Source organism: Homarus americanus, unplaced genomic scaffold (genome assembly GCF_018991925.1).
Source record: "Homarus americanus isolate GMGI-L3 unplaced genomic scaffold, GMGI_Hamer_2.0 scaffold54679, whole genome shotgun sequence".
Lineage (NCBI taxonomy): Eukaryota > Metazoa > Arthropoda > Malacostraca > Decapoda > Nephropidae > Homarus > Homarus americanus.
In genome coordinates, this window is record NW_024722701.1 from 491,123 (window position 1) to 563,211 (window position 72,089).

The following is a 72,089-nucleotide window of genomic DNA, read 5'->3' on the forward strand; positions in this document are numbered from 1 at the left end:
CAAAATTAAACAACAATAACAGAAGCAATATAAGATAGACATAGAATTAAAGGATTATAGAAGAATTGAAAGAAGTTAGAAGGATGATATAACAGTAGGTATTATGAAGTGTATCAGAGGCGGTATTGCTACACGCTAAACGACTTCCAATGGAGTAGAAACCACGGGAGTTTTTCTTTTGTTTTCAATCGAGGAAGTTAAGATTTATATTGAAAAGTTGTTGTAAAGGTCAAGGTTATCTGTCTGTGTGTCTGTCTGTGTGTCTGTCAATGTCTGTCTGTCTGTGTGTCTGTCTGTGTGTCTGTCTGTATGTCTGTGTGTCTGTCTGTGTGTCTGTCTGTGTGTCTGTCTGTGTGTTCAGTCTGTGTGTCTGTCTGTGTGTCTGTCCATGTCTGTGTGTCTGTCTGTCTGTGTGTCTGTCTGTGTGTCTGTCCATGTCTGTGTGTCTGTCTGTCTGTCTGTCTGTCTGTTTGTCTGTCTGTCTGTCTGTCTGTCTCTCTATTGTTACATGGAAAAGTTTTCTCTCTCTCAGTCACTGCAGACGATATTGAGCATTTATTGAGTGTGTGTGTGTGTGTGTGTGTGTGTGTGTGTGTGTGTGTGTGTGTGTGTGTGTGTGTGTGTGTGTGTGTGTGTGTGTGTGTTTATGTGTGTGTGTGTTTATGTTGTACGTGACCAAGTACCTGTGTGTGTTTATATCTACGTGTCTTTTATCCACAAAGGGCCCTGGCTAACATGAGGACGTGCCCATTATGGTAATAAGATCATGCTAAATCTTACCTTGTCAACTCAGTCCAGAAATTCCTAGAAAGTCGGGATTCTTTTCTTTGTCTTTAGAGGTGATGAGAAAATAGAGAGAGAGAGAGAGAGAGAGAGAGAGAGAGAGAGAGAGAGAGAGAGAGAAGAGGGGGAAAAGGAAGAAGTGAATGGCATAATTAGGAGGTGGGGAGAGAACTGAAAATTAATTACTGAAGTGCAGAAAGAAGGAATTTAAATACGTAATTACTATAGGTAGGGTAAGTAAGACATTAATCCTGAAAGAAGTAGAAAAAAGTAGGAAATTATTGAAACGGTAAATAAAGTATAACAATAAATACTCAAAATTGAACAAAAAAGTAGGGAATTAATTTTTTAAAGGTGGAAAAGTAGGGAATTAATTACCAAAAAGTTTTAAAAAGTAGGAATAAATTGTTTAAAGCTTACAAAAAGTAGAAAATTAATTAGTGAGAAAGTGTAAGTAAAGAGGAAATTAATTACTTTGTTAAGAGGCGAAGAAATTAATGTGTGAGGAAGATTTACAAGTCCAAGAGGGAGGAGAAGAGAATGAGAAAGAAGGACGAAGGAGAGAGAGAGAGAGAGATAATAAAGAAAGGGGAAGAGGCAAGGGGAACGAGAACGATATCAAGACAAGGGGATATTTATGTTACAACCCATAAAGGTGCAAAAAATTATACTTGGGTGATAATTGAAGGTGTTACAGTGAAGGTGACAAACTGAAGGTGTTACAGTGAAGGTGACAAACTGAAGGTGTTACAGTGAAGGTGACAAACTGAGGGTGTTACAGTGAAGGTGACAAACTGAAGGTGTTACAGTGAAGGTGACAAACTGAGGGTGTTACAGTGAAGGTGACAAACTGAAGGTGTTACAGTGAAGGTGACAAACTGAGGGTGTTACAGTGAAGGTGACAAACTGAAGGTGTTACAGTGAAGGTGACAAACTGAGGGTGTTACAGTGAAGGTGACAAAAGGTGTTACAGTGAAGGTGACAATTGAAGGTGTTACTACTGGGTGTTACAGTGAAGGTGACAAACTGAAGGTGTTACAGTGAAGGTGACAAACTGAGGTGCCAACAGTGAAGGTGACAAACTGAAGGTGTTACAGTGAAGGTGACAAACTGAAGGTGTTACAGTGAAGGTGACAAACTGAGGGTGTTACAGTGAAGGTGACAAACTGAAGGTGTTACAGTGAAGGTGACAAACTGAGGGTGTTACAGTGAAGGTGACAAACTGAGGGTGTTACAGTGAAGGTGACAAACTGAGGGTGTTACAATGAAGGTGACAAATTAAAGGTGTTACAGTGAAGGTGACAAACTTATTGTTATGTTACAGGCTCAGGTAGAGGCATGTTCCTCCTCCTCCTCCTCCTCTTTTAACTCCTCTTCCTCCTTCTCCTCTCCCTCTTCTTCTTCCTACTCCTCTTGATCTATACACAGTCTGAGTAGGGTTTAAGGACTATATAAAACTGTCCACACACACACACACACACACATTCTCTCTCTCTCCTGGTACCCTTGCCATCTGTCTATAGCTTAATAAGACGCTCCCAGCTAAGTCTCAGATGAAATATTCAAGAGGCCGCCTCAAGTTGACCGTCAATGGGGGAGAGAGACAGTCAAGGGAGCAGTTGTGGAGTCATACACTTCTGTTGTTGTTGTAGTGTGAAGACGGACTCCTGGTGCTTCATGCTAGTCAGTGTCTAAGTCACTCTGACCGGGAAGGAGACGAAGAGCCTTTTAAGACTTTTGTTAAACATTGGATGTGAGTCTAGGGGAGTGTGGCCATAACATCCGCCTCCTGAGGGTGGCCACAACACCCACCTCCTGAGGGGGGCCACAACACCCACCTCTTGAGGGGGGCCACAACACCCACCTCCTACAGGTACCTAACCGCCCACCTCCCTCTGGGTACACAACACCCGCCTCCCTACAGGTACACAACACCCACTTATCCTACAGGTACACAACACCCGCCTCCCTACAGGTACACAACACCTTGCACTGCCTCCCTACGGGTACACAACACCCGCCTCCTACAAGGTACCCTACTTTCCCACCTCTTTAGGATTACACAACACCAGCCTCCCTGCAGGTCACTGTACCGCCTCCTACAGGTGCCCCACAGCTTACCCCGCCTCCCTACAGGTACCTAACACCCTCTGGGTACCCACCCCGCCTCTACAGGTACAACACCCCACACCTCTTACAGTGCCTGGCTTACCAGCCTCCTGGTACACAACACCGCCTCCCTGGTACACAACACCCGCCTCCTACAGGTGCACAACACCCTCTTACAGGTACCTTTACCAGCCTCCTACAGGTACGCACCGCCTCCTACAGGTACACAACACCCGCCTCCTACAGGGACACAACACCGCCTCCTACAGGTACACAACACCCTCTTACAGGTACACAACACCCGCCTCCTCTGGGTACATACCGCCTCCTACAGGTACCTTCCCTCTTGCAGATTTTTAACACCCACGCCTCCCTACAGGTACCACAACACCCACCTCCCCTACAGGTACACAACACCAGCCTCCCCACGGTTTTTTTTATACCAGCCTCCTGGGTACTGCCACCCCACTTATCTCGTTTCGCCACCCACCTCTTACAGGTACCTAACACCAGCCTCCCTACAGGTGCAACACCCACGCCTCCTACAGGTACACAACACCCACCTCCTACAGGGACACAACACCCACATATCCTACAGGTACACAACACCACCCCTCTTGGGTACACAACACCCGCCTCCTACAGTGCACACAACACCCGCCTCCTACAGGTACACAACACCAGCCTCCTACAGGTACACAACACCCGCCTCCTACAGGTACACAACACCCACCTCTTACAGGTACACAACACCAGCCTCCTACAGGTACACAACATCCGCCTCCTACAGGTACACAGCACCCGCCTCCTACAGGTACACAACACCAACACTGCCGCCTCAGTAAGCGTATATCGGGCGTGAACTCCAGTTTGTTATTGTTGAACGATAGTTGATACACACCAACACAGTCTACAAACTATCAAAGCATTTATCAAATTCCAGGAAACTACATATTGATGTCCGGACGCTATTGGCTGGAATATAGATGTTGATTATTTGTTTACCTGCCGTGAAGACGTCCAGGTGGATGAGGCTGGACAGGTGTACTGACTCACAGGGATATAATTAAGTAGAGAGAAGGAAAATAATGAAGGTAGCTTAAGAACAACAGAATCACGAGAACACACAAACGATCTTAGCTAAACTGACGATGACGGGAAGAGAAAAAAACCTCATGTTTTGTTTTTCTTATTCTAAACCAGACGAACTACACACCATCCACTGTACATCCTTTAACTGACGTCACGAGCCTGTTAGCCTTCAAGAGACTCACAGTAATGGTAAAAAGATTTATACTAAGAGTTTATAAATGACACACATCCCCCTCCCTTCCCGGCCCTCCCTTCCCTGTCCCTCCTTTCCTGTCCCTCCCTCCTCGTCCCTCCCTTCACGTCCCTCCCTTCCTGTCCCTCCCTTCCTGGTCCACCCCTTCCCGTCCTCCTCCCTCTGTCCTCTCCCTTCCCGTCCAACGCGACCCCAGTCCTTCCCTTCCCTGTCCCTCTCCCCTTCCCCTGTCCCTCCTTCCCCTGTCCCTCCCTTCCTGTCCACTCCCTTCCGTCCCTCCTTCCTGTCCCTCCTTCCTGTCCCTCCCCTTCCGTCCCTCCTCCCTTCCCGTCCCTCCCCTTCCCCTGTCCCTCCTCCTCCCTTCCCCGTCCCTCCCTCTTCCCCGTCCCTCCCTTCCTGTCCCTCCCTTCCCCTGTCCACTCCCTTCCCTGTCCCTCCCTTCCTGTCCCTCCCTTCCTGTCCCTCCCTTCCCGTCCACCCTTTCATAAGTCCTCCTTCCCTGTCCTCTCCCCTCCGTCCACCCCTCTCACGTCCCTCCCTTCCCTGTCCCCCTCCCCCTTCCCCTGTCCCTCCCCCTTCCCGTCCAACCCCTCTTCACGTCCCTCCCTCCCTGTCCCTCCCTTCCTGTCCCTCCCTTCCCCGTCCACTCCCTTCCTCCTGTCCACACTCCTTCCTGTCCACCCTCTTCACGTCACTCCTTCCCGTCCCTCCCTTCCTGTCCCTTCCTTCACGTCCCTCCCTTCCCGTCCCTCCCTTCCCGTCCACCCCCTTCTCTGTTGACACTAATCATCTCGCTCTTCAGGTATTGAAAATTCGTTGAAATGGAGAGAAAATATGTAATAGCGTCTAGAATAACCTTGGGTGAGTTTTACAAGTCACGGGAGTACAGACGAGGGTAGAAATGACAAGGGTCTTTCTATGTTTCATTGTTTACAAGAGCCAGTGTTGTTGTAGTGGGCTTTGTAGGTGGATTATACTCCCGTCTTAATAGTTTAGTTTGTGTGTGTGTGTGTGTGTGTGTGTGTGTGTGTGTGTGTGTGTGTGTGTGTGTGTGTATGTGTGAATAGAGCTCATCCACATTGAAGCCACGATCCACACTGTACGTATATCTATCCAGTAACTAAACAGGACCATCTAACTAGCTAGCCTGGGTCCTAGAAGTCCCTAACCTAACCTAACCTAACCTACCCTACCCTAACCCTCTCCCCCCTCACAGTTAGACCGCCCCCCTTACGCTTCCTCAACGACAATTACAATGCAAACTCTTTCTCTCAGCCTCTTACGTTTTATGGCGTCGGTGAGACTGGCCGCTATTGTGCCAAGGAGTTATGTTACATCGCGGAGCCCCTGAGGCCCTGGTATCTGGTATTTGATATCGCATTTTGTGTTGTATGTGGGACCATCCCGAGCATTCCTCCTCCCAAATTGGACGGGGTTTCCTTATGTCAGCCAGCAGGAGCCTTGGGACGCTAGATCCTAAGTCAGAATCGTAAGTCAGGATATTCTCGTAAATGGACTCATAAAATCCGACTTGTTAATTTTTAACGTTTCTTATGACATTTAAAATCTTAAAACAAAAGAGCATCGTTTCTTATGACATTTAAAATCTTAAAACAAAAGAGCATCGTTTCTTATGACATTTAAAATCTTAAAACAAAAGAGTATCGTTTCTTATGACATTTAAAATCTTAAAACAAAAGAATAACGTTTCAAGTAGCATTCAAAACTTTATCCTAACTCGAGATGTTCACTTAGCACAGGTTATAGAGGACGATTATAAACGGAAGCTTTGTGAATCCGCCACCAATAGGTGGCATCCTCAGCTTTTAAGTTTATTGTCACGTTGAAATCAGTGTCAGTATTTCATGAATGGATTGGCGTTAGTTACAATATTACGACTACTACAAGTACTACTACTACTGTTTCTACGATTACTGTTACTACTACTACTACTATTGCCACTATTACCACTACTACTGCTCCTACTACTTTAATAATAACAATAACCAAACACAGAAGTTCAGGAACAGGACACACACACACACACACACACACACACACACACACACACACACACACACACACACAATTCCCGTACAAGGTAAACATACATCAGCTTATATAGATGACCAGTACAATAAAGTTAAAGAACTAACCTAACCTAACCTAGAGAATATATCTTTAACCTAAAATTGTCAATTTCTGGTCCACAGTCCCGGGCCGACCTCCTCCGCTGTTACAAATCTTCACTTTATAATTTCCCTGAGGACGATTCTTTACTGTGAAGCTAACGACTGTGTGTGTGTGTGTGTGTGTGTGTGTGTGTGTGTGTGTGTGTGTGTGTACGGATATGTTAGTGTGTGTTTGTGTGTATATGTGAGAGTGTGCATGTGTGATTGTGTTAGTGTTTGAACTGTGTGGATATGTGACTGTGAACTGTGGTGACTATATGTGAACGTGTATGCATGTATTTGAATATGACTGTGTGGGTATTCGGTAATGTGTACATGCAAATTCATTATGTAAGTATGCATACGTTCATATATTTGAATAATAAAAAAAAACATTTAAATAAACAAATGTATAATTAAAAACCTCAGAATATATGAATAACCATGAATAAGACCAGAATGTGTAGGAATAATAATAATACGTTTACAAAAAGGTGTGAATGTGGTGATGTTTGGTGTTTACGAATGTTAGAATGTTAGAATGTTAGAATGTGAGAATGTTAGAATGTTAGAATGTGAGAATGTGAGAATGTGGGAATGTTAGAATGTTAGAATGTTAAAATGTTAGAATGTGAGAATGTTAGAATGTTAGAATGTTAGAATGCGAGAATGCGAGAATGTTAGAATGCGAGAATGTTAGAATGTTAGAATGTTAGAATGTACATATGTGGGTAAGAATATTGACAGGGTGGGGGTTTATAGAGACGTTGGTGGCTGTGTAATGTTGAATATGTGAACTCGTTAAAGTGAAATGGTAGTCAGATGCGTACAATCGATCTTGTTGATAGGTGAGGTATTCGTAAGATGGGAACAAGCTCCAGAGTGTTTATTTATGGTGTGTGTGTGTTTGGTGTGTGTACGTTACCACTCACAGGCTCCGGATGTTAACATGGGTTCAATGTCCTTTACCTGGTGAGTCTGATTAAATTGGGAGAATAACCAAACCAAACCTAACCTAACCAAACCTAACCTAACCTAACCTAACCAAACCAAACCAAACCTAACCTAACCTAACCTAACCTAACCTAACCTAACCTAACCTAACCTAACCTAACCTAACCTAACCATGTAGTGAGTGGCTGATGATGTTTACTGTGTGTTGGGGAGGAATGCATCAGAGTGGCTGGAGTAACTAAGGTATGTGTTCTCTGCATACACTATCGAGGTAAGAGCTTCCGTAGCGTAAGATCACAGCTAAACTCACAGCTAAACTCACAGCTAAACACACAGCTAAACTCACAGCTAAACACGCAGCTAAACACACAGCTTCTCTCATTCAACTACACAACATGTGGAATGCAATCTGGATAATATAACTTGGTGTTGTGCTAAACCGACACACACACACACACACACACACACACACACACACACACACACACACACACACACACACACACACACACACACACACACACACACACACACACACACAACAATTATCATGGAACAGTAGAACAGCGCCTGGCCACGAATACCGGATATTGTTTAAGAGAGAGAGAGAGAGAGAGAGAGAGAGAGAGAGAGAGAGAGAGACGGGAATAACGAGAGAGAAACCAGCGAGTCGATAACTGTGAAGAAGGAGGAGGGGGGAAGAAGAGGAGGAGGAAGAAGAAGAAGAAGAGGAAGAAGTAGAGGAGGAGGAAGAGGGTGAGGAAGTAGAAGAGGAGGAAGAGGGTGAGGAAATAGAGGAGGAGGAAGAGGGTGAGGAAGAGGAGGAGGAAGATGAAGAAGACCTCAAGCTGCTGATCCGATAACAAGCATAAGATTAACACAGTAAAGTCGCCTGCAGGTATAGATCAACAAGGGACGCTGGGTGTACTATGACCTGACTGCTAAGTTCTCCATCAACTTCTACAGTGAATCATTGTATAACTCACTGTAGCATTGAATCACTGTAATCTGAGTGACTAATACAGTAAGAGAGCCATTAGACTGTATTACTGTAACCTGAGTGACTAATACAGTAAGAGAGCCATTAGACTGTATTACTGTAACCTGAGTGACTAATACAGTAAGAGAGCCATTAGACTGTATTACTGTAACCTGAGTGACTAATACAGTAAGAGAGCCATTAGACTGTATTACTGTAACCTGAGTGAATTCAGTAAGATCCTGGACACTAGAGTCTGTATTAGCAACAGTGAATGAGAGGAGGTACTATAGAGCGGAGTTCCCCAGGGCGTCTCACTGACCCTCTGCTGTTTTCTTCATTTTAACCTAACCTAATCTAATCTAACCTAGCCTAATCTAACCTAACCCAACCTAATAAAAAAAATCTCGCTGTACCTAACGCGAATATAACGAGGAATATTTATTTGTTTACTTTAAAGAGAGAAATATAACCATAGGTAATAACTAATGTAAACTAGGTAACTCTTGGTAACTAAACTCCAGCATGACAACAACGTAGGTGAGGTCAGGACTGGGATGAAGGAGAAGTTGTTAGGACGAGACGTATGGTCAGTGTTAGTTGGGGGAGGGGTGAGGAGGGGCGTGGGAGGGGTGAGGAGGGGCGTGTGAGGGATGAGGAGGGGCGTGGGAGGAGTGGGGAGGGGCGTGGGAGAGGTAAGGAGGGGCAGGGGAGAGGTGAGAAGGGGTGAGGGGTGGGGTGGTGGGTGCGTAACTGTCCAAGGTTTCTCCCCTCTGGGTCTCTACTCCCAGCCTGGCACTACCTCAAGAGTGCCATTACCATCCCAGCGGCAGTAGCATCAGCAAGGCCACACCTCCACTCAGAGAAAGAGGAGAAGGAGAGAGAAAAGCGTTATTCGATTTTTACCCGAAGGTGAGTTAAAGCGTTTGTATGTATGTATGAATGTGGTGTAATGGTCAACATGCTCGCCTCGCAAGCGAGCGGACCCGGGTTCGATTCCCGGGCAGGGTGAAACTATGGGCAAGTTTCTTTACGCCAGTTGCCTCTGTTTACCCAGCAGTAATTGCGGATCGTATTCCAGGGTAATGGTTAGCCAGTGTAGTTGGCGAGTTGTCCGGTCTTCTCGGACTATTCCTAGACACCGGGTCATGCAACTCGTCAACTCAGGGTGTGGTCGTTGTGTTGGCGACAGCTTCTACACCTTAAACAAATTCACGTCTATAGGTGGCCCTAGGGACGGCCATCTTCGTTGCACGAGGGGCAACCATTAATGTATGTATGTGTGTATGTATTCTTATACTAAACAACAACTTTTAAAAATCATATCTAATCTCTCTCTCTCTCTCTCTCTCTCTCTCTCTCTCTCTCTCTCTCTCTCTCTCTCTCTCTCTCTCTGTTGTTGATGTTATAACGTATTATACACCTCAATAACTAATATCATTAAGCCTTTATTCTAGGTAATTAAATCCGCGTTTCTTTCAGGTGTGGTAGACAGCAGTGTGGTGGTGGACGATGACGGTGTACGGTGTGTGGCTGGTGATGGTGGCTGCTGTGATGGTGAACGCCACACCATCACGCCACCATAGCCAACAAGCAGACGACCCTAACTCCTACAATGCCATTGGCGATCTGACTGAGACCCTGAACCAACTCTCCCGTTCTGACAAAGGTTCGAGATTTTAAATGATCATTGTTTTTGTTTGCTTCTTATCGTGGGCCGTGGGTGAGTGGATACAACGCTCTTCTTGTCTTCTTAGTTCCACTCCTTGGCCACTCGAGGATGTCCCTTCTGTGAATAGGTACCTGAGTTTAATTAAGGATTATTGGAGGTGGTTGAGTGTAGTGGCGGCCATACTTTACTGCCACCTTATATACCGAAGGATTAGTATTCAGTGTACTATATCCACACTACCTCGAAATGTCTCCTCAGGTCTATTGGATCAAATTCCTTCTGTCCTGGGAGGTGAATTTACGCATGTCTCTGACCTATCCACTTGTGTCCGTTCGTGCGTCTGTTCGAGCGTCCGTTCGTACGTTCAGCAATGGTTAACAACGACGATGCTTCCAACTTCCCCCCAACCAAGTATTGAGATCTCACGTAGGTTCTATTATTACTGTAGTCTAGTATCACACCTCCTGGGGCTCTGCTCTGTTTGGCTGACCTTTAGTATCATCATCGTTTATATATGAGAAGCCAAAAGTTTTCACCTCCCGGCCCAGAGACAACCTACACTCCCTCGTCGTGGTAAGAGAGACATGCTACCTACACTACCTCAGTAATCTGTAAGCGATCATAAGTAGAGGAGAGGAAGAGGAAGGAGAGAAGGAGAGAGATACAAGTAACGGGAATAGGAAAAACCGAAAAAAAAAGGTGAAACGTTTGGATGAGTAGATAAAGGAGGGAAGAGGGGTGGGGTAGGGGGAGAGATGGAAGGGGAAGGAAGGGGGGAAGGGATGGTAATGTCCCGTGATAGTGGAGATGGGAGTTGAGCTGCTTCCTCTATACCAGCATGCCGTCCACTACCCACACACTCTACCTTCTCAGACAGCGGTGCGATAAAGGTTGAAGTGTGTGAGAAATGGCTGTTGGAAGTAAGACCCACCCGCAGCTGTTACGAAATATGTGATGAAAAGAAAATACTTGTATGTGTCGAGAGGCGGTGGAGGATGAGGTCAGGTACATATTGATGTTTAGCAGGAGAATAAATACCATAGGAGACGATGGCCCTTTGGTGGGTGTCCTCAGGGCTATATAGTACTTAGGGTAGGGTAGGGTAGGGTAGGGTAGGGTAGGGTAGGGTAGGGTAGGGTAGGGTAGGGTAGGTTATGTTAGGTTAAGGAACGAACTATAACTCAAATATTAACTTAGACTAATTTTACATGAAAGCTTATTAACGTAATTTTAATCCATATCTATCAACTTTTCTTTGTTGTTTTACTAAGACATTCATTACTTATTTTTTTCTATTATTTGTTTTAGTTTTTTTTTTTTAATAACTTTTTTTTACTCGTTTATAGAAATGAATGAGCAGCTGAGTCAAAGTCTTGCGTCTATCTTGACCACACAGACCAGACTACAGGAGTTGCTGGAGGGAGGACCCGCCTACACTTCAACAAATGACGGTGAGTGATACACGATGTAGTATGACAGTGACGGTGATACAGTGTTACAGTGACACAGTGAAGCAATTTTAAGGTGGGATAGTAGTAGTAGTAGTAGTAGTAGTAGATCGCAAATTGCACGAGAACTATTCAAGATTTACTTATATAAATCATTGATGAGTATTGATAACTATTCCTCCTTCTTCCTCTCCTTCAGGTACTTCCTCCACCATGCCTGAGGAGTCGGCAGTGTCAAATGGCTCCAGCATGGCCCTCTTCACCCTCCAGGTCGTGAACGCCATAAAACACCACATGAACCACTCAGGTGTGTGTGTGTGTGTGTGTGTGTGTGTGTGTGTGTGTGTGTGTGTGTATTTCAAAGGCGTTGGTCTGTATAATCTTTACTGAGACTTGATTTATTTTACACACACATGCACCTGTCCAATCTACACCCCCCTACGACCTCTCTCTCTCTCTCTCTCTCTCTTTAATATTTACTCCAACACCTGTACTCTTTCTAGCTGTTTCGGGTTCTAGGTGTTGACTGTACAGACTGTCATCAACTACCAATCAAAAACAAGAACCAAAAATGTCCCTTCATGTGATTGGATAGTACACCTGTGGAGGATTGCTTTCTTTATCCTCACGTGTACAGATTCTTGATAACAAAACATTCCTCACACATTCTGACGCGTTGCTAAGCTTCACTGCCACAACCATCATTGCTACAGTCAACCACGTACTACTATACTACCACCTAACATCACAACCACAAAACCTCTACCACCACATACCACCAACACGTAAAACGACCACCTCTACCACCACACCATAATGTCTACACACCCATACCCACCACTACCACACACCACCATACGTCACCACCACTACTACTACTACTACTACTACTACTACTACTACTACTAAACACACACACAATAAGAGCAGGCCACAGACTTTAACTCCTCGCGTCTTGACATCTCGTCCCCCCCTCTTCCCCACTAGCTACAATAAATGTGAGGCAATAACAAGAGGTTCTCGGGAGCTGGCGTGTGGTGGTGACGCCCCGCCCCGCCACACACACCACCGTCATAACGCTCCAGGGAAGGTTTATTCGTCCCCAACGAGATGAGACGAGAGTAAGTGGTGTGACATGGACGGGTAAAGACAGATAACAGACGGGAAATTTTCTTGTGTGGAACTATAAAATGTTAGAGGTATTCTGTCGACGATATGGTTACAGGCGGTATAGTGTTTCATTCTTATATTACTTACACACACACACACACACACACACACACACACACACACACACACACACACACACACACACACACACACACAAAGATGGCAAAACAGGTTAATATTATATAACACCTTTCCCCACGCAGGTAACAACACACAAATGGTTGAGATTACTACAGAACTCAAGACCCTTAACGCTATGATGAAACGCTATCTTCCCTGTGAGTATAAATTGTCCAGATTCTAAAATACACTCCAATGATAATGATGATGATGATGATGATGATGATGATAATGATGATGATGTTGGTGATGATGATGATGATGATGATGGTTGGTGTGGACAGTGCTGGTGTGCTCCCCGCCCTTCGTGCAGGTGGGCAGTGACTGTATCTCAGTGATCTTGGTGGATGCGTCCTGGGAAGCAAATCGTCAAAAGTGTCTTAGTATGGGTGCTGACCTCGCCCAGCCTGATGACCTGACACTCCTCCGGCACTACGTTGGCACCCGTTACCGTGAGTTGGCACTTCCTCTCCTATGGTGTCTATCCTTTACCCATACCATCCTGGGGTCACTATAATTACTTCACCATGACCCATTGAGTATGATGAATTAACCTCTTGAATATGATGAGTTAACCCCTTGAGTACGATGATTTAATCCCTTGAACAGAATGTCATTATAATACCTGATTTAATATCGTGCTAACACAAGTGAACTAACCAAAGTTGTATCAAGGTGTTGCAATCTGATATTGTTGATATTATATTATATTTTACCTGAGAGATCCCTTGACCGGAAGCATACACCTCTCGGTCTAATGAGAGTAGATCAAGTGTAGGTCTTCTACTGATAGGAATCTTTGATATGATACTTTATATAAGGAAGAATTGACGTTTTGATTTGATTTTTTTGCTATTAACAGCACGTAAGAATCATCGCAACTTCTGGATTGGAGGCGTGAACCGTGAGAAAGTGTGGCAGTGGCTTTCTGGTGATCTCATTAATCCCAACGACTGGCACACCAACGAACCTTCGGGCAATGGTCAATGTGTGGGTTTGTTTGACGGCTGGGAGCATCCGCTTACTGACTTCCCGTGTGAGAACGAGAGGCGAGCCATCTGTGAGCGTCCGATGAGCAAGTTGTAGTTACCACTCGATTTATTGTGTATTATTGGAGAAGCGCCATCTGGTGAGCACCCAGCCACCCACTAGGTTCAACTCACCCTCCTATCAATACACACTGAGGACTCATACAGACAACACACTGATGACTCCTACAGGAAACACACTGAGTTCTCCTACAGGAAACACACTGAGTTCTCCTACAGGAAACACACTGAGTTCTCCTACAGGAAACACACTGATGACTCCTACAGGAAACACACTGAGGACTCCTACACGCAACACACTGATGACTCCTACACCCACCAAACTATCAACATCATGGTGGCGACAAATAACTAACATAAGCCAAGAAACTGGTACAATGTTATCTACTTAATCTGATTTAGTCATTTGTCTTCAGTTTTCAGTGAAGCGTGTGTGTCAGTCTAGGCTATACAGTACTCAGAGATCGATCAGTGTGTTGACTCTTATACTAACTGGAAGTATCAACACCTGTGCTATCTTTAGCTAATATTAATGTATGTCTCAAGGGACACACCTGTGAAGAAAATCAATAGATAAAATATCATCAACTGGTTGTTTACTTCACCTTCATACCTGAGGATACATAAACACAGGTAGACAATAATACATACCTTAATTACTCCCCTTTAAAGATACTACCAATCAGGTGCCGGAGTTTAATACATAGGGTAAATAGCTGTATCCCCCCCCTACCCCCATTCCCCCCTGTGGTTTGGCTGTTAGTGAACCAGTTGAGAATTTACGACAAGCTGATAGTGATTTGGTTATTGTAGAGTAAAATACAATATAATATACGTGTGGCTATTTATTAACTATATTCCTTTAGCACCATTGCATTTAATGATCGTAAATTGATTCAACTTTTTAATGAATTGTTAATAAAAATAACGTGAAGGTATTTGAACTCTATTATTATTATTGGTTAAGTGTATTTTATTGAGTGTGAATACAGTGAAGTAAATCACCTGAATATTAGACACCCTGAGCTTATTTCACCTGAATATTAGACACCCTGAGCTTATTTCACCTGAATATTAGACACCCTGAGCTTATTTCACCTGAATATTAGACACCCTAACGTTACCTAGGGTGGGATAGGTTAAATTAGGTTTAGTGGTAGGGTAAGTTAGTGGTAGTTAGTCTTCAGGGGGAATAAGCTGGGGTGTCTAATATTCAGGTGAGATGGTTACTTTCGCCAACACAAAACAAAATAGTAATGAATGTCGGTAGAGCGAATACGTGGTCGGTCGGTCGGTCGGTCTGTCTAATCCATCAAGGACCAAGAGAGCAGATGAAAGATCATTCTCAAGACAGTTAAATTAGACAGATTATATTCTTAAGACAGACAATGCCAAAGACAGCAGAGTGCGTCATGCTGTATGCCAGAGTGAGATGCCCCTGACACAATGCCCCTGACACAATGCCTCTAACACACACACACACACACACACACACACACACACACACCAAAAATCATAAATAAAAAAAAATAAAAAAATTACATGAAATATATAACGTTATCCTTTTAATACAAGAGAAATAATTAATGTATGTAGCAGCGCGCATCACAAGTTGGCAGGCCCCAGTTCACGCGCGCGCCACACTTTGATTAATGATGCAAGAATATTTCCAGAGTTACTTAAATGAATAAACAAATATAGCATAAGAGCATTACTCATCTCGGCTCATTAGCACAGACAAGTAGCGTTCATTAGCCCAGCCCCAAGGAGCCGGGTAATTAATCAGGTTTATTATAGTCATTAAGGCAAGCAGTTGATGATTTTCTATGCCCCTCCCCCAACAACACCCCTCAATCTCCCCTCAACCCCCCCCCCCTCCATCCCTCAATTTCTCTCTCACTCAATTATGGAACACTTGACGCAAGAACAGACACAAAAGGTGTTTATAAAGTCCCTTGATGTTTGGAATTTTATGACAGTGTAAGTTTCCTATTGTGTGATTAATGTAATAGTAATTTCCAAGGACATTCTTCTCTCATGGGGTTTATAAAGTCCCTTGATGCTCGTGTTTATAAAGTCCCTTGATGTTCGTGTTTACAGAAATATAACAAAGGCATATACAACTAAAAACAACAACAAAATACTACTATTAATAATAACAAACGTTTAATTAAAAAAATATAGCAGTCATAAGCTGAAAATATACGTGTGTGTGTGTGTGTGTGTGTGTGTGTAATACTACCCATGTAATGAAGCTTCAGTTATCCAGAAAAGTTAAGTCAAAGGTCATCATACGAAGCCATTAGAAGGTCAACAAAGCACCATACTCTATCTTATCTCATCAACTTCCTTATCTTTATTCTTATCTACCGTCTAAAAAAAAGATAAATCCCTTTTTATAACCAAGATCTAAACTGTCTTAAAATCTTCCTTAACCTGACGTAAATATTATGAATTTAGAGGCCTATAACTTGGTGTTTCAGTCCTAACTAAACTAAACTAAACTAAACTAAACTAAACTAAACTGACTGACTGACTGATTAAATAACTAACTAACTAACTGACGGTAATTATATCACAAAGAAGGTAACTTAGACGACAAGTTTTGGGTGAAACGAGACGAAGTTATGAAGTGTTTCCGACAAGTTGTGCTGCAGGTATTCTCCCTTCCTGGACATGACCGGTTTAAAAATTCCTAACACGGTCGGCGAGATGGCAAGAAAATGCTGGCTAACTTGTTGAGAGTTGGAGTGTGTGTGTGTGAGTAATGACCCGCCCTGACCTGATATACTGCATGGGTTGAGTGCGATATGACCTGCTGTGACCTCTCTGACCTGATATATTGCATGGGTTGAGTACGAGATGACCTGCTGTGACCTCTCTGACCTGATATATTGCATGGGTTGAGTAGGAGATGACCTGTGACCTGATAGTCCACAGGTTGAGTACAAGATGACAAGTGACTAAGTCACAGTCGCGGCGTGACCACATAAGGGGACAGACGTGCCCATAGGTGCTCTTGACTTCCCGATCGTCCAACAAAGGTCCCCTCAGCCGGCAAGGTTTTGCTAGCATGGGGGGTCGACATAAACGTCCCAGAAGAGGCTCTCTCATGGACGCAGACATCTCTGATACGGATGCCATCGCCAACTCGCCTGATCATACTGAATCCAACACCCTTCAAGAGTCAGACCCCAGTGATTATGACAATGACGGTAATGTTTCTATGGGAAACACTAGCCGGAGTGGAAACACCAATGCCACAGACCCTATCACCCTGCCCTCTGCCAACCAGCCAAGTAAGCTGAATCTGCACTTCCCCAAAGACTTAATGAAAACCATCGAGGAACGGTTTAATTGGATGATGAAGTACTGCAGACAACACGGTCTCAACATTCAATTCCGACAAGGTAAGAACCGGAACTTTATCAGGTGTCAGACTCCTGAGGTCTATGGAACACTTAGCACTGTTGGCTTTGACGGGGTTGTCCTGGTGCCCCTCCCCAGTAGAGTAGACGCTGATGAATGTTGCCACATCCTAGTGAAACGATTCTCCCTATACGCTGACATCGAAGATGCACGTGACTTTAATTCTAGTATACTCAGTATACGTCGACATTACCGGGGGAACATCCCACAAGCTGCTGTCATTGTCAAGTGGAAGGGAAGGGAATGCCCAACCACTGTGGAGGCCCACCCAATCTTCCCTCCACTTTATGCAGAACCCTATCATCCCGGGCTTGCATTTTGTGTTATCTGTTCTCATTGGGGTCACACCTTCACAGCCTGCTGCCGACGTGATCGTCCCAGATGTCGCTTCTGTTCACGTAACCACAACTCCGCCGCCTGTGCCCAGAAAATCAAAGACCACCTTAATGGGGGTGGTGTGGGCTATGTGGTTGATCCCAGGTGTTGTAACTGTGGCGGCCGGCACAATGCTAACTCACGGCAATGCTCCAATCGTCCGTCTGTCCCAGGGGAAAAGCCTCCCCGAAGGCCGCGTCTACCACAACGTCCCCTCCCCCAGTCTACCAGGTCGCCTCCCTCTACGTTCCCCCTGTCTCCAGCAACGACTCCTTCTTCAACAACACCTGCCCCTGCCTGGCCTCACCTGGCTGCAGCACAGCAGTCCCGGCCGTCTCCTAACTCAACTACTACTGGGCCTCCTCCCCGTCTCTACTCTGAAGCTGTCAGGCCTTGTGCTCCCACCGGTGCCCCCCCACAACCCCCCTCCAGTGACATGACACAGATCATATCCCTCTTCCAAGAATTTACCAACCGTATTGAAAAACTCTTCGCTACACTCTGTACCACCATCTCTGACCTACTCTTGCCCTCTGTTGCCATCCAGTCACTCCTCTCTTCTGGTTTGACACAAGCTGGTAGTCCCCCTGTGAGCCCCCCCTGCTCACGGCCTACTCCACCGCCGGCGGCCTTCACTACTGGTGTAGTGCCTACCGGGCCTTCCCTGGTGTGTCCTGCTGCCCCCGAGCGAAGTCCTGCCTCATCTTCACGACATGTGGTGCCTCAACCTGTCCTCCACCCACCACAAGTCGCGCCCGCTACTGTGTCTGTGCTGTCTCCACCAGGGCTACCTATTGGACCTGAGGCCACCACCCCCAACTACCCGTACCTCACCAACATATCGACGCCCACGCCATCACAATCACACTAAAAGGTATGTCCCTCAATATTGTCAATGCCTATGTGTCTCCCTCCACCCCTACTGTAACTGCCCCACCACACCATATCACCTCCACCCTCATTGTACTTCGCCACGCCTAGTACATTGGCAACCCTTAGCCTGGCCGCACTGTTTGTAAACTTTGTGGTCAACCCGACTCTCACACCCTCTCTCACTACATCCTCACTTGCCCTAGGACCTCCTCCTACAGGTCCCCAGCCGTTACCAACACCTCTTCCCACCCTGACCAGATATCCCTCCTCCTAGTGACAGGCCTGGCACTTGACATTATTAGGACCTGCCACACTTTGCCATAAACAGATAAATTGTACCGGGAATTTTCCCCCCACACACTCCTCATTCTGTCACTTTATGTAACTTGCTGACAAAACCCATGACCCTTCAGGATTTTACGCCCTTAATTCATGAGTCATAACGGCAAGCATGAACTCCGCATGCTTCCCAGATGGGCGCTGTAAACGTTTCTGCGCTTCACCGTGCACAGGATGTAAGGGGGTGCCCAACAAACTAGCCCGGCAATCTAAATCTAAAGTGACTAAGTACTGACTCAGACTTACTGACTCAGACAAGTTTACCTACTGACTCAGACAAGTTTACCTACTGACTCAGACAAGTTTACCTACTGACTCAGACAAGTTTACCTACTGACTCAGACAAGTTTACCTACTGACTCAGACAAGTTTACCTACTGACTCAGACAAGTTTACCTACTGACTCAGACAAGTTTACCTACTGACTCAGACAAGTTTACCTACTGACTCAGACAAGTTTACCTACTGACTCAGACAAGTTTACCTACAATATCCCAGCATAAACTTCATCAAATACTGGGGTGAATGACCTCGTATTTACAAACAGCTTTTAATTGTATCATCTTCACCCTCTCCTCATCCTGACCTTGTCCCCTCACCCTACCACCCTACCTCTCACCCTCTGACCCTGACCTTGTCCCCTCACCCTACCACCCACCCTCTCACCCTGACCCTACCCCACCCCTCACCCTGACCTTTCTCCATACCTGACCCCTACCTTACCCTTCATCTTCACCCTACCCTCCCTAACCTCCATTCTCACCCTTATCCTCCCTTATACCTCATCCTAACCCACCCTTCTCACTCACCCAATCTTGACCCTGAATTTGCTCCACCCTGACACACCCCTCACCCCTCTCTCTCTCTCTCTCTCTCTCTCTCTCTCTCTCTCTCTCCTCTTAAGATGTGATTGGGTACTATAGTAATCTCTTGAGGGTTGAGTGCTGCTAGTGTGTGTGTGTGTGTGTGTGTGTGTGTGTGTGTGTGTGTGTGTGTGTGTGTGTACGAGTATCTGTATGTATTCATCTATATATGCATAAGAGAGAGAAACACACACTCACACGCTAAAAATATTCAAGAAAACACTCCAAGATACTTTACCCAAGTTAAATTCTTTTCTCTGTGTAATTTTAAAACATTTCAAATATGAATTTTCAGTCGAGGTTCATCCAGGAAGTGTTTTACTCCCCCTCAACTCGTTTCTGTTCTACTGTTACTGCCTTAAACTCTCTCTTTTTCATATTTTCTTAACTCTTTTATCGGTGGATTTTTATTTTTTTACGTTTCTGTTCAAATTTTTACTTCTTAAGAAATTTTGCGTGTGTGTCTGTCTGTCTGTGTGTCTTTTTGTCTCTATCATTTTCTCTGTATGACTCACTGTCTATCTCTCTCTCTCTGTCTCTCTGTCTCTCTATCTCTCTATCTTTCTGTCTCATCCTGTAAAATCATAAATTAAAGACTTGTGAATTTGACGCGATAGAAATCCAATATTTTAACAGAGCAACGTATAGAATATTTAATGTTCAATAGCAGCGGATAATAGTATGGCGGCTGGCTATTGAAATACAATATTGGTCTTGAACTGGCAGCCTGTGACGAGTGGCAACGGGGTGCAATAGGTGGCTGTCGTTCCATCCCCTGCTGACGGTATGCATTTGTCGGTACCGTGATGTAGTAATCTCGGTATTTAGTGGGTGTAAGGGGTACCAGAAGTTTGAAATCGGGTTTGATCCGGCTTTATCGGGCGTTATCGGGCATTATCGGGTGGTAATCGTGATATTTAGAGGGCATAGAAGGTACCAGGAGTTTGAAATCGGGCTTACTCTGGCTTAATCAGGCGTTATCGGGATTTTTCTTATCGGTATCTAAGCACGAGTCACGAACCATGGCTCTTCCATATTTGCCCGTAAACTCATTCTGGTTGACGCGCCTCGTAACAGGGTCGTTCAGGGTCGTTCAGAGTCGTCACTTCATTTTAGAATGGTTGGAATAAATTCAAGACGGGTGAGGAGGTGAGGAGGGAGGGAGGGAGGGAGGGAGGGAGGGAGGGAGAGAAGGAATGAAGAAGGGGGGGGAAGAACGGAGAAACGAAGGAAGAAAAGGAAAGAGGGAAGGGATGGGAAGAAAGAATAAAGGAAGGAGAGAAGGAACGAAGTGAGGTAAAAACAAACGTAGTGAAGGAGGAAAGAGAGAGAGAAGGAGAGAAGAGGAGAAGGAGGGAGGAAGGGTCGTTCCTGGCTAACCCCTGAGAGACGACCGTACCAATACCTAGGAGAATATCAACATATTGCAACACATTCACACAAATTCTCCTATACGCCAGAGCCTATGCTGAGGTGAAGGGCTGTGAGGCTTCTATTGGCTGAGACATTCACGTGAGGAGGAAGCCAAAGGGTGAATTTTAAGTCTTAGAATAGTTATGTTTACGAGAGAGAGAGAGAGAGAGAGAGAGAGAGAGAGAGAGAGAGAGAGAGATACTCGTTTATATACAAAGACACAGGCAACAGAATACACATAAACACACATATAGAGGTACACAAGTAAGCTTATATATATACAGACACACACACACACACATACACAAGTAGTACACACGAATGAATTCCAGAAGATTGGTAGTCGTCTTCTAGACATGTGTGTGTGTGTGTGTGTGTGTGTGTGTGTGTGTGTGTGTGTGTGTGTGTTTGGGCTCCCTGTTTGATGTCCTCCGCTTTAATCTGGAGACTCACTCAACAAATGGCTCTTGATTTACCGAGTGGGACGCTGCCTGTATTGTATTAGTGTGAATATTTGAGTTTGCTCTTTGTTGCCCTAACCTAACACTCTGGGAGGCACGCTGAGAACAAGGCGGGGGAAAGGTGACTTTTTTTTTTTCGGGGGAGAGGGAAGGGTGGAGAAGAGGGTGGTAAAGGGGAAAGGGGGAGGGAGAAGGTGGGGGAAGGGGGATGAGTGAATAAAGGATAATGCAGTTTAGTTTACACACAATACAGAATAAATACTGTCTCTGTTGAACACTGTAGGGTAGCTGAGTCTCTCTGTGTTTCCCTTTAGTTTATTTTGGTATTAAAGGGTGAATCTGTAGCTCGGTGGAAGAATGGTTTCGTCTCGTTAACGTAGGTACCCGGGTTCGATGGTTGGGTTTATTACTTTTATGGGAACTCTTTTGCGACGAAGAATAAAATGAAACAACCCTTGGGTGGACCAGCATCCTGCCAGGGTGGTGGAGTAACACACTAGCTGCTGAATGATGGTGGAACAACCCTTGGGTGGACCAGCATCCTGCCAGGGTGGTGGAGTAACACACTAGCTGCTGAATGATGGTGGAACAACCCTTGGGTGGACCAGCATCCTGCCAGGGTGGTGGAGTAACCCACTAGCTGCTGAATGATGGTGGAACAACCCTTGGGTGGACCAGCATCCTGCCAGGGTGGTGGAGTAACCCACTAGCTGCTGAATGATGGTGGAACAACCCTTGGGTGGACCAGCATCCTGCCACGGTGGTGGAGTAACCCACTAGCTGCTGAACATTCTAACCCGGGGGGGGGGGGTCAGTACCTACCTGGCCGCCCTGAATTATAACAGGTAGAGGCTTGTCCACGTGGTAATAAAGGTACACAAGTATTGATTCATATATTATCTCGTATCCAACTGTTATGTAACTCAGAGGAACATCTCCACCTGCCCATTAAGATAAATTCCTCCACAAGCTTAAACTCACTCGGTGGTAGCCAGGTAAATGAAATTGGCCTTACTTACACGAAGAAATGGACTTCAGCATCCATGTGGTGAACGAGAATTAATAATAGTTCCTGCCATGGGGTAACTCAGGTTTCCTTAAGAGAATGTCCAGAGGCTAGAATCTGGGAGGAGTTTGCAGCTGAACCTCCCAGTGTAATTTCACGGCCTCGGATATTGTGTTTCTACTGTATGTTGCTGTTCGGTAAAAATGGCGGTACCTCAGTTCAGAATTTTGCCAAGACCTCCTGAGATATTCCCGATACCTGAGGTGTTGGTAAAGGTTATGTAACTCTCTTTCTCGACACAAGGAACCACAACACCTCGAGACACATACAGGACATTACAGTAAGTCAGTTGTTGAGGGCTCGACGCCACACTCAGTTGTCAAGAAATTGTTCCTCGACTTGCCTGAGCTCCCCTTCACCTTTATCACGCTGGAACATTTTTTTTAACTTCTTCTTCAAAGTTTTGTTTTAGAAACTTTAAGGAAAACAAAATTCTGAAGTTTGTACCAAAAAAAATTTTAAGGTGTCAACCCCTTCATGCATTTCAGAAGGGCGGGGATGAAACAGAGTCCCTTGGCGGAGGTTCCATTGCTCAGGTGCGCTGACTAACAAATTCTATTGTTGTTGTTTCCAGAATTACCAATTTCCTTGTGTAGATTCCCCCACAGTTTCTCCCTCACCTAGAATTCCCCCACACTCTCTCTCCGTCACCTAGGATCCCCCCACACTCTCTCTCCGTCACCTAGAATCCCCCCACACTCTCTCTCCGTCACCTAGGATCGCCCCACACTCACTCTCCGTCACCTAGGATCCCCCCCACACTCTCTCTCCATCATCTAGATCCTCTCTTGAAGTCCTAACCTTCTCTCGGGATGGCGCACCAGGGGACAGCATTAACGTAACTAGCTTTTAGAAGTATAATCTCGGCTTTGTGAGGAGGAGAGAGGTGACGGCCCACGTGTGTAACCAACTGTGGCTTCAGTCGTAAATATTCCTAAGATAAATATTCCTCGTAACTGTAGATATAATAATAATAATAATAATAATAATAATAATCATAATAATAATAATAATACTCTGTCTAGCTGTAGAATCGGAATTACATTGGGTACGGTGACAGAGTGGTTATTATACTCGGCTGACAATATATTAGTCCTGGGTTCGAATTCCCATTGAGGAGGCAGTGTGTGTGATTGATATAGTTAGTGTGAGTCCTTATCAGCATCATAATCATATTCCCACTAGTTAAACTGATTCACAAATATCTCAAACCTGTGTGGCTGACATTCTGGGCTGACTATCTCATCGAATGTGTGATATGTGACTTCAGGACTAGTGACTGACACCCTGCGCTGACTATCTCATCCACTGTATGATATGTGACGTCAAGCCCACGAGACTGACACCCTGGACTGATCCGTAAAGCAGGTAGCTGGTATAGTAAACAAACTCTATCATAAATACAGTTCACACAATCAAGACACTTCCTAACAATAAAATACAACAAAAACAAACTGAAACAAAAGACTAACCGTAACCCACAAAATTTAATGAAAAAAAAAAGCCCAAACAAAAATAAAAGCGACCTTAAGTTAACATCAGATCGTGAGACAAAATTTCATTCTCGTATATTTTACACTTTGATTGGATTTTCTGGCCTCCAGCACCTTAAGTTATTCATCCGGAACCAACAATTTTTTTCCCCAAGAGACCAGTTACTTTCTTTTATACTTTCTTGGTACTTTTTTATACTTTTTTTTGTTTACTTTGTCCTTTCTAGTATTTTCTTCTTTTGCTTTTATATTTTTCTTTATTTTGTTTTCTCTTCGTTTTTTTTTCTTCTCTTGGGTTTCTCTCTTCTTTCCGGTGGAGAGGTCACACACACACACACACACACACACACACACACACACACACACACACACACACACACACACACACACACACACACACACACACACACACACACACACACACACACACACACACACACACACACACACACACACACACACACACACACACACACACACACACACATCACTCAATAGACAACGAACAGTAAATCCTCAATTAAAATATAATAAAATTGTCCATAATAAAATGAAAAGCGAACGTAAACAAACGAAGGTAATTCTAAAGAAACCTTACGTGTCGATCGTTCAATAGGATACAATTACGGTAAAAAGGATCGAGTAGCCTTCAGTAATCTCTTAAGAGGCTTTACCTGGGCTGGGTTAACTTAAATCCACTTACTGTTTACCTGTACTTGTGTACCTGTGTTGTTTAGAGACACTCAAATAACTATATATACAAAATTGTGTTGAAACAATATGAGACAAGGAACGAAGGATTTTGACAACCCTACCGAGACAACAGGAGTCATAGTGTTCATTGTGAAACTCATCGATCACCCCAAGTACAGATAGTTTTTTGGAGTGACTGAACATTGTATACCTGAACTGTCTGTATGTATGTAGAACTTATGTGAATATGTATGACGGTTTTATTCCATTGTGTCTTCTTTACACAGACAGACAGACAGACAGACACACAGACTCCATTAATCTAACCCCTTAAACTATCATAAAGAAGAAGAAGAAATAATAACAGTAATAAAAGTACAAAAAATAATAATAAAAACAATAATAATAATTGTCAAAAATACAATAATATAAAAATAAGTTATTTCGTCTCGTTGTACACATGAATATTGCTGCCACAACCACCACCACCTCTAAATGCACTTCCTGCCTGACAAGTGTAAAATACAGAATAATATAAAGGGCAAGTGAATAAGGGTACCATGAGAGAGAGAGAGAGAGAGAGAGAGAGAGAGAGAGAGAGAGACACACACACCAGACCCTCTCTCCTTACCAGAAGATAGGGAGAGGGAGAGACTATCTGAGTTAATGGGTCATATCACAGGTTCATAGGCGACTCCATACTGCATTTGCAAGAAGTGGATGAGGATGTGGATGAGGGTGTGGTTGAGGATGTGGTTGAGGGTTGTAGATGTGGATGAGTGTGGTTGTAGATGTGGATGAGTGTTGTGGATGAGTGTATGAACTGAGTGTGGTTAAGGATGTGGATGAAAGTGAGGATGAGATTGTGGATGAGGGTGTGGATGGAAGGAGGGGTTTGATCCTGTGTGTGTGTGGTAAAGCCGTCTAGCTAAGGCTCAATCCCAGGACTCGGATATCTACAGTCGGCTTTTTTATCACCCAGCCGTGAAAAGGGTGAAGGAGGGGCGTGGGGAACAAGAGGCGGTTATCCGATATATGAGAGAGAGAGAGAGAGAGAGAGAGAGAGAGAGAGAGAGAGAGATTTAATGGCGTTATGCAGTGTGTGTGTGTGTGTGTGTGTGTGTGTGTGTGTGTGTGTGTGTGTGTGTGTGTGTGTGTGTGTGTGACCTTTTAAGACTGGGATCTATTAGAACTGAAATCCATCAAAACTAGTAACAATTACAACTGGCACCCATTAGAACTAGGACCCATTGAAACTGGCACCCATTGAAACTGGCACCCATTAGAACTGGGTCCCATTAAAACTGGCACCCATTAAAACTGGCATCCATTAGAACTGGGACCCATTAAAACTGGGAAACGATTTATGACTGGACCCCAATTGAGTATTTAACAAACCTTTTAACACTTAACTCTGTCACAAGTAGTGTGTGTGTGTGTGTGTGTGTGTGTGTGTGTGTGTGTGTGTGTGTGTGTGTGTGTGTGTCATTGATCTCAGTAAGTGTGAAAGTTTGCCAAGCGGAGACTAATGCTCTGGGGAAATGATCAGGTCTCTCCTTAATTAACTCATTTCAAGTTTTACCTCCTTTGGGGAACGTCCGTGTGGGTTTTAAGGTTTACTGTTATTTAATATTTTGTTTTGTATTTTTTGGAAGGATAAACCATCTCTTGTGATTTAATATTTATTGTGGTTTAATGTGGTGGTTTAACTGTATTGTATCGATAGAGTAAACTTGATCTTATAGTCAACGTATCATACGTCTGGCAAGGCTGCACGAACGGGCGGGTGGTTGAGAAAAACAATCAGTGTTTGTCAGTGAATCAATCAATAAAACTGTGTAAAGAATTGATTATGACCTCATAAACTCGGTAGGTTTATTCTTTAAAAACAAGACGTTAAGATCGACTGCCATTTCCCCGCCTAAAACGTCCCGAGGGAAGAAGAGTGATGAGGGAAGGACAAGGGAACAGGGCTGTACACTACAAGCAGTCGGGGGAGTCTCTGGTAAACTAAACGGAGATGATTAAATGGATAGTCTACACCCCAACCCCCAGGACATTGTAAACTGCTGAGGGATAGAATAATTGAATGCTGAGGTTTACGCTGTGAATTGTTTCCAGTTAAATTACGGAAAAGCTGGATTTCGTCTGAGAGCTGTCGGGTGGAGAGAGGGACGCCAGATATGTGTTATAACCGCATTTAGCGCGGGGAATGATTATACCTTCAACAGAACTGCATGTGTAGGCGGGACGGAGGGAGGGGGGGCAGAGAGAGAGAGCTGGGGAGGGAGAACTGGGGAGGGAGAGCTAGGATGGGAGAACTGGGGAGGAGAGTTAGGGTGGGACAACTAGGGAGGGAGAGCGGGGAGGGGAGAACTAGGGAGGGAAAACTAGGGAGGGAGAACTAGGGAGGGAGAGACTAGGGAGGGAGAATTAGGGAGAGAGAACTAGGGAGGGAGAATTAGGGAGGGAGAATTAGGGAGGGAGAACTAGGGAGGGAGAATTAGGGAGGGAGAGTTAGGGTGGGACAAATAGGGAGGGAGAGTGGGTCGGGGAGAGCTAGGGAGGGAGAATTAGGGAGGCTAGAGTTAGGGAGGGAGAGCTAGGGAGGGAGAATTAGGGAGGGAGAACTAGTGAGGGAGAGTTAAGGAGGGACAACTAGTGAGGAAGAACTAGGAAGGGAGACTGAACTTTCCAGCCAGGCAGTTAGTGAAAAAGACAGTTCATAAGACAAGATAAAAGTGGCCTCACGCTAGCACATTTCTCGTCAACTTTTCCCCTGTCGACTAATTATGTTGTCTGTATGTTGGGAGTTAAATTTTCCGCTACGTTCAGTGCAGACAGAGAAGAACTGGGTCGTTGACAAGCCAGTGTTGATGTTTCCTGATCAAATTTAAACTTGTATTCATGCAAATTACTATATTCACCTCAATTAATTACTTCTATATATGCCCCCAAAAAATTCCTCACAGTTATAATATTTGTTTTGTTTATTTTCACCCACAATACAAATAGAGTGTTGGCTCCTCAAGATGTTGGCTATTAGTGTGTGAGGGCGAGCATTGAGGACAAATAACACTGAAATACTCCCAAGTGATGAGATGGGTTATATTTTACACACCAAAACACAAAGAATTTAAAGCCATAGGCAACAACACCACCAGCAACACCAGCAACACCAGCACCAGCAACAACACCAGCAGCAGATTGTTCCCTACTGGTGCTCGTCATTCTGGTTGTTATGGTTACCGCTGACTGGTTGGTTTGGTTCACGTTGTCCTCACCACAAAGGAAGTCAAACGAAAAACTCGACGGGGTAATGTATTAGTGTGTCACCGCCATCAATACAGCCACCCCTTCCTCCCCTCACGAAAAATACGTAGAAACCATTGTGTTTTAATTCTCGTTGACTTGCGTGCTGTCTAAGGCGTCTGGCTAAGGGTTTTCAGCTTGGTATTATGCTGTGTGTGTGTGTAAAGATGTTTTTTAGTGTGTATGTGTTGTGTTATCTTTATTCGTATATATACACACACACACATTGGAGTCCTATTAGAATTGGAGATTATTAAGATTGAAACCTTATTAGGAATAGGGATTACGAAGCTTGAGACCTATTTTGATTGGGAATTGTAAATACTGAAGCCTTATTACGATTACAGACTATTATAATCAGGGTTTATGAGAATTGATTCCTATTAATTCTGGACCTATTTTGTTTGGAACCTATTAGCACTGGAGGCAATTAGGACTACTGCCATATTAGAATTGGAGTCCTATTAAAATCAGTGCCCTAGTTAAGATTGGAGTTAACTATTAAGATTGGAGTTACCTATTAAGATTGGATTTCATAGGATTGAAGCCCTATTAAAATCCTTGACCCTACTAAGATTGGAGTGTAGTATGATTGGATCTCATTAAAATTGGGGTCCTATTAAAATCCCTGACCCTACTAAGATTGGAGCGTAGTATGATTGGATCTCATTAGGATTGGGAGGCTAAACTAGGACTGTGCTCATTTTGCCAATCACTACTGTACACGTAGTATCGGTCTCAGTAAGATATGACAACATTACACTGAGAAATTGGTGTAATTTAACTAATGTCTCTTATTGGTTCATGTTCGTCCCTTCCTTCCTTCCTTCCTTCCCTCCCTCCTTTCTTCCCTCCCTCCTTTCTTCCCTCCCTACTCTTTCTTTCCTCCTTCCCCCTCTTCTTTCTTCCCTCCCTCCCTTGTTTTCTTAAACGTGGAGAAACAATAATTATTAAAGTGTTCCTTTCTCTTCCTCCCTCCCACCCTTACCCCACTCCTCTTCCCCTCACTCCCTAAGGTCCAGCTACCCCGTGTGTGGAAATACTGTTGTTATTGTTAAGTTCTAATGAATTCTGAGTGCTTCAACTAGCCAGGGTGTCTGAGAACTGTTCGTTATGGTCACACTTCGTTTCCACACCTTGAGGACAACACCTTGATGTGATTAAGGCAGGTGTTTGGGGCTCTTCTTTTGATTCGAATGTATTTTGGTTAGGTTAGGTTAGAGCAGGGAAGGTTAGATTAGGTTAGGTTGGGTTAGGCCGGGTATGTTTGGTAGGGTTAGGTTAGGGTGTCTAATCTTTAGGTGATCTCCTTCTTCTAAAAATCACTCACTTACTCCAAACAAAAGTCTCCTTCAAGAAAAAAAATCCAAAACCCCCAGCAAAATCCCTCAGCCAAAACTAAACTATTAAGATAAAGCGAAGGATCATAAGCGCCCCCTCAGTGTCTTCAATCATAGGTCTTACACCAACAAGGAATAGTGTCGCTTTTATACCTTATTTTATTGTGTCTCCTTCCATCCTTACCTCCCTCCATCCTTACCTCCTTCCATCCTTACCTCCCTCCCATCCTTACCTCCCTCCCATCCTTACCTCCCTCAATCCTCTTCCTCCCTTCCTCCTCCTCCTCAATCCTTACCTCCCCCATCTTCTTCCTCCATCCCATCCTCCCTCTTTCTCCTCCATCCTTAACTCCCTCCCACCTCCTCCTCCTCCTCCACAGGTGAGCTACTCAACAACCCGGAAAGACAATCAACGTGACATACAACATCATGATCATTGGAATCACCTATCGTCAGGAGGTAATAATGGGCGCATCAACGTGTGCACCATCAATAATACTACCCCAGGTTACCGTATATAGTCCTTCCCTTACGTTCTGTATATGTAAATAGTTATTACCGTAAGAAGTGTGTAAATTATCCACAATAACGTGAGGTATATTCGCCCTGACACATAGTCTAGAATATAACTACATAATGTTAACATACCTCCATGAAGTCCCCTGGGTGCGATGCTGCCTGCCACCGCTTCCCGCTCGTCTCTTGTCCATCCGCTGCTCAATGGCTCTCTTGCATGTCCACACTCCCATGGGTTCATCTTTTAAGGAATTCTGGTATTTTCTGCTATGTTTTCCCCCCGTTGTCTTTCCTTCTAATTTTCCCAGACAAAACTTCAATTTCCTATTTCCTCTCTTTTGTTTATGTGTCTCAGGAAGTTCATTTTGTCTCGTGTTTGTCACTTATCTTTGTTTATCGTAGTGTCGGTATTCTCTTTTAAAAATAACAATAAAATAAACACATCAGCTGCTTTAATTTCCTTCCCTTGTATTATGTGTTTAAGTTTATCATATGAAAATAATCATCATTCTCTTGTTTTCACTTGCAGTAACTCTTGACTTGGTAGTTTTAACTGAGAATCGCGTCGTTTTCAATCATTGTTTATGTATATTTCTGAACTACAACAATGGATCATTTTCAAACACGTAATTTAAGTCATTTCATACAATAGTAACTGTTAGATTTTAGTGGTAATTGGTCCCGTTTCTTAGTGTTTTTACAAAGAGAAGGAAAAAGGTTGTCCAGTTCAGTCACTCACACAATGACAACGCAGGCTGGATGACCGGGTGGTGTGTGCCATCGTGTTCACTCGGAGTTTAGACATTATGACAAGGGCCCAGAAGGTCTATTAGCTGTCCATCAGGCAAGAGGGACGATTGTGACACTCGTCCACAGCAGGAGGAGCTGAGGATAATTGTTTTATTTTCTTCGTTTATGATGTACAATTCACTGATATCACTGTCAATCACTGTCAATCAAGTCATTGTAACTTAATAGATGTGTTCCGTAAGTCTTAAACTGCTGGGTCTGTTATATCCTCGTTATAATAGTGATAAACACACAGACACTCACGGCACAACACACAACAACACTGCAGTCATGACGCGCGCACATATTCCAGGAAAAAAAGTCACGGAAAAAAAGTCACGGAAAAAACTTAACCTAACCTACGTGCAATGCCATCATGTATATATTGTATTGTCAATTTGTATAAGTCATGTGACGTTTTTTCCCTGTGACTTTATTTCCGTTCACCCACACAATAATACGGCAGCCATGACGGTAGTACGGTACACGGACAAAAACTCACTGAACTTACTAATAAAACACCTAAACTCCTAAAGGTTACAGTCGATTAGGTTAGTTGAGTTTTTGTCCTGCCCTCAAATAACACCTCTGATAGTAATTAAATAAGCTCCCCACAGCCTCAGACCCCGACAACCAAAATAAACATTGAACATACGACTCCACCTCCAGTCTTGTGGATGCCTGTCTGCCTACACGTCTGTCTGTCTGTGTATCTGTCTGACTTTGTTGACTATCCTTGCTTAAATTGCCTTTGTATATCGTTGTTTTTATACCTGTACGCTCTAGGTACATTTTATTTATACCTGTAATTAAAAAACTATCTGTAGTTGGGGGTGATCGATGAATTCCAGAATGAACACTGTGACTCCTGTTGTCTCGGTAGGGTTGTCAGAATTCTTCGTCTGTTGTGTCGCATAAAATTGTGAAGATACTTTTTTGAGTGTGTTAACATGGTGAAGCATTGTTAACGTGTAGGATGATTTTACTAAACTGAACTGAACTAGACTGACTGAATTTAACCGAAATAAACTAGACTGAGACATGACTGTAAGAAATGTGTTATCTTACTGAACTCAAACAGGTGCACGAGATCTTACCTTGATAATTACGAGAATAATTTAACTTACGAAACTCTTGTGCATCTCTACATGTAAGGCAGGGAGGACAATTGAATGCTAAACAGGAAGTGAGACAAGCATTAACATCACAGAATACAGAGGTGTGTCTTAACATTCAACACCACCATTGTATTTTTAACTTGATATAAAAAATGTTGAAAATGTTTATTGATTTTTGTGTTGATAAATCTTAGTTGTTGTCTCTCTCTCTCTCTCTCTCTCTCTCTCTCTCTCTCTCTCTCTCTCTCTCTCTCTCCCTTCTATCGTCCCTCCTTCCCTCACTTCCTCATTCCATTCCTCTTTTTCTCCTTCCCTTCCTTCTTCCCCACTCCCTTCTTTCTTCCTCTCTCCCTTCCTTCCTCCTCACTCCCTTTCTTTCCTTCTTTCTTCCTCCCTCCCTTCCTGCTTCCCATCCACCCTCCCTTCTTTCCTTCCTCCCTCCCTCCCTCCCTCCTTCCTTCCTTCCTTCCTTCCTCCCTTCCTTCCTTTCTCCCTCTCTTTGACGAACGTGATTGGCCGATTAAACTATAAACACAACACGAGCAGCAAGAACCTCGACAGTGACGGGCCGCAGGTATTGGCCTGTCAGAGACCCCACAGACTAAGAGAGGGAGAACCAAATACCGTCTGTAGGGTTAATCCATCCCGAACAAAGGCCATGAATCTCGACCATCTAGACATCTGTGGTGTGTCTCTCTCTTGCCACGAGCCATTCAAGAAGGCGGGATATTTATGCATAAAGTGACGGTGGGCGGAGGAACAGCACTGGCAACCAATACAACCCCGGGAAGGATGATGATGGACACCCAACAATGCCTCTAGTCTGGCCTGCTGTAGTGTAACGTGATGGAGAGAGAGAGAGAGAGAGAGAGAGAGAGAGAGAGAGAGAGAGAGAGAGAGAGAGAGAAAGTTATAATTCCAAATGCGTTCCCCCTCTCCACAACTCACCCACCACTGCCAACCACTACAACCAACCCCTTAACTTGCCTTGGCTCCTGTTTTATAGCCGTGTCCGGTACACTGAGTTATCGCATTTGTTGTTCATACTTATCGTTACATACCTGGTGGCAGCCCCGTGATGAACGACCCGTGGCTGACAGGAGGAGCTTAACACTCTGATAACACTGTCTGATTGTGTCACGACCACCACGCGTGAGGGAGGCTGCTCTAACCCACTGGTGGGAGATAAGGCTATAATACCTCCTGATTCTCTTGTGCCGATAAGAGTGCGTTCCTCGGGCTTATAGTAAGGTAATAACACACTCTGGTAACATTACACCTATGTTATTACTGGTGATTTTATACATTCTGATACTGGTATATTGAAACCTCCATATAAAGGATTTTTACCTCCATATAACGGACTTCTACCTTCATAGAATCCGCTAGAGGGGGATTTCACATCTAAAGGTCCCTCGATATAACGGACTTTCATTTCACTGTTTACACTGGACGGCTCTACCAGTCACACATCATTATCAAACGAGCGAACAACTCTAGCAACTGACGTCACTCAAACGCAACACAAAAGCACTTAACATCATTCTACGTCACATGCACCCCCCTCCCCCCTCCTAGAGCAGCCATCAGGCCCAGCCAACTGTGTTACTGTCGCTATAATATACACGACACGGGACAAGCTCAGGATAGTGTGTTGCAGGCTCGTAAACATGCGTCCTTCTCTAACCTAACCTCACCTTTGTGAATGGTACAGATAATGTGTATTCACATTCTTTAAAACGGTTTCTAGGCATAAAAAGGCATCCACTCTCATTAAAACGGTTTCTAGGCATAAAAAAGGCATCCACTCTCCCCAAAACGGTTTCTAGGCATAAAAATGGGCATCCACTCTCCCCAAAATGGTTTCTAGGATCTAAAAGAACATATCCCTTTTTCTGAGAACGGTTTCTATCACGCTACAATTTTCTATCACGCTACAGAGACGTTTAATTTTACAGGACAAACTCACACACTGAATCACTCGTTGCTGTCTGACCCGCAGATATGAAATCCATTTACTGGCTCTCTTTATTTACGGTTCACCCATGCTGTCTCCACCACCACCACCACCACCACTAGCATCACCATCACCAGCACCACTATCAGCACCATCATCACCATCACTATTTACGGTTCACCCACACAGTCTCCAGCACCATCAGAAACACACACCCCCAATCACTATCCTTCACTAGTGTGTACCGGGAATTGGTCGAACGGGCCCCAGTGCTAACGGGCCCTACAGGTAATGAGTCCCCCCAGTACAAATGGGCCCCAGTACTATTAGGCCTTAGCTATATTAGGCTTCTAGATTTATAGGCCCTAGTGCTAGTAGGTCCTAATTCTAATGAACCCAAGTTCTAATGGACCCCAGTGCTAAGGGGTCCAAGTTCTTATGGACCCCAGCTCTAATGGACCAAAATTCTAAGGGATTCAAGTTCTAATGGACCCAAATTCTAGGGGGTCCAAGTTCTAATGGACCCCAGTTCTAAGAGACCCGAGTTCTAATGGATCCAAATTCTAAGGGAACCCGAATTCTAAAGGACCAGAGTTTTAATGGACCCCAGTGCTAAGGGACCCGAGTTCCAATGGTAAGGGTGAACCGGGTTGAGGTCCATTACGACTGGGGAACCATTAGACTCAACAACTCCTGAATCTCTACCATCTGTTACCAAAACTTAGCCACTAATTCACCTTCTCCACCCGACACACAGCAAACACAACACTACCCCCCACCTCTTACCCCTCACTCCCACCCCTCTCCCCCCACTCCTCCCCCTCTCACTCCCACCCCCCTCCCCCCACTCTCATTCTGCCCCCCCTCCCCCCCCACTCCTCCCCCTCTCCTCCCCACCCCCTCCCCCCACTCCTCCCACCCCCTCCCCCCACTCTCATTCTCTGCTCCCCCACTCCTCCCCCTCTCCTCCCACCCCTCCCCCACTCTCATTCTCACCCCCTCCCCCCCCCTCCTCCCCCCCTCTCCCTCCCCACCCCCTCCCCCCTCTCATTCTCACCCCCCTCCCCCCCTCCCCCCCTCTCCCTCCCCTCCCACCTTCTCTCTGTCCTAATTTGTGCTTGCTGATCAAATTTGTGTTTGTTAGAGATCTTGATGGCCCCAGCTTCTGGAATGTGTAGTTTTGTTTATGTCTTTGTTTGTGTTTGTCGTCTATCATTGTCCCCCCTTCTCTCTCTCTCTCTCCTCATCCCCTCCTCTCCACACCTTCTCTGTTGGACGAGGCTTGAGGTGTGACCAAGCTTCCATCAATATTAAGTGCACACACACACACACACACACACACACACTCACACACACACACACACACACACACAGGTTGTGTAACAGTCAGACAAATGAAGACCCGAGCAGTCTTTAAATCAAAATAACATAATTTGAGGAAAAAAAAAATTAGTATTTGTGTGGTTGGGGTGACAGGATGGAGGAAGGAGGAGGAGGAGGAGGAGGAGGTGGAGGAGGAGGAGGAGAAGGAGGAGGAGGAGGAGCAGGAGGAGGTGGAGGAGAGAAGAACCATACTATGTGAGGGATATCTCTAATGGAGGGAAGAAACTAAGGGAGGGAATGTTGGTTGGGTTTGGTGTGGTTTGGTGTGTCCTCATTACTATAAATTTCAATTTTTTTTTATTCTGATATGCAAATGACGTCTTGCTGTTCTTGGCGTCTTCGTGTTATAAATTCTAGGTTTTAATTACATATATATACGCTAAATGGTTCATTATTTTCGAGGGTTTATTGGTTCGTGAGGTTCATAATTGGTTCAAAGATTCATTGATATAAACATTTCAAGGATTCAAAAGTTCATTGGCCATAAAATTCATAGGCCTGAGAGTCGAACCTTACCTAACCGAACCTAATCAAACCAAACTAAACTAAACCAAACTTCGGAGCGATAAATCCACATTTGAACTTCATAACCAGAGCTATATAATTTCTACATTGGGAAATTAATCTCTAGCTTTTTCTAAATAGATTAATGGTCGATATCACTGTAGACAAATTTACCCCAACGTTGATGTACTGTATATTGAACGTAATAACATTGACAATAAAATGTAATATAATCACTCTTCATTATTCTGATTATGTATATATATGTACAATTATCAACTGTTATGTATAATGATAATGATAATAACGATCATTACTCGTTTTAAGGATTTAGCTTTAACCATGAATTAGTTTTAGTGAGATTGTGTAAATACCATTGAACATTATTGAATGAAATCGCGGCGATATATTTTCACAGGGACCTGGACCCGGCTAGATTATTACACATTTGCATTAATATTTGACAAGAGTTATAACCCCCTTTAGCACTCACCTGTTTCCAATAAATTCTGTGTATTTTTTTCCCCCAATCCGATTGCGCGGAGTTATTGAGCATTGTTGAACGATATATTACGCATTGTTGAGCGATAGTTTGTGTATTTGCCGCCCAGTTTCATTAATGTTGGTGGTTATTTCTCAACCTCACCACCTCAATTTGTTTCATAGGATTTATTTTCTTTTGGGTGAGAATTTTTTTTTTTTTTTTTATTTACTGTAGTTGTTGTGTTCTGGGACGTATATGGCGTGTTTACAGGCTGGGTTATAAGTGTTGTCGTTGTTGATAGTTAGGATTGGTGAGTGAATTGAAAGTCAGTCCCACAGGCATGTCGGCTCGTTAGGGGCAGTGTGGATATAGCACACTGTAAACTAAGCCTACAGTACTGCACTCGACCGCCTTCACTTCCTTTTGATCACTCCACTTAAATATCCCCAAATACTTCCGGACCAAATTCTACTGGGTCCCCATCCTACTGCCCGCTAATCTAACAGGGCTTCAATCCTACAGGGCTTCAATCCTACAGGGCTTTAATCCAACAGGGCTTCATTCCTACAGGGCTTCAATTCTACTAAGCCCCAATCGTACTAGACCACATTATGAATGAGACCCATTAGAATTGGAGCATATAAAGATTGGAACCCCGTATGTCTTGACCCACATAGGATTGGAACCCCATATGTCTTGACCCACATAGGATTGGAACCCCATATGTCTTGGCCCACATAGGATTGGAACCCCATATGTCTTGGCCCACATAGGATTGGAACCCCATATGTCTTGGCCCACATAGGATTGGAACCATAGAGTTAGAACACCGAAGAACTAACTGACCAGGTGAAAGAATGTTTGTCCTACCCATAACAAAATCCCTTCACTTAACACCCCACAATTAAGTGACTCCTCTACTACACAGGTTAATGAATGATCTCCTTCACCTGTTATAAAAAGATCCAATTTTACCAAGAATCTTAATATTTGTATCATATTAAAGTCACATCCAGGTGTATTAATTAACATCCAGGTGAGGTAATAGAAACCAGAAAGTAAACACATAAATTAAATTCAACTATCAGATAAAAAACAAGAAATCATCATTAATTCCTTTAAATAATAACAAAAAAATAATTCATCCCTCAATCAAGTTTCCAAAAGCAACATCCATCAGTCAGGTAAGGAGAGGCTGCACGAGTGAGCAGAGACGCAGCCAAACATGAAGTTTTAATGTATTTTCAAGAAGCCGCAAGACCATTAAGTTTTTGCTAAAGGCGTCACATATCTCCGGGGAATTTTGACTATGGTGAAAAATTGGTGGTTTGGAGCGGCGGAGTTCTGGGGATGACAGCCGTCTATCGGATCTCTCAAAGTTGTGGGGCCAGAGGTGAAAGTTGTGGCGTTGGAGTGAAAGTTGTGGCGTGGGTAGTGAAAGTTGTGGCGTGGGTAGTGAAAGTTGTGGTGTGGGTAGTGAAAGTTGTGGTGTGGGTAGTGAAAGTTGTGGCATGGGTAGTGAAAGTTGTGGCATGGGTAGTGAAAGTGGTGGCGTGGGTAGTGAAAGTTGTGGTGTGGGTAGTGAAAGTTGTGGTGTGGGTAGTGAAAGTTGTGGTGTGGGTAGTGAAAGTTGTGGCGTGGGTAGTGAAAGTTGTGGTGTGGGTAGTGAAAGTTGTGGTGTGGGTAGTGAAAGTTGTGGCATGGGTAGTGAAAGTTGTGGCATGGGTAGTGAAAGTGGTGGCGTGGGTAGTGAAAGTTGTGGTGTGGGTAGTGAAAGTTGTGGCGTGGGTAGTGAAAGTTGTGGCGTGGGTAGTGAAAGTTGTGGCGTGGGTAGTGAAAGTTGTGATACTATTTGGTGTGAACTTATCACTCTCTTTTTTTTCTCTCTGTCTCCTTGAAAGTTAAAAGACTATCACGAAAAGTAAAGACATCTTCTCTCTCTCTCCCTCTCTCTCTCTCTCGACCAGGATAAGTTAAGAGACAATTCTTGATTGGAGACTTATGAGGTTTACTTTTTCTCTCTCTCTCTTTCCTTTGATCTTGTAAGAATGTGAAACTTTCTCTGGTTCTCTTTCTCTTTCCAGTAAAGTCAGAAGTTGTTCTCTCTTATAATGACTATGACAAAGTGAGGAGGTTCTCTCTCTCTTTCTCTTGTTATCTCTCTCTCTCTCTCTCTCTCTCTGTCTCTCTCTCTACAAGTTGATGAGACTCTCTTGGCTGTTTGTCTCTGATATAAATGTATATTATACTTACCCTCGACCAGCGGTGCACGACTCACTGCCTAAAGAGAGAGAGAGAGCAGCGCTATCATTGAAACACGGAACACTCACTGGTTCCGTCTGTTACTTAGGTAGGCAGCCATGCGAAGCCCTGTTGGTTATAGCTTAATATGACGTATGGATTCCAACACCACAGGTATCAGTTGGAGTTTAATCCATATCGTTTCACTCCTCGGTCTTCTTCATACCGAATGTCCACTACGACAAGGAAAACGTGTGGCTCCTGGTTGGCTGATGAGATGATGAGAGGAGTGGAAGCCGCATCATGGTAACAGCAAGGCAGGTAGTACTCTAACACACAGGTTATACACAGGGTACGGTACACCAAAACATCCGGTACACCAACACATACGGTACTTCAACACATACGGTACTTCAACACATACGGTACTTCAACACATACGGTACTTCAACACATACGGTACTTCAACATATACGGTACATCAATACACAGTTTGACATCTATATCAGCACACAGTCACTTCTTTACTGAGACAAAAGCTATCGAAATGCCGCGGCCACTCTTAGAGAAATGAAACTCTCAACATGAAACCAATTATCCATAACACACAACAAAATATAAGCCAGTTAAGCTGTTATACTGCGTGGCTAACAGTGACGTAGAACACAAATTTGAAAGAGGATCATCCATGGAATATTTTTGGCAAGTTTCAGAATTTTTTCGCTAGTAATTTTGGACAAAAAGATCTCCAAATCTTATATTTTTTTAGTAATACCAACTATCTTGTTTCACGTATGCTGGCGTCGCAAACAACTGTAAAGGTGGATCATCCGAGCAACTTTTCCGGCAAGTTACAGCAAGATTGGCTCAGTAGTGTTTGAGAAGAAGTCAAAAATGTGAAAAGTTTTCGGAGGAGCAACGACGATGGACAGCCTACCATAACAATAGTGCATTTAAACCTGCACTGTAGACGAAATAAAAGCGTCCAGCACCATCGTCGGTGTCTCCTGCAGTTGTTATTATCAGTACCAACTCTCAGAGGAAAGTCCGGCCAGCGCTCTTGACGTTGTCAAATATTGCAGCTCGTGTGTAATTACCCAGGGACTTTAATATACCGTGAGGGGTGGCCACGTTCTCCTGGGGCCGGAGTCTCAAAGGTTCCTAAGATAAATATTCCTCATATGTGAGGAAGTTTGAATGTACCTCACTAGTTGCCTCCAGATGAAACCTGAAAATTACATCCCAAAAACATAGAATCAAAATTACACTGAGACGCTCGCTACCTTAACTAGATATGTGTTCACTTAGCGCCAGGTAGGAGACAAAATTAACTTAGAGAATCATTGACATAAACTTTTAACTGGAACTAACAGAACGTATCTAGTTAAGGTAAACTCTCACTGTAATTCTGATGCATTTTTTTTAAGGGAATTTTTCTGTCCTAGTTTAAATCAACCGAGTCAGGTATATGCTCTCATATCTTCAATCACGAGAAATACCATGCTAGGAAGCTTGAAGAATCTGGCCCTCCCCCTCCTCCACGACGCTGATATGAGACTGAACTTTTACACAGACAAATTAGACATTCAGTAAACATCCACTTCAGACATTCCGGGTTCTGCTTTTCAACTCAGGAGGTTTTGTGTTCAGGAGAAAATTAATTTCTACCACAGTTTTCACGGACAGGTGGAGTCGATATGTGAAGGCAGGGTTTATCTTGCCTTCCCACTAGTGCCAGAGGCTGTACTTCTGGTGACTGCCTCTGCCTTACGTTGATTTACTGATCCTCTCTCTCTCACTCACACATAAAAACAGCTTTTATTTTTCCTGTTTATTTTTATTGTTGTTGATGTTACTAGTGCTGCTACTTTTCTTGAGTCTACTGTTATTGTCACTACTATTGCTGCCACTACTACTGCTCACCAGAAGCCCACATACAGTATACAGTATATATAATCAAGTGGCTGTAATACCATTGTAATAAGTCACCGCTATGAGGTGGATGACCCAAGGCTTCGGTGAAACCCTCGCTGGTGGTGGTGGTGCAGGGTGATGTGACTGGCAGCTTCGTCAGCAGGCAATAACAGTTAAGACCTGTTGTAGGGCGGTTAGTCATGTTGACGAGGGCACAGGCAGCGTTGGGTGTCCCCGATATACGTTTATATTCAGGATACCTGGCTGAGTGACTGCCTTCATATCAAGTTAATGTTTATATGTATGTTCCCTGTTCATGTTTCAGTACGTGTCTTATTACTTTCATGGCTATTGGCGTTCACAAGGGGGTTTATGCTGAATTACGTTCATATCTATCAACTTTAATTTGCTATATACACGTTCACAATATTTACGTTCACAGTTATCTACGTTCATAGATGCAAGCTTAATGCTGACTAACATTCATGAGTAAAGCTATCTCACGTTTACTTTATATCCAGCTAAATAAAACCTACTACGTTAGCTTTATTATGTTCCAAAGAGATAAACCTACGTCGTTTTACCTTCATAAGGACTAATATACAGCTAAACAAAACTCAGCTAACGGGAGTACCAGCGAGCTTGATAGTCAGCGAAGCCAACTTGAGGAAAATTATATCACGACCCAGAGCCGAGGTGTGGTAAAGACTGGACAAACACCAACCTGTCACTTACATCTCTCCTCCTCCTCCCCCTTCACACACACACACACACACACACACACACACACACACACACACACACACACACACACACCCACACACACACCTCCTCCCGCTTCTAACTTCTCATCTCTGGCTAATCCTGTTCAAACCTACTTCAACTTTTTCCCTCTTCCTCCTTCTTGTTTATCTCTAAGGTCCTACTTCCTCTCTTCATCATCTTCTAGTCCTCCTCTTCCCCCCCCCTCCTCCTCCTCGTCTTCTACCTCCTCCTTCAACACCTCAGACATTCTCTTGGAGGTGGTGAAGATTGGTGCCTCTGTTTGAGTGTCTTCTTCAACTTTGCTATGAGAACAAGCTACTCCAGTCTCTCACTCTCGCTTTCATTCCCTCTCTCCTTTCTTCTCTCACCCTCCCTCTCCTTCTCTACCCCCCCCTCTGTTTCTCTATTCCCCTTTCTCCTTCTCACCCCCTCTCTCCTTCTCTACCTCCCTCTCTCCTTTTCTACCTCCCTCTCTCCTCTCCCTCCCCTCTCTTCTCACCCTCCCTCTCTCTTTCTCTGCCTCCCTCTCTCCTCCTCACCCTCCCCCTCTCCTTTTCACCCTCCCCCGCTCCTCTCACCCTCCCTCTTTCTTTCTCTGCCTCCCTCTCTCCTTTACTGAGAAAATAATCAGGGTTTATCCTCATTTTTGTAGTTTATTGAAGAAAAAAACTATCGTCTTCATTAATGTTAATTTACAGAAGAAAAAACACCATTTGCTGGGAATAACAATCAATTATATCTTATTAATGAACCGTGTGCTCAGTCAACCAATAACAAAACACCATCGGGATATTCAACCAATGAAAACAACGGTTGATTGGGGAAGCGTTTGCAGTCCTGACCTTCCAAGAAGTCTGAACTATGGAACAAGTACAGCTACTCGATTGAACTGAATTTGAATTGAATTGAAACAGTATATTTAGCCAGAAAAACACAGATACAGAGTGGATAATAATAACAATATTAACATGGCTGAGCCAGTTGAGAACCTGAGCTCTCCTGTAGACACCTGATATATACTACACATTTATCTCAAGGAAGTATTATGTAACATTTAGTATCATCTGGAATAGTACAATAGCATGGTGCTTATCCATAAATTCCGCCCACTGATGACGTCATCTTCTTAACAAAGGCAACAGCAGCATTTGAATCTAGCGTATTAAATTGACCCTGACACACCTTACGCCCTCTAAAGAACATAGGTTTCTTTTTGAGGATTAATGAGTAACGCAGGGAAACCGGACGACTTACTAACTGCAGTGGATGTTAATCGAGTTACATCCCAGGTTTCCAATCACTGCAGGATTAACGCAAGCAAATGGTATCAAGGAACTAACTAACCCCTCCCTCTCACTCTCTTTCACCCCTCCTCTCTCTCCACTACCCCCTCCCCTCCTTCTACCTTAACCCCACCTTTCTTTCCATCAATCCCAGCTCTCTCTCTCTCTCTCTCTCTCCCGTCTCTCTCACTCCTCACTCTCTCTCTCTCTCTCACCAGCCAGGCATCGGAACATAAAACCTGCATTCGATATAGATTAAAGGATATATATAGTTTCCCTTTTTTATATTTTACATTTCATTTTTTTTTACATGCGACGTATATATCACACATGCATAAAAAGGTGGATCACGCTTAATCTACCCTGAGGACTGTGATGGATATTTGCCTTATGGATAAAGTAATGAGAGGATTGGGTGGTTTACGGTTCTGTCCAGACTGTATAGAGGGGAATTTCACTTTTATTGACAAGAGTAGAACTAATTACGACTAACAAATGGTCCTCAGGTTAGAGTCCCAATTTAATCCAATTTTAAATACTAGTATTTGGGACCATTAGTACTGACTCCCATTAGGATTAGGGCCCATTAACACTAGGGCCTATCCTGACTGGGGCCCATTTTAGGATTACGCTCCAGTCATACTATCAAGACGATCCTTAGAACATTATACGCGACATCAACCTCATCACTGTATTCATCATCATATAATTACTTAGTCACTACATAATAAACACAATCACTAACATCAACAAACACTAAAATAGAGACTTAAATTACTGTGTTTAATACCTGGGGTGAGGAGAGTGGCCATGGAGTACCCAAGTCTACACGAGCTGTTAAAAGGTGTTTCTTGAGCCTTAGGAAACTAAGGTCGTCTGTGATACGGAGAGTAGTGGCAACTTTACCCACTACCTATATACCTTGACCAACACCGTGTATTAACAAGTCACTGATATGTCACCATACCCAATGTTGCCAAATGTGGTTGGTCAAAAACGGCTAGATTGACCTATAGAATCCGCTAGAAGTCCGCTAAGCACATATACCACGCACGTATCCTAAACAACGTGCAAATGTTAAGTAAATATACAAATGTTAAGTACTCACCACTTAGTTCAGCGAAAAAATTATGCCGTCCTCTTCTTCCTCTTCAGTCTCTACAGACATAGGTACTGAAGAAGAGCTTGGACTTGCTTTACCACTTGTTTTGGCAGTTCATACGAATGGCAACATTTTCCAACTCTTCTGAGTCCACTTTTCACTGCAATAATCGCACTGACTGAACTTGTATTCAACCGACTTCAGCATTAGAGTGAGGGAGGAAGAGTACACTGATAGCTAATTCACAGAGGTCACGAAAAGGATTTACTCCTGTTGCATCCTGGTAATCGTCTTCCTCAAGCCAAAAGTTTACTGTTGACGTGGTCTCGTGCCATTTAACAATTGTGAAGTTGAGCCACTGATTGTCAATTCGGTCAATTTGTTCTGGATGGTACCCAAAAAGTTCAGCTATCTCTACTATTGGTTCCTTGACAACTCTTGAGACATTCCACTACTGAAAACAAAGACATTTTCCTCAAGATTTTGCAGTTATCAGGGAGTCTGTTTTTGTTTAACTCATTACAGAGACTGGTAACACAAGATATGCAGCGTTGGCGAAGATCACGCTCTGCTTTTTCTGACAGCTTTGAGTTGGTGCAAGTCTTTTCAAATTCGTATCCCAGACATGCCCTGGGGTCAATGTGAGAGGTAATTTCAGAGGTTACAGGATCTACTCTTGCCGTAGGAATAATCACTCTCTTACTTGTTGCAAGGATGAGATTTGAGAGGTCAGACAGAAGTTTAGTGGGATCAGTGTTTTCACCCTGAAATGCTTTCACAGTTCGCTGAACATCTTGCAGGACTGGGCGCAAAAAAACATGTACAATTTGTTAATGGGGTCACTGTACATACTGAATAACACTTTAGCACTGTAACACTTCTCTGACGACCTCGCAATATCAAAGTGCATTCTAAGGTCATCCCACTGGGCTAGGATGCGGGTCACTGCAGGTTGCAAGGAAACCCACCTCGTGTCGCAGACCCTAGAAATCTGAAGTGGTTGTTTCCCATCGTTCAGTGTTTCAAACAGAGTTTTGCCCAATAACTGTCTTTTTGATGAGTGGCCAAACCAGTTGTAAGTTTCTCGCACCATGAAATCAATATTTTTTGGTAGTTTCCCCCACCGAAGGCGACACAGCCAATTGAATCGAATGTCACACACAACGGACCATTACCACATGTGGGAGCTCAAGATCTTTCTTCAGTATTTCATAAACACCATTATTCAAACCAGTATTGACCCTTCATTATCAACTCCAACTCATAGTAACTTCTGTGGCTCCAGCTGTACACCTGTAAAAGGTTCTTGATGGCATTTACTATAGATTACGCTGTTTCATCTTCTAGTTCAATATGTCCAAGATACGTTGACACAATTTTCTTTAACTCATTGCTGAAATACTAACGTACAATAACACCAGGCAACTTCACGAGCGCTATGTCAGTTGACTCATCAAAATGCTGTACTGTGCATCACCAATATATTTTCGTAGACTCTCAGTAAAGTATGGTGCCATCACATTTACTATAATGTTTTTTCACTTGGTTCTATGCAATTTCATATTCTTCACTGCATTACTGTCACTGAACGCCTTTTTGCAAGCTTACGACACATGATCCACAGTTAAAAATACAGTATGCTCACCATTACCATCGATAGCAGTCCCTCGGCCTCACTTGTGGCTTGTTGAGCGTCACTAAATTTAGAGAAGGTAGCTTTGTTTGCCTGCCACTATATAATGGATCTGATGATTGGACATGTTTTACCGAAACTACATGCCTTCTCAGACCACAAGGTTTTGCGTTAATCTCGCATTTACAGAACAAGCAATATGCCTTAGTTTTATCTTTTTCTACAGGCCCCACGTAGGTTAATTAAAGCACTTCCACACAGAGTGAAGTCTGGGAGGCTACTGGCTGGGCTACTGGTCACTGGACGTGGGCGGCGGGCGCCAAGGCGGACAGGTCATTTCCCTGTACGAAGTTCGAACGTGTAATGGACTGCAGAGGGACGGGGTTGGTTTGTTGATTACTTTGTATTCTATTTACTTTAAATTTCACTTTTTTAATATCAGAGGGAGGGCAGAATAGGTTTTGATTACTGAGAATCATCATGTATACGAAATCCGCTACAACTTCCGCCAAATCCAGTGAGAATGCACCAGAAAATCCGCTATCCGCAAAACTTATAAGCTATCTGTTTTTTGAAAGGTCAATCCGCTAGATTTAGCGGATTTTCCGCCAAGTTGCAACACTGAACTGTCCATACCTCCCTGAGTTACACAGTATTCTAAGGGGTCACTCAACCACTCACTGTTAACCCTAGATAATAGAATAAATTCACGGAAAAAATAAAATTAATACCTATACACAATGAAGGATTAAGTAACTAAGTAAATAAATTAATAAAAAAACATTTGAATCAGAATGTGGAGAAGTGCAGGGTGGTGCATAAGCTGCTTTAGTGAGTGCGTATTGCGTGGATACAATATTCTCGGTAAAGTGACTTATGTACCACCCTGTATATATATACCTTAAGTGTGAGAGGAATGTGTGGCACAGTTAAGATAATCAAAGTTAAGACCACTAGTGTTTACACCGGGGTAAGAGGATAGGAGTTGACGGAATTCTAAACAATGGACACCCCAGAATACACTTCAGGCTTCGAAATTGAAATCGAAATCGAAGTTGAAACAGTTTATTTAGCCCGAGTAATACAGGCGTAAATGGAATAACAACAGCAATATTGACATGGCTGAGACTTTCGAGTATTGGAGCTCTCTTGAAGGACACTTGATAAATACTGTACATTGAATTTACACACAAACGTTTCACATTGGCTGAAATAGATGACACACACACACAACAAAAAGAAACATTTGTCACGTACGCAACTTTAATTAAAGATTTGTATCTTAATCTGTAACTGAATTGGTAGTGATTACATCTTGCGTCTCCGATAAAAGCTGCCCAGAAGTTTATAGATAAAACTCAAGGGAATTAACTTTAAAATAGATTCTTTCTGGCAGGGACTTGGGGAACATCTCGTACCAGAACATAAACGGGAAAACATGTCGTACCGGGAAAACATGTACCAGGAAATATGTCCTGCCTGGAAAACATGTTGTACCGGATGAACATTTGTTTGGCATTTGTCCGGCGTGATATTATTTTTTCAATCAGCGGAGAGAAACGGAGGACAAAAAGCTTTGAGTTTATTTGTGAAGAGAAATGTTTTTTCTTTCTTTTTATTTCATTTTCAGAAGTCAGGGAATACCACAAACCTAAATAATTCGTTCTATTTTTAAGTGGTCTCTCAAGCCAGGTTCTACAATACTCTGAGAACATGAGGAACGTATTTATGGAGCCGATCAGAGGCATTCCAAGACATGAGACCTCATTTATTGACTTCATAAGAATTTTATAGATAAAACTCAAATGATTTAACATTAAAACACATTCTTTCTGACAGGGCCTTGGAGAACATCAAGTACCAGAACATATAAGGGGAAAACATGTCGTACCGGAAAATGTTTCCTGCCGGGAAAACATGTCGTACTGGGAGCACATGTCGTACCGGATGGCGGATGAGCAAGTTTGTTTTCCCTTGATCAGGTCGAAACATTTAGCTGGCAGTTGTGCAGCGTGACATTAATTTTCAATCAGCCAAAAGAATAGGAGGACTAAAGCTTGGGGTTTATTTGTGACGAGGAATGTTTTTTCTTTCTTCTAAATTTTATTTTCAATGGTCATTGAATAGCACAAACCTAAATAATTCAATCTATTTTCAAGTGGTCTCTCAAGCCAGGTCCGACGCTCTTCTGTGGCTTGATACGAACAAGGGATATAAGAGAGTCGCCAGGAACGTATTTACGGAGCCGTCCAGAGGCATTCCAAGATATGAGAACCTCATTTAATGACTTCAAAGGAATTTTTCGCGTTTGATTTACTGAACGCTCTTTCAACCTTAATACTCTTTTGTTAGGTCTGGGTATTGGTTCAGTTACGGCTCCTTTACTCTGTTGGCTCAGTGGTTCAAAGGTCTAACTTAACTTACAGTAGTAACTTAACGTAATCTTAGACAAACCTAACCTACCCCCTCCCACCCGATACACAACACATGTTTGACACACTTACCTGACATCCCACAAATCAACATATACCTGTGCAGTACAGTATAGCTTCCCTGGAGTGAGTTACCATAAGGCTGCAGAGAACAGGCTAAGCGGAGGGTGAGGAAGGTATTGGCCAGGGGAATGGGTGAGTGAGGTAGTGGCTAAGAGAAAGGTTGAGGAAATAGTGGCCAAGAAGGGTAAAGGAGGGCCAGGAAAGAAAAGTAGTGGCCAGTGGGAGGATGAAGGGGGTAGCAGCCAGGGTGAAGGGTGAGGGAAGTATTGGCCAGGAGTAGGGTGAGGGAAGGCCAGGGAATTAGTGCCCAGTTGAGGGTGAAGGAAATAGTAGCAGTGATAAACGATAAAAAAAATTAATCTAAACAGGTAAATAAACCTAATTAGCTCCTGGACACCTGAACTTCTTAATGAATCAGTAAAACAAAACATTCATCATTTCACAAGTATATTTCTCGACTTTAAATTTCTACATATCTGTACATTATTCATCCATAGTATATACATTAAGTTTTTTCATACATACATTATATATATATATACTATATATATATATATATATATATATATATATATATATATATATATATATATATATATATATATATATATATTTATTCATATTTACTGGTATGACATGTAAATAAAATAAACATGATTTAGATGGATGAAATATTATATAGGAATAAAATGAGAATGTCTTTTGTTATTCATCTTTGTGGTAATCAATTATTCAAGTTTAAATTGATTTATGTTTCTTGTTAATATTTCTCTTAATCATCCGTATTATGGTTATTTTATAATTAAGTAACTTATTTCCAGTCCTCGATATAATTAAAGTCATTAGTATTAATTCTAATTACCTGGAGAAAAAATACCTTTAATTACGAAGAAAAGTCATGATTAATTATTATTTTTTTTTAGGGGGGAGGCATTTAAATTATGGTCTTTATTGGTGATTTTTGGTTAGGTTAGTTTATGTTTGGTGGGGGGGGGGGGGCTTTTGTGTCTATAATATCCCTCAAGAGACTTTACTCTCACAGCGCCTTGCATAATTCTACTGGAAGAAACGTAAAGTATAGGTGTTGTTGTGTCTGGACGTTGTAAAGTATAAGTGTTGCGGTATCTGGAACGTAAAGTATAAGTGTTGCGGTGTCTCGAACGTACAGTATAAGTATATGGTATCTTGAACGTAATGTATAAGTGTTGTGGTGTCTGGTGACGCTCCTTACTGACCAAAACACCATTTCTAAACATTAAATTGGCCGATATGTAGACTTTTTTCTTTTTGTTTTTTACCGTCCTCAAGGCTCTCAAAGGGGGGCAGTAACTGCATGGATACAACGTGATACAACGCTCTCCTCTTGCCCTAAGGCGTCACTCGTTTGAGCCCATAGCAGCCTCCAATCCACTTAAAAGTGAATGGGTACCTAATTTTACAGTTTAAGAAGTGAAGATGGTCGATTGTATTGCCGGCCATGTTGTCTCCTCATGTTAAACAAGATATTTTATGCGCACCTACTGCATATTTTCTCGCACTGGTACAGATATACCGACTGTAGTGAACTGTAAAATGACTGTAACTGTCTCTTACCTTATTGTTTGTTCAGTGTATCTCTGTTTAGTCACCAGTAATTTGTGTACTCGCTTACCTCTCTTCTTCGTCATCTTCGTTGTTAAGTCTTCGACAAAACTTCTACATTTTTCCTGTATTTCTTAGTCTCCGAGTCAATTTCTTAAAGATTGTACTGTAACTCGGCTAAATAAGCTCGCAGAGACCCCCCCCCCCCCAAGTATATAGGGTAAGTTAACAGATCTGGTAACGGTGTATAAAACCTCGCTTCCAAACGTACGATTACCGGGGTTTGTCACTCAAACGTTGCCTTCACTAACCCCGCCTACCACGCCTCGTCTCCCAGTACCATTACATTATTACCAGATCGGTTGCCCTACACTATACTTTTTGGGTCTCTACTAATTTATTTGGCCGACTGTCTCTACCCTCTGCCTCGGTGTTTATATTTAATAACGGCGCTTCTCTCATCTCACCGTACGTCATTTATTTATTTAAAACAAATAGAAATTTTAATGAAGCTCACTACACCAAGTTAATTACCAACAACTTAAAAATTTCCGTGTTACCTCTTGAATATATTCTTTTTAATTAATATTCCATTTTGTGTGTTTCGTATTGGAAGAGAGAAATTTTAAAGAATTTTTGGAGAATTTTCACTACGTCATGGAGGAATTACTAAATGGCACTGAGAGTTAGTCCTTGGGGTGCCTTCAGTCCGTCCACGTACAGTAATGACCCAGTGAGTGTGAGGGAACTTACCCGTTCAACAAAAAGATAAATGTTAATTGGGTGGCCTGTTTGTGTTTACAGTTTTTAGAAGGAATACAGAAATAAAATGGTATGAGAGTAATCGTGTGTGTGTATGTGTGTGTGTGTGGAGAAGGAAGGTATATGTATCACTTAGTGTGGTATAGTGTGATATGATATGTATGTGTGTATTTATATGTATAAATACGTATCATACATGCGTCTCATACAACTCGTCGAGGTTGACTACAGACACACAGGTCGAAGAGGAACCTAAACGATGATAGCATTCCCAGGTATGTCTAATGAGGGACTTGGCTAACACTTAACTACTGTACCATAACACAAAGAAGCATCAGCTCTACTCGTCTCTCTCTACCTACTTACTTATACAGTCCCCTTCACTTGTGCGTTTACAGGGGCTCGTCATGTAAATATTCCACAAATCATTATTATTGAGATATTTGTTTTAAGATTGTTTTAATTTGATTTCATAGTATGTTTACTATTGCGAGTTTCTTTCCGTAGAATGTAAACAAACACAGCGCACAAAACCTGACGAGCCTCTGTAAACGTACGAGTGAAGGGGACTGTACATACACACACACACATATAGGACAAATGTACAGGTACTACACTCAATGATTATCATCTCTGTCCTCTGCATAATGTTGAATGGTGGAGTGGCTGAGTCTCATGACACTATCTTGCATGGTACTGTCAACATGGTGGAATGATGGATTCTCATGACACTATCTTGCATGGTACTGTCAACAAGGTGAAGTGATTGATTCTCATGACACTATCTTTCATGGTACTGTCATTATGGTAGTGTGATTGATTCTCATGACACTATCTTGCATGGTACTGTCAACATGGTGGAATGATGGCTTCTCATGACACTATCTTGTATGGTACTGTCAGCAATCACCTCTTTCACCTGCTACACCCTCACTACCTGAGCCACATTACTAAGACAACTCACACAGGAGGACGCTTGGAGCCAGTCAGGGTTCTGGGTCCTCAGAGGCCGGGGTCAGTTAATTCACTGTACAAAATGGACGCAAACGTAGCCGAGTCATAACCCCAGCACTGAGTTAACACATATTATTATTATTATTTTTTTTTTTTGGTGGGGGGGAATCAACAAACACTGACACAGGGAAGCTACAGTGGGAGACTATGTATCCGTATGTGTCAATTAACTACAGATTATGATACATTGTTTACCGAATTGTCTCACAGCATTGTTTGCTTGTTACACTTATTACTGATTATATTGATCCAGTTTATCTTTAACTGTTTGTCACATGGTATTGAGCAGTTTGTGACTGATATTTGCAGTATATGTGTTCTGTTGAATAATGTATATAGTTTATTTACTTTCTGACATAAATCTCAAGAATAAATATTATCTGTTCAGCAGTGTTCATTATTAAACACTTTATATCTATAAATATTATCACTATTATACGTCTCTTAAACTACGTAGATAAACACTCACTAATTCCACGTCACACTAGTATCAACATTTAACATGGTAAGTGTCTCTTTGTCTCTGATAGGCAAGAAAACAAACACATATTGTAAATCCAGGCCAAGATATGTCTTTCTGGTAAACAAAACATATCCACGTGTCTCTTTGTCTCTCTTTCTGCCTTAGCCCGGGACTTTGACCACCACGTATTGGTCATCAACACTATTTCTCAAGCCTAGGTATATCTCCCGTCATTTCTAGATAACACAATTGATTAGAGATAAGAAAGAGATATGAATATGACCACAGCACTAACCTGTCACACTCATGTCTAAACTGGTGATTGTTATATTCACTTCAGGCATCATGTCAGACCTGGTTCATGAGATCTGTTTCTTCCTCATTTTCATCTTCTATCTTCTTCAGCCACATCCAGGGGGTCAAAGGTCTTCTTCTTCTTTTTCTTCTTCTTCTTCTTCTTCTTCTTCTTCTTCTTCTTCTTCTTTTTCTTCTTCTTCTTCTTCTTCTTCTTCTTCTTCTTCTTCTTCTTCTTCTCTCTGATTGGTTACTAACAAGTGAATTTTCCTGCTGTGATCAGATGTGAGTTTTGATTGGTTAAGTCGCTGTTATTGTTCGTTGTCTTGTGAGTCACTTGTGTCCGCCTTTACACCTGCTGACTGTGGCTTCTTCAGGCTCTGAGACAGATGTTTACAAGCATGTGTTGGAACCTATAGGACTTGCTGGGGCTAGGTAGGATACGCTATGATCTGGTAGGACATCTGGGATCTAGTAGGCCTTGCTAGGAGCTATTAAAACTTGCTGATACTTAATAGGACTTGCAGGGTACTAATAGAACCTCCTTTGACCTGGTAGGACTCCCTTGGAAGGTCAGGATCCACAGTCTATGTGTTAAGGAGAGCCACCAGGATCAGTGGAAATAATCCTGCGCTACATCTGTCGGCGCCACTCCCTGTAAAGACAAGGAAATACTGACATTACACTTCTGAAGGGAGGCCACGGGAACTCCAATACCTTATAACTAAAGGCAGACCAGAGACAACAACAATAATAATAATAATAATAATAATAATAATAATAATAATAATAATAATAATAATAATAATAATAATAATAATAATAATAATAATAATAATAATAATAATAATAATAATAATAAAAGGTAATTAATCCATACCACTAAAATATCTTCATTAATTACAACTTACAAGTGCAAAAATCAATCACTATTAATCACACTATGAAGACCCATCACCATCACCCAAACACGTCAGAGTTCAGTGTTGTTATTGTGAACCACGAAGGTAAGCCATTAACAATACAACTCATTTCTCATCGCCACTGAAGCAGAGAGAATACACTTTGATACCCCGACTTGGCCGTGAGAGGTAGTGAGTAATGAGACAAGGAAGAGTATGTTGAGATTTGTGGTGTAGGTGTGTGAGGGAGTGTGAGGGAAGGAAGGATAGAGTGTGAGGAGGGTGAGGGAAGGAAGGATGGAGTGGGAGTGTGAGGAGGGTGAAGGACGGATAGAAGGAAGGAAGGAAGGAATGTGCCTCTTCTTAGTGTTAACATCATCACAGTGTAAGATAGACAGGTAAGGCACAGTATATCAGTGTTGGACAGACAGGTGAAAGCTGTTGTTTGTACAGTGGTCAGGAGCTCAGTGGCAGGTGATTGACAGTGGTCCATTAAGAGAGAAATACACGGAGCCTTTGTGGGCATCGACCAGGACTTGGGGGAGGTCTGCAACACGAGATGATATACACGGAAAAATATGGCAGGGAACACGGAACAAGGAACGGTCACTGGCAGCCACTTTCCTTAACCTCTTGGGTATGATGACGACTTATTGAGTATGATGACTTAACTTCTTCAGTACAATGACTTAATCCCTTGACTACGGTGATTTTTCAGTACGATGACTTTACCCCTTGAGTGCAATGACTTAAACCCTTGAGTACAAAGACTTAACCCCTTGAGTACAATGACTTAACCCCTTGAATACGATATATTAACCCCTTGAGTACGATATATCAACCCCTTAAGTACGAAAACTTAAGGGGTCACGATTTTATAGAATTTACACTTACCATGATACGCTAAAAAAACTTGCCGTGTTAAGGCGATCTCACCACTATAGCAACATTTACCCTATGAATATATGTCTGTACATTTCTTCACACATTGCAGCGATAGGTTTTGTATCCTTATAAAAAAACGCTGACATCTTAAGCTTAGTGGTCCGAGGAAGCCAAAGTGAAGCCAGCGTTCTTCTTACCTAAGGCCGTCTGCATTCTTGTCGCTTCCTTCCCCATCTAAGTAAATCCCGTAACACTGAAGAGTCACCATTAAAACTGAGGATCTGGCTAGTGATGATTTAGTTGGTGTGATGAATATGTAGTGATGTGTGTGAGGGATAAACGGTTCTTTTATTCATCAAATTATTATCTTGATCTGTTATCTTGAGCTGTTATCCTGACCAGTGACCATGATTTTTGACCCTGACCTGTGACCCTGATCTGTTTTCTTCGCCCGTTATCTTGACTTGTGATCCTGACCTGTGACCTTGACCTGTGACCCTGACCTGATATCTTTACCTGTGACCCTGAATTGTTATCCTGACTTGTGATCCTGATCTGTTACCCTAACCTGTTACCCTGACCAGTGATCCTGACCTATGACCTTGTATACTAGTTATATATTGAAAGATTAAACTGACTCTATAGACGTACACACCATCAGCCAAAGCATACAGTATTATGTATACTCTTACATGTATATCAAGGCATTAAGTAGTTGAATGTGGGTGCGCCAGGTCCGTAGACTTGCTAGTGATAGAATTAGATCATTGATATACATAACTCCTGACACATGCTAAACGAACAAACGTTGACAGTCGAGGTGTTGAACATTATCTTAACCTAACCTAAACCTAACCTAACCTAAACCTAACCTAACCTAACGTACACACAACGTCTTCAAACACCTACCGAAGAAGTAAGAGTTCTCATTGTGACGTCGTTCCTCTGGTTGGGTGTGAAGCATATAACCCGTCTCAATAACAGAAGTTTCCTGAGACTGGAAATACACTGTAGCTATTTTGGCGACACACTTGAGTCGCATTTCGCCCCTAGGAAAGTGGCTCCTGGCTGTGACAAAGGTAAGACCCAACACGGCCGTCTCCAAGCCATCCCGTTCCTTCTGCAGCTTGTACCTCTTCAGCAGGTTTGCCTGTGTCTGTGGGAGAACAGGGGCATTATTACACTGTTATCATGGGAGAGCTCTTTCCTGTACTTCTATCATGTTGTTATTGCTAGTATAGGTTTATATCATGGTAGAGCTCTTATTTGCACAGGGAAAATAGATCTGTCTGGTTTTCCTGTGCTTCTATCATGGTGTTATTGCTAGAATAGGTTTATATCATGGTAGAGCTCTTATACTCGTTCCATATACATAAAATAATATACTGTAATCCCTGACACAAGAGACTGGAAGACCTTGTTTCGAGTGTCTCAGTGTAGTAAGGAAGAATGCCAAACTACACACTTACCTCTCACTCTCTCACTCCCTCATTCTCTCATTCTCTCTCTCAATCTCTCACTCATTCTCTCATTCTCTGACTCTCTCTCTGACTCTCTCACTCATTTTCTCATTCTCTGACTCTCTCTCTCACTCTCTCACTCATTCTCTCACTCTCTGACTCATTCTCTGACTCTCTCTTTCACTCTCTCACTCATTCTCTCATTCTCTGACTCTCTCTCTCTCTCTCTCACTCATTTTCTCATTCTCTGACTCTCTCTCTCACTCTCTCACTCATTCTCTCATTCTCTGACTCTCTCTCTCACTCTCTCACTTTCCTCCTCTGAAAAGTTGCTGGAATTTTATGTTATGTCTTTGTTCCAAGGAAATTGTTTTGTAAATCTTCATAAAAACTAAAACAAAAAAACAAACAAGGAAAATGAGGAGGGGGGAATGAGGTGAAAATTATCCAGATCTAATTAATTATTATCCTCTAAAACATAAGTTCACCTGAGACTAATTAACCACAGGTAATAATCCCTATAGATCATTAACAAATACAATAAACAAATCAAGAGTTAAAATTCACTAAATATCATCGTTATTTTCTTTTAATTTTCGGTCATTAGGTTAGGTTAGGTTAGGTTAGGTTAGGTTAGGTTAGGTTAGGTTAGGTATAGTTCTTAACATCGTGACTATCAACGTGTTCAGGTGAACTACAGGTATCCAGAGTGGTGAGTTATCCAGAATGATGAGTTATCAACAAATGATCTTTCTGCATCAGTAAACTGTAAACTCCATCTATCATACGATCTTACATCCAGTCAAAAGTAAACTGTCTCCAGTCAGTCTCACTACACTTAGGAAACTGTAAACTGCGTCTTACAGCGGATCATACACTCCATTTAACTGTAAACTATCATCCAAGTAATCTTACACCACAATTAACTGTTAACTGTGTCATATAAGGGATCCCACACTCATTAATGACTGCCGGTACCCGTGTGGGAAACGGTGCGACACAGAGAGACAGTTTATGTGGTCGTCTACAGTAATAGTTTGCATGGCCGGCTTCCAACCCATTTCCGTGGACAAATCGCCCGACTGAGCTACTACCTTGAGGACCATCAACCCATCCTCCACCTCCTCTTCCCACGCGACTAATTGTAGATCCCAGGCTCCTGTACCGGGATTATGCCAGTGAGTATCCTACACCTGTACCGGGATTATACCAGTGAGTATCCTACACCTGTACCGGGATTATACCAGTGAGTATCCTACACTTTTACCGGTTATACATTTCTGTACTATACTTCAGGAGGTTATACACTTCATATACCTGTGTAGATTCTCTCAGGTGTGTATTAAACCAGTGAATAGAATATATTTATGTTAGTATTCCAGGTATAATATATATATACTATTTAATATCATACACCTGTGCAGAATCAAGGTAATTACAGGTATATAAGTTACTGACTCAATTCTAAAAGATGTTTCTCTATTTATTTCTCACTTCGATAACCATAACTTGTTCTCTTTAAGCCTTTCATGTCGTCTTCATCACGAGAAAGATTTATTCATAAGGTAAACAAACAGAGATTGACCGTGAATAGAATACTTTGGCCAGACGCAAACAACTATCAGTCGTGTGGTCAAAGTACCTCTGAATATGAGTGTTTGTCATCATTTTTACCCAGAACGTTGCGACTCTTAACTGATGATGAGTCACTGAGTCATTATGAATCATTTTGAGTCACTCGGAGTTTCTGAGTCATTCTCTTCATCGATCTGTTGGGATTTTGAGGTGATGTTGCAGAGAACAGCAGCTGGGGCAGTGCAGGCACAGCAGCTAGGATGTGAAGCATAGGCACAATAGCTAGGATGCAAGTGTAGGCACAACAGCTAGGATGGGCAGTGTAGGTACAGCAGCTAGGATGGGAAGTATAGGTACAATAGATGTAAATAGGTAGCTAATTTTACAGTTGGGAGTACGGAGGCTATCGAGTACAGTGCCAGTTTTCTTACCTTCTTGTGTATCAAAGGCTTAGTATACAGTGTGCTATCTCCCCTCCCCCCCCCACACACACACACACACACTCCAGAATACTATAAAACTGCAAGAAACTTTTACAGGTAATATTTTGACTTTTAACTTTTACTGGGGGGAGAATACCACCAAAGTACCATTACAGTTAGGAAACAACTCCATCTGCCAGAGGAATATAACTGAGTCTAACAACACAACACAACACAACACAGGAAACAACACAACGCAACACAAAAAACACAACACAAAAACAACACAATACAACACAACACAGGAAGCAAAACAATTAACTCAGCTCATTAATCTAGCTCCTACTTAGGTTCTGGGAAGGTGTAGCACTGTAAGTTGAACGTGAAATGGACTCGAAATGTAATAGATTCTCAACCTAACCTAACCTAACCTAACCTAACCTAACCTAACCTAACCTAACCTAGCCTAACCTAACCTAATCTAACCTAACCTAACCTAACCTAACCGAGAATAATATAGCATTTAGCCTCTATATATAATAACATAGTAATCCGAATGTTATTTAATATAGTATCTGAATATACCTAAGCGAGGGGGAAGTTGATTACCATAAGCTTGAGGGGTTGATGTACCATAAGCTTGAGGGGGGGGTTGATGTACCACTCACCACAAGATGGTCGTTGATGTACCACTGAAGGGTAGCGGCAGGCTTGGAGTACAGGGAGGTACAGTTGACTACCACACGTTCCCCCAGCTGGTAACTCGTCCTGGCCCCGTCCAACACTGGCGCGCTCTCTGGTAGGTCTGTGGACACGTAAATACTAAGTCAGTTCTCTTAAGAAGATAACTTAGAGTCATGTAAGAGTTTTGGAACAGGATTTTAGAGTTAATGCTAAAAAAATGAATTTCTAAGTGGGGTACATCTAGGGGAGGTTTTGTCAAAATGACTTTTCATATCAGAGGTTTTGTCAACATGGCTTTACATACCAGAGGTTTTGTCAACATGGCTTTTCATACTGGAGGTTTTGTCAACATAGTTTTGCATACTGGAGGTTTTGTCAACATAGTTTTTCATACCAGAGGTTTTGTCAACATAGTTTTTCGTGCCAATATTCGATGAAAGTTACAGAAACAAGCAAAAGAACTAATCAGCTAAGGAAGTAAAAGTGTCAGGTTGAAAATTAACTTCACCAAAACTTAACATCAAGAGCTTCACAGATTTGTACCTAATAGAAGTCAAAAAATTAAAAACAAAAATTAAGAGGAAAGTCATGGAAGATACAGTAATTGGTTTGACTTAATGAAAACCAAATAGGCAAAAATCAAAATAGGATTCAATTTAGTGTTAGAACGCCTTTGAGGGAGTAAGTCGTATTTCCAACACAAAAAGTTATGGGTGTGAGTCGTAATGAATAAATACAGTAATACAAAGGAACTAAAAAAAATTATATACACAGCACACAGAGAGACAGGAAAGGTGAAAATACGAACAAAATATACGAAAAAAAATATGGGCTACAGACCTAAATAAAAAATAAATGGTAAACAATGGAAAAAAAGCACAAAGAGAAGCTTAATTCTCAAAGGTTCTTATAATAAATTTACCCCATTTTAGTAAACACTTAACTTGAGGTAAACACAAAGACCAAATTATCATTGAATTTGTTTTGAAATTCTACTATAACTTAGAATTAGATAGAGGAATAGTAACACTGTATTTATGGGTGTAGGTGGATGGAAGTGAACATAATTGGGTGAATCTGGGTACAGGTGGGTGTAGTTGGGTGTAGAAGGATGCAGGTGGGTGTAAACAGGTGTAGAGATACAGGAGATACAGGGGGTTGTATAGGTGGATGCAGGTGGGTGTAGGCAGATGTAGATGATTTACCTATCACGGTCATGTTGCCTTGACCAAACCTGGTGATGAAGAGCGGCGCCTCAGTGATTACCTCACACCTGTATGTGCCAGAGGTCGCCAACTCCAGGTCCTGCAGCACAACCATCTCCCCCGTGCTGCTCCCCACCTGCCGGAGTACAGTACACCTTATTTAGTACACCTCTACACGTGAACAGTTATTATTATTGCTCTCGTCAAGGGTGTATCAAGGCGCCGTTGCTGTTCAAATTGGCCCCAACTTACCCTACCCAGGCCCAAGGGGAGGAGGGTCTCATTATCAATAGGCCCCAGTCGCAATCGTAAGGGTCAAATTAGGTCACATTTACTAGTAAGAAGAGAGAGAGAGAGAGAGAGAGAAAGAGAGAGAGAGAGAGAGAGAGAGAGAGACTCGTAATACGTAGCAATAAAACAACAACTCCGGAGCGCTCCACTCTCTTGCAATTCATTTATCTGGTAGGGAAAGTTTACAGTGTTGCAACCAGAGAAGAATCTCACATGAAAGAAGCACTACCTACCCCTGCCTCCTCCTCACCCCTCACTTCTCCCTCCACACCCTCCACCTCTCCTCACCCCCCCCCTACCCCTTCTTGACGAGCCCTGGCGTGTGGTAGTGACAAGACGGACACCAAGACGCCGGCATAAAAGACGCAAATAACTTTCACATTAAAACTTTTGTCAGAATTTTTTGACGTAAAAGTTTGCCTTGATGTAGATGTCGACGATGTATTAGTCCGGTTGCCAAGAACTTGATTTTTTTTGGGAGTGTATGTCCAGGAAGCTACACACACACACACACACACACACACACACACACACACACACACACACACACACTAATAATAATAATAGTAATTGTTATCCTCGCATTGTTTTTTGTTTTTATTTGTTTTTTGCCGTTGGTGTTTGTATAAGTTTAAGACACTGTGATGATGGGGTCAAGTCAGAGGTTTAAAGTTGGTGAGGTGATGATGTTTGTGTTTTATGTGTGTGTGTGTGTGTGTGTGGAGGGAAGAGAAGGGAAGGAAGGAGGGACGTAGTGGGATGATAGATAAGGAGGTAAGGGGGATTGGAGGATGGGGAAGGAGAGAGGAGGCAGAAGGATGGGGAAGGATGGGGTCGGGGGAAGAACTACGACTGAATAAGCAACAAGCCTCCCTGGGCCATACCAATTCACATCACAGCAAATTTAATGACAGTCAAAGCAATACACATAACACCAAGTGGACCATATGCCCCGTGATCAGTACCGGGGTGTAGGACAATGTACCACACAAGAACGAGCCTCACACAACATCTCCACTCACACATCTCTCGGCTGAATGGTAAATGACCAACAACAATAGCGCTCTTGCTGACACATACACACACGGTGTAAACTGGCCAATAATCGAGGCAGATACAACTCACTGAGGGCAATAACTTGATGGCCTTATCGTTAAAACTACATTTAGAATTCCCAGTAAAGTATAAATGATTGCTTCCATTACCGACGTTAAATTGTGTTGGACGAGTGTTGGAAGCGTCGACCAACAGATATGACTTAGAGATGCGTGTTCCCAGTGCTGTGTATACGCGGCCACTAGCCCCCCCCCCCCTTCCCCAACGTCTCGCTATATACCAAAGTCCACGTATAGCCGAACATGACGTGACCTGATTGGCTATTACAGAGTATGACGTGTCATCTTAGCTCCTCCTCTCTCCCCACCACCTCCAGCACCCAAACTAACCCAGCTATGACTACTGTGGGTTAGGTTAGGTTTGGTTAGGTGAGGTTAATAAAATCATCACAAACTATAGGAAATCTAGTAAGAACATCACTCCTCAAAGATCCCATTTACGATAACATGTTTTAGTGAGTGAGTGTCTTGGTGTGTGTGTGTGTGTGTGTGTGTGTGTGTGTGTGTGTGTGTGTGTGTGTGTTGGTGTGTGTGGTGGTCAGTCTGTCTTGTATAGGAAGGTTTATTATTATTATTATTATTATTATTATTATTATTATTATTATTATTATTATTATTATTATTATTACTGCAATACCATTCTTAACAAAATTACAAACTTCACTAAACAAATTTCACCTAACCTAATCTAACCTAACCAAACAGACTGTGACCTCGATTCACAAAGACACTATAACTTAATTTTATTCCTTAACTTGTGCTAAAAGGAACGAATCTTGTTAAGGAAAAGTCTCGGTTCAGTGTTGATGACATTTTGGACAATAAATTACTGTTTCAATTTCAAGTCAGTTTAGTTGTAGATGCTCTCCTAACATCTGCAGCTTTGAGACAAATTTAACATAATGGTACTTGAGAATTCATCTTTGTGTCGTAACTTTAAGACAATCTGATGCTGTTTTATAAATTTCCATTTAAGAGAAAATTTTCAATCTTACGAGCATCTGAAAATGCGTCCATGTACCGTAGTTTAGTGAATCCGTTTAGTGCGTTCTTGCATCTCTGTTTATGAGGGAATTCCATAAACATTTGAGAATTCGTCTGAGTTGAGTGTTTAGTAAATTAGATAGGTTCTTTTGTTCTTAAATCTTGGAGTCATGGAGGGTTAAATCATCATCCTCAAAGGGTTAAACCATCATCCTCAAAGGGTTAAACCATCATCCTCAAAAGGGTTAAACCATCATCCTCAAAAGAGTTAAACCACCATCCTCAAAGGGTTAAACCACCATCCTCATACCATCATCCCCAAGTATAAACCATAATCCTCAAAAGGGAAAACCATCATCCTCAAAGGGTTAAAACCATCATCCTCAAAAGGGTTAAACCATCATCCTCAAAGGGTTAAACCATAATCTTCAAAAGGTTAAACCATCATCCCCAAAGGGTTAAACCATCATCCTCAAAGGGTTAAAACCATAATCCTCAAAAGGGTTAAACCATCATCCCCAAAGGGTTAAATCATCATCCTCAAAGGGTTAAACCATCATCCTCAAAGGGTTAAACCATCATCCTCAAAAGGGTTAAACCATCATCCTCAAAGGGTTAAACCACCATCCTCAAAGGGTTAAACCACCATCCTCAAAGGGTTATACCTCTAATTACGACAAAACCTCAACCCTACGACCATATAAGAATCTATCAAGGAATCGTATCTTTAAAGTGAGTCAACAAGTTACGACCAATTCTAAATCCTTATGAAGTGATATACAGTCTAGCGTTTATCGTAAAGTATCGTAATTTAACGATCTATATGACGACACTCACTACAATAACGCAATTAATAACACTTGATATATTACAGGATGACATTGAAGTTATTAAAACGTAATGTATAATGAATAAGAACCAAGAGCTAAAGATGAATATAAATTGAATGATAAAGATTTTTTTTTTGTATGAGAGGACCAGATTACTGAAAATATTTAGGGTAGAAAAACAAGAGAAAAGATGAAGGAAAGCGGAGATGAAACAGGAAATAAGGACGAAAGAGAATTTTTAGAGGAGAGGGAGATGGGAGAGGAGGAGGAGTGATGGAGTAAGGGTGAGGGAGATGGGAGAGAAGGAGGAGGAAGAGAGGGATGAAAAGAAAAGGATTAGGTTGAGGACTGGCAGGTAAAGAGGAGAGGGAGGAAGGGAAGGGGAAGAGGAGGGATGACAGAAGAAGAAGATGAAGAAAATGAAGAAGAAGAAGAGGAGGAAGAGGAAGAAGAAGAAGAAGAAAAAGATGAAGAAAATGAAGAAGAAGAAGAAAAAGAAAAAGATGAAGAAAATGAAGAAGAAGAAGAAGAAGAAGAAGAAGAAGAAGAAGAAGAAGAAAAAGAAGAAGAAGAAGAAGAAGAAGAAGAAGAAGAAGAAGAAGAAGAAAATCAGGTAGTAGGTGCCCGGGGGGACTTGAGTCAGTTTAGAAGCCACCAGTGTTGTGCCGACAAACCTAACCTAACCTAACCTAACCAAACCTAACCTAACCTAACCAAAATTAATGTTTATTTCTTACTGTTAATATACAGGGTGTTACAAAAAGTCTAGTCTCTATATGATTGACTCTTCTTTTTTTTTTTACATTTTACAGTGTGTTTCAAATTGTCTTTCTCTCATTTTTTTTTCAACTAACTTTTCTTATTTCATGATTGTATTAGTAAGGTTTGGTTAGGTTAGGTTTGGTTAGGTTAGGTTAGGTTAGGTTAGGTTAGGTTAGGTTAGGTTTGTATAAGTGAGGTATTTAGTTAGTTAATAGCTCGCAACCTGACCTAACTAAGAAGGTATATTTCATATGATTTTTTGGGGGGCTGTAAGTGGCATTTAACACAGGTAATGACTCAGTTCTAATGACCTAGTTCTTACTTAATTATTATTATTTTCAATTTTACTCACCTAATTTCATTCAATTATTACATCATTATTTATCATATTATTTTTGTATATTTTTGTTACATATCTTGAGCTAATTACTTTATAAATGTTAATTAGCGTAATTAACGACCCAGATCATAATTACGTGTTGTTTACCTCATAATTACACTTACTAACTCACCTCACATGACCGAGAAAAAATAAAATTCATATATGTTTGTTTTTTCTTTAACGAATGCAAATAAGTTAGTCTACAGCCTCAATGCATAGTAAATTCTTTCATATTTTTAGTTATTTAACTCTGGGGATTTTTTTAGTAGGGATTTTTAGTTATTTAACTGTAGGGATTTTTTTGTAATTTAACTCGAGGGATTTTTTTAGTCGAGATTTTTTAGTAATTTAACTCTTGGGATTTTTTTTTGTCGAGATTTTTTAGTAATTCAACTCTTGGGATTTTTTTAGTAGGGATTTTTTAGTAATTGAACTCTTGGTATTTTTTTTAGTCGGGATTTTTTAGTAATTTAACTCTTGGGATTTTTTTAGTCGGTATTTCTTAGTAATTTAATTCTTGGGATTTTTTTTAGTAGGGATTTTTTAGAAATTTAACTCCAGGGATTTTTAATAGTATTTTCTTTAGTAAAAACTTAACAAGGGTCTGAAGGGACGATACCATTACTGAGGGTAGTTCAGCTTTAACGCTTCGTGGTCATTAATCTCTCATGGTAGCTCTAAGTAAAGGACCAGCGTTGGTAACTCTGAGTAAAGGACCAGCGTTAATAAATTTTCGAGGGCTGTAGGCAGTGATTTGAAGAGTAGTATTATATTATTATTGTTATTATTGTGTTATTATTGTGACCAATGTGTGTGTGTTGTGTGTGTGTGTGTGTGTGTGTGTGTGTGTGTGTGTGTGTGTGTGTGTGTGTGTGTGTGTCTATCTCTCACACTGAAGGGGTCGTTGTGTCTCTATCTCTCACTGGGTCTTACAGCTATCATTAGGAGTCGTTATCTCTCTAAAGAAACCTAACGTAACCTAACCTAACCTAACTTAACCTGGAAGTAAGAAAGGCAGGTGAGGAGCCAACCAAAACAGACCTGATTCTCACCTTACGATATCCAAATAATAAGTGTCATCTGAGGATGGTGTGAGCTGTCAGGTGTGTGTGTGTGTGTGTGTGTGTGTGTGATGTTACTTGGCAAATACAAAACTGAAATTAAAACTCTTCCTCCCCCCAAAAAGAGCTGATAATTGTTAATCCCAAATCACGATTAAAATTATTATCATAACAACGACATATACGACCCCGAAAACAACGACTTCAACTACGATGACGATAGTAACGACAAGACGACACTAGAGGTAACTTACGTATATAAAATTATGACATAAACGACTTTGATTTAACGACAACTTGATGATAATGTATGACCTATGTTACCTTAGGTTAGGTTAGGTTAGGTTAGGTTAGGTTCAACAGTATAAGCTAAACTCACTCGTTAAGTATTCAGAAAAAGTTGTAGATTCGAGTCTGGCGGGTCTCAGGTGAACACAATTTGTCAGTATCTCCAGGTAGTGTTAGAGTAGATCCCAGTGTCATATGCAACTAATCCTTTGTTCAACTGACCACTACGTCACAGAGGGTCGTCTTGGGAGTGGACCTTTTGCGTCACAGGGGAATTAAAGATTGGGCGATCCGTCACGGGAGATTTTGGGGGTTGGTCGATGCGTCACTTAGACTTGTCAAAGTATGGAATGATTTGTAAGCTAGGAGGTTAACTTGAAAAAGATGGATACCTACAAGAAGTAAGAGTTTAACTTGTAAAAAAAGACCTAGTTTTTTAAAAGTATATGATATCTTGTAAAATAGAGGCTATACTTGTAAAAAAAAAGAACTCTGCTTGTAAAATAGAGGCTAACTTATAAAATGACAAGAAGCTATCCCTGAAGACAAATAGACACAGATTATCAAAGCGACGGTGAATAGCGAATCGATTCAGAGAGCCATTCCACCCAGGCAGAGGCGATCCGATAGCCGATATCAGCTCACATATCCGATATCACCCCCCCCTCACTTACCCGATATCACCTGCGTTACTCGAGCCGACGCCGACAACCTAGACCGACAGCCTAGGACTCTGGATTCTAATTCGTTTTGTCAGAAGCTCCGTAGATAAAACGGACAGTCCCTCGGCTGGGTGAGAAAAATAAAGGAGTCACTTTTGTCTCCTTCGCATCTACAGAATTGGACGAATTATTTAATTTTCTTGAAGTATCTTAAATCGTCTTTTTTTTTTCTTTAGGAGAATATTTTCCTTGTTTGTTTTTGCTTGTTTTTGTTACGTTTGTGTCTCTGTTTTCCTCGAGACAAAGATTATACGTTTGTGTATCATCTGTATCTTGTATAAGGACTTTGATATTTACTCTGTTATAACGGGAATGACATCTTGATTCTCCTAGTAACTGTCTAGTCTTTTAATTATATGAACCCCATTAAACGGACGTTCATTTAAGGGCGGTGTGGATGCAACATACTGTCAACCATAACACAAGGAACGAAGTGGAGGAGACAATACACTCCACTGACCTCACTCTCACAACTGAAGTCAAGTACCCTCGTTCGAGCTGGGTCGATTGAGGGGTGAGGGGGGTGACAGCTGACCGAACCAGTGAATATAAAGGCAGGGAGCTAGTATTGTACCCACACGACCACCTCAGCAATAGTTAAAAAATGTTAGAATGTTAAATATGTGAACAAATCTACAGAGTCTGGGATGAACAATGTTAAATGTTCATCCTCACATCCTCACGCTAAATAACACAACTCACAATCCTTCACCTCACGTCGCTACAGCAATCCCTTGCTATTGTTAACCCATAGTCTTCCTCACTACAGGATACGATGTAAAAATTCGCCATGTTCAATTTTGTTGTTATTTACACCTTTATATATTACGTATGGCCTATTGGACAGATAAATTATCATTATTGTTATGGCGGCAATAAGTTTTGTATTTTTCCTGTTTCCATTTTTCGGTTTATTGTCGACTGTGTGAAGCGATGGAGATACTGTTGTCGTTAGTGGTGTTGGTGGTAGTGGTGTTGGTGGTAGTAGTGGTGGTGTTGGTGGTGGTGGTGCTGTAGTAGTAGTAGTAGTAGTACTAGTAAAAACTCCGACAATTAAAGTCAAATTTTACCTTTAACACGATAAACCAAGGTGACGACACACAACACACAACAAAATCTTAGCCACGTTCTGTCCCTCTTTCTCCCTCCACCAATCTGTTACAAACTTTCCAACACCGAAGTTTGAGAGCTGTGTGAGATGCCGCCAGCCAGTCAAGAAGTTAATTTCAGTATGTGATAGCTTCCAGTCTCCACTTATTCACCTGTTAACACTAAACTGGATTTAAATCAAGTAGGGCAGCAACTGAATCCACCTGGTATGTTGTGTACAAGGGGTGTGAACTTTGACCTACGCCACTTGGTATGTCTGCTAACAGGGGTGTGAACTTTGACCTACGCCACTTGGTATGTCTCTTAACAGGGGTGTGAACTTTGACCTACGCCACTTGGTATGTCTCTTAACAGGGTGTGACCTATAACCCATGCCACTTAGTATATACTTTAAGTGGTGTGACCTTGACCCTATGATCTTCTAACCTCCTTAATAACACAACATCAGAGGTTAGGTTAGGTTAGGTTAGGTTAGGTTTAGTTTAACGAGTTTTTATTAGGTAAGTTTTTGACGTACCCTGACCGCCCTATTCATGCGATCCAGCCAGAGTGAATAATGCTAATCTTTAAAGTGCATTTGGACCACAAGAGCAGGAATAACGCGGGCCCCTGTGAGAGCTACGAGCTTCTTTCCCCCCCTTCCTCCCCCTCTCCCCCCTCCCCCCTACCCTCCCCCCCATTGGTCGCTACAATACATCGTCTCGCTGGCGGGAAAACAAGAACACGTCATAGCCAAGGGCCTCGGATCGTAGCAATGTGTATTTAAGTGAACAATAAAATACTGAAATGTTGGTAATAGCATTGCCTAGGATGGCTGTAAGAGGCCCTGTAACTCACACTATAAGCCTCCTGGAGTAAGATATATGCATGGGATCCCCTTATTGGTCTCTGTTGCCACCTTAAGACCTCACCAGCCCTGAGAGTATTGAGGGCTCCCATTATTTCCTCATCTTTGGATAAGACTGACGGTGAAAATATGTCAACAATCTTCTAAAATGCCTTCTGTTGGTTAGCTGTTGTTATTGTCGTTTAATCATTCACCCAATGTAAACAAACACACGCTAGCAGGAAGGTTCTGATTGGTCAGTTATGGACGGAATCACAGTAGAAATAAGAGAAACGAGAGAGATGCTATTACCTGTGTTAAGTGTGAGGTGATAAGTATGAAGTCAGAATTCATTAAGGAAGGAATCTGCTTACTGTACTAGTGACTTTGTCTTGTGTAGTAATATATGTTGGCGTTGAATAATACGAATGACATAGAGAGGTAGTGAAGGTATCTATGGTATATTATAAATTAGAGTATAGTGATATAGAATTATTTTAGACGTATAGGGAAAAATATAGAGAAGATATGGTGCTAGTGGGTTTTGTTTCAGAGAGAGAGAGAGAGAGAGATAAGAAGGAGGAAGAGGAGAAGGATGTAAAATCAGGACCTCAGTAAGGATGTGTAATGTCACTTTTAGCTGTTACATATTTTCATGGATAGGGGTCGTGAGAGTGGTGAAAGCTAGAGTGATGAAGAGGCGGTGCAAATGGGTGGTGAGTTGGCTGGTGCTTGCAAATGGTACCGCTCTTCTGGCTGATTCAGAACAAAAGTTGCGAATGTCAGCTAGTGAGTTTGGAAAGAGTGTGAAGGTAGAGGAGGAGGGAGAAGAGGGGAGGAAAAGTTAACAGCGAATGTGAGGAAGAAAAAAAAAGAGACTAAAAGTGAGAAAACTAAACAAAGAAGAGAAAGAGAGAGAGAGATTAAGAGAGAAGGGGAGGGAGGAAATGTTTGTGGATTTGAATAAGAGAGAGAAGGAAGTGAGTGAGGACTTGGTGTCTAGCGAGAAGGATTACCATGAAGGACTCTATCAGTGAAACCTGTGAGGGAGGAGGAGGAGGAGAGGGGGGAAGGGGGAGGAAAGGAGAAAGGAGGAAGAAAAGGGGGGAAGCAGGGAAGGGGAAAGGGGTGTTCTCTCCTGTGTGATCAATGAACCAGGTAGAAAATATTCCCAGCACCGTAGAGCTGCGGAATGGACCATAACTGTCTAGTGGACCCTGGCTGGAGGCAACTTACCTCCGCTTTAAATCACCAACTTAGTGGACATCCTCCTTCCCCACTCCCCACACCCTCCACTCCCCCCCACCCCCCTCCCACCCTCTCCCACACCCCTCCCCTCCCAGCCCTCCTCACACCCCTTCCCCCACACCCCTCCCTCCCTCCCAGCCCCTCCCCTCCAGCCCCTACCCCCCCCTCCCAGCCCCTCCCCACCATATAAATTCTGATGTTGTTATTCCTCGCATTTCTCTCTCTCAGGTATAGGAAGTACATCACTAGAACGAGTCACGCTGTTATAATACATACATTGGTACTTATTCCCGAGCAGCAAGACGCGATAACTCTACAGTCAGGGGAGTATAAACATCTCACCTACTGATAAATAACGTGTATGTAGTTACGTCAGGTAGTTATTTACCCGCTGAAGGAGGTGACACTCAGATAACCCCTTAATGAGACATAAAACTGAGGGATGGGACACTACACAAGGTGGAAGACCCATGGTAATGAGCGCTGACTCTCTGCCTGCCTGCCTGAGCTCTTGGTAGGCTTCTTCCACACTCTAAGAGCTCTCTGTTGGTATACTCTCTTGCCTTCTCTTTATTCCTTCATCCCTTCTTCTCCCTCCCTCTCCCTTTCTCCCTCTTTCTACCCATTCCCTCTCCCTTATTTCATTCCCTCATGTTCCCTCTCGCTTCCTTCCTTCCTTCCTTCCTCCCTCTCTCTTAACCCCCCTTCTCCCTTCCTCCATCCCTCTCCCCTCATCTCTTCTTCCCTCCCTTGTGTTCCTGCCTCATACTCCCTCTCCCCAACACCCTCCCTCTCCCCAACACCCTCCCTCCTCCCCAACACCTCCTCTCTCCCCAACACCTCCCTCTCCCCAACACCTCCTCTCCCCAACACCCTCCCTCTCCCCCAACACCCTCCTCTCCCCAACACCCTCCCTCTCCCCAACACCCTCCCTCTCCCCAACACCCTCCCCTCTCCCTCACTGCATTCTCCCACCAATATACTTTCCCTGGCAACCTGTCCACGGTACCTCTTCCTCCCCTTCTTTTCATTTTCTCCCCAATACGTGTGACAATCCTCCCTCCTACGAATACCTCTGCTTGGTAATACAATCCCGTCCTTGTGTGACTCGGTATCCACCCAGGAATTCTCTCGCCTCACCTTACTGTCCTCATTTTCCTCCCGTTATCCTCGCCGGCCAGCAGTCACCTCCCTACATCAGCTAGCTCGGGTCTCTCTCACACACACACACACACACACCTTCAATTTCTTCGGCAGTGTTTGATCACAGAAAGTCTCGTCTGTTGTTCTCGTCTGTTGTTCTCGTCTGTTGTCCTCGTCTGTTGTTCTCGTCTGTTGTTCTCGTCTGTTGTTCTCGTCTGTTGTTCTCGTCTGTTGTTCTCGTCTGTTGTCCTCGTCTGTTGTTCTCGTCTGTTGTTCTCGTCTGTTGTTCTCGTCTGTTGTCCTCGTCTGTGCTTCCCATTGTTATTGTCTTCTGTCTCGTGGTTTATTTACTCCTTTCTATATTTTTATTGTTTTATTATTGTTCTTCTGTGCTTATGGTTGCTTATTTCCTGAATGTGATCGTCATTTGTTATTATATACTGTTAATGTGATCGTCATTTGTTATTATATACTGTTAATGTGATCGTCATTTGTTATTATATGCTGTTGATGTGATCGTCATTTGTTATTATAAGCTCTTAATGTGATCGTCATTTGTTATTATATACTGTTAATGTGATCGTCATTTGTTATTATATACTGTTGATGTGATCGTCATTTGTTATTATAAGCTCTTAATGTGATCGTCATTTGTTATTATATACTGTTAATGTGATCGTCATTTGTTATTATAAGCTGTTAATGTGATCGTCATTTGTTATTATAAGCTGTTAATGTGATCGTCATTTGTTATTATAAGCTCTTAATGTGATCGTCATTTGTTATTATAAGCTGTTAATGTGATCGTCATTTGTTATTATAAGCTGTTAATGTGATCGTCATTTGTTATTATAAGCTGTTAATGTGATCGTCATTTGTTATTATAAGCTGTTAATGTGATCGTCATTTGTTATTATAAGCTGTTAATGTGATCGTCATTTGTTATTATGCTCTTAATGTGATCGTCATTTGTTATTATAAGCTGTTAATGTGATCGTCATTTGTTATTATAAGTCATTAATGTGATCGTCATTTGTTATTATAAGCTGTTAATGATCGTCATTTGTTATTGTTAATGTGATCGTCTTTTAATGTTTGATCGTCATTTGTTATTATAAGCTGTTAATGTGATCGTCATTTGTTATTATGCTCTTAATGTGATCGTCATTTGTTATTATAAGCTGTTAATGTGATCGTCATTTGTTATTATAAGCTGTTAATGTGATCGTCATTTGTTATTATAAGCTGTTAATGTGATCGTCATTTGTTATTATAAGCTGTTAATGTGATCGTCATTTGTTATTATAAGCTGTTAATGTGATCGTCATTTGTTATTATAAGCTGTTAATGTGATCGTCATTTGTTATTATAAGCTGTTAATGTGATCGTCATTTGTTATTATAAGCTGTTAATGTGATCGTCATTTGTTATTATAAGCTGTTAATGTGATCGTCATTTGTTATTATAAGCTGTTAATGTGATCGTCATTTGTTATTATAAGCTGTTAATGTGATCGTCATTTGTTATTATAAGCTGTTAATGTGATCGTCATTTGTTATTATAATAAGATCTGTTAATGTGATCGTCATTTGTTATTATAAGCTGTTAATGTGATCGTCATTTGTTATTATAAGCTGTTAATGTGATCGTCATTTGTTATTATAAGCTGTTAATGTGATCGTCATTTGTTATTATAAGCTGTTAATGTGATCGTCATTTGTTATTATAAGCTCTTAATGTGATCGTCATTTGTTATTATAAGCTGTTAATGTGATCGTCATTTGTTATTATATACTGTTGATGTGATCGTCATTTGTTATTATAAGCTCTTAATGTGATCGTCATTTGTTACTCTACTCTGATAAAAGTCTTCATTAACAAACTGTGTCGTCTATTATCGTCAAACAGATCCCCAGCCTTGTTTTTCTCCGTGTGTCTGTCTGGTAAACGTCTCTTTAAATGTCGTTGCATCTCTCTTCATCTCTTAAGACGACGAAGTTTACAAATAGCGGCATCTAAAAGGGGAAGAGATCCGTCTTGTTGTTTATCTCCTGTGACAACGTCCTTGATTAAAATAAACACCAGAACCACGCAGGTGAGCCTTGATGGTCTTGGATCCTCCTTCGTGTCTCTAAACCCCACCTTTACGTCTCTTGTTTACATGATTCCTTTTACTTCCTTTATAATCCTGGTTTTTGAAGCTATTTTATTTATAGTTTTTTAATGTTGATTTAATTGTTTTTGAGGTTAATGTATAAACAGGTCTCCTTGTTATATAATATAAACCATTTAGTTTATTTTAAAGATAAGACTCATTGACCTAACCTAATCTAACCTAACGTGAGGACTCCTATAGTGAACCATTCAGGGTATGAGTGTGTGTGTGTGTGTGTGTGTGTGTGTGTGTGTCATATAATAATTTAATTCTCTATCCAAATAAAAAAAATGACAGGTTATAACACGCATGATTAATTTTCATTGACAATTTGCCAGCCTGTG

General features: G+C 42.3%; 2 protein-coding genes across 2 annotated transcripts in view; one reads left to right on the forward strand and one right to left on the reverse strand.

Annotated features, from left to right (window-relative positions):
- Nucleotides 1-9,044: 9,044 nt before the first annotated feature.
- Nucleotides 9,045-14,328, forward strand: LOC121863030. The gene is made up of 7 exons (XM_042361489.1): nucleotides 9,045-9,193; nucleotides 9,764-9,950; nucleotides 11,300-11,404; nucleotides 11,601-11,708; nucleotides 12,775-12,849; nucleotides 12,976-13,143; nucleotides 13,554-14,328. Exons 2-7 carry the CDS (start codon nucleotides 9,794-9,796, stop codon nucleotides 13,775-13,777), a joined length of 837 nt encoding a protein of 278 aa, XP_042217423.1. The 5' UTR covers nucleotides 9,045-9,193; nucleotides 9,764-9,793; the 3' UTR covers nucleotides 13,778-14,328.
- Nucleotides 14,329-51,043: 36,715 nt separating this feature from the next.
- Nucleotides 51,044-72,089, reverse strand: part of LOC121863031 (cell adhesion molecule 4-like) — a 36,672-nt gene continuing 15,626 nt past the window's right edge. The window contains exons 3-6 of the mRNA XM_042361490.1: nucleotides 58,829-58,964; nucleotides 57,608-57,744; nucleotides 54,392-54,638; nucleotides 51,044-52,350 (exon numbers count right to left, since the gene is read on the reverse strand). Of these exons, the coding sequence (XP_042217424.1) occupies nucleotides 52,283-52,350; nucleotides 54,392-54,638; nucleotides 57,608-57,744; nucleotides 58,829-58,964 (588 nt within the window). The 3' untranslated portion in view covers nucleotides 51,044-52,282. The remainder of the gene's footprint in view (nucleotides 52,351-54,391; nucleotides 54,639-57,607; nucleotides 57,745-58,828; nucleotides 58,965-72,089) is intronic.

Bases quoted from the DNA above. Each gene is read 5' to 3' on its own strand.
- LOC121863030 (XM_042361489.1), top strand. From the start codon at position 9,794: ATGACGGTGTACGGTGTGTGGCTGGTGATGGTGGCTGCTGTGATGGTG. The intron at 11,405-11,600 runs GTGAGTGATACA...CCTCTCCTTCAG, and splicing joins CTACACTTCAACAAATGACG to GTACTTCCTCCACCATGCCT. The intron at 11,709-12,774 runs GTGTGTGTGTGT...TTCCCCACGCAG, and splicing joins ACACCACATGAACCACTCAG to GTAACAACACACAAATGGTT.